The 60,948-nt window shown below is 37.0% G+C and overlaps 1 protein-coding gene and 2 long non-coding RNA genes across 4 annotated transcripts in view; 2 read left to right on the top strand and 1 right to left on the bottom strand.

Moving 5' to 3' along the window:
- The window catches only part of LOC147404417 (uncharacterized), a 2,269-nt gene extending 1,961 nt beyond the window's left edge, over positions 1–308 (top strand). For both annotated transcript variants that reach the window (XR_015177216.1, XR_015177217.1), the window contains one exon: positions 1–308. This exon is cut by the window's left edge and continues 143 nt beyond it. This is a non-coding gene — a long non-coding RNA (uncharacterized LOC147404417).
- A 5,660-nt stretch (positions 309–5,968) lies between these two features.
- LOC147404418 (uncharacterized) lies at positions 5,969–6,776 on the bottom strand. Its single transcript, XR_015177218.1, has 3 exons — positions 6,570–6,776; positions 6,105–6,256; positions 5,969–6,017 (listed from the first exon to the last, which is right to left on the bottom strand). It is a non-coding gene; the product is annotated as an uncharacterized LOC147404418 (long non-coding RNA).
- An 18,867-nt stretch (positions 6,777–25,643) lies between these two features.
- Positions 25,644–46,124, top strand: LOC147404419 (uncharacterized). The gene is made up of 4 exons (XM_086440353.1): positions 25,644–26,305; positions 26,564–27,714; positions 28,567–28,650; positions 45,747–46,124. Exons 2-4 carry the CDS (start codon positions 26,927–26,929, stop codon positions 46,003–46,005), a joined length of 1,131 nt encoding a protein of 376 aa, XP_086296479.1. The 5' UTR covers positions 25,644–26,305; positions 26,564–26,926; the 3' UTR covers positions 46,006–46,124.
- Positions 46,125–60,948: the final 14,824 nt, after the last annotated feature.

Consider the following 60,948-nt stretch of genomic DNA (forward strand, 5'->3'; position numbering starts at 1 on the left):
CTCTTTCAGTTCCATGACCTTCATGTACCCTAAAGGACCGGTGCAAACATGGTTTGGTCCATTGATGGAACGTATTGTAGTGGGTGCTTCAATACGGAAGAAGCAGACTACGGGTGATACACGTGTACCTTCCTAACTACATATGAATGTATCTCTAAAAGATAAAGAGTGGTGTTTGTGTCAAAGGGAAAGCAAACATGCCGTGATCCACTTCTTTTATTTTTGATTAATCTTGTATTTTAGTACCTTTTTTGTACCAAATTATTGAAAGAATATTTGTGATGAATGTAATGATCCGTTTTTTTAAATTATAAATTCAGAAAAATAAATTTCTTTTATTATAAATCCAGAAAAACAATTGATTTTTTTATTACTATTTCGTTTATTGTGATTGGTGAATTAGAGGACTACCTTATTGTTTGTTAAACTTCCATATTCGACAGATTTTTTTTTGTTTTTTTTAAGCTTATTTTCTCCAATAATTTGATAGTTCAGGGCCGTCAAAAAAAAAAATTCTACAAGAAAATATTTGATGGGCATATTTGACAGAATGGTCCGTCAAATTTCTCAAAATTTGATGGGCTAAGACCGTCAAATATGGACTTTTTTCACATAGTGAACAGACTCTCTTCCACTGCGAGTACATTGGGGCACCTATGTGGTACCTACCAAATGATTTTTAATCCTCAAGTACTTAGAATGAAGTTGTAGAAAGTAATGGGGTTAAGTATTCCCAATTTCCATCCAACCATCCTAGTGTTCTACCCAACCCTTCCAGATTTCTAAATTACCAACCCAAAGACCATCTCGACCTCCCACATAGTCGAAACTCTATCCACGAATCTTCCCAAAAACTCCTTAGTATGAAGTGTAGTCTGATCTCCATCTAACTTATAGGTATAAAATTTAGATAAAAAATATTTACTTGATTCTCAAAACTCAATAGAAAAAATAAAAAATGGCGCTTAATATGTTTGGAGTGCCCTCTACTACTTCCCTCTACATTGTGTACTCAAAAAGACCAAAAGATACATCCAAAGGCTATCCGTTTCAAATCCCTAACCTAAAACCATCCATCAAGATCCCTTCTTTAAATCCCAATCAACTTTACCACCAAAATTATATATTAATAGCCTAATTTTTATACCTTAACCATGTGCAAGGCTTTGATCAACCAATCAATAATCCCACAAAAACTAATTTTTCAAAGAAAAACACAAAAGAAGCATTCGTTTTTAGGAAGGGTGATTAGGGTACCTAACACCTTCTCCTTTCTCATTCGAACCACTTACATTAAACCTATGATCCGATGACCAAATTGAAAGTCATTCAAATCTATGGGTGACTGTTCACACCCTTGAATAGTGGTGACTCTTTAAATCCATAACTAAACCAACTCCAACCCTAATCCTCTAGAAAAGGGAAACCAAGGAGATGGAAGATCTATTAGTGCCTTTGATCGAAAATGGTCCTACCCTATCGTGTGAACCTCAAAAGATCTCCGCTCTACAAAGACTGCCTTTTCAAACAAGGGTTTGATCATCATAAAAGGAAAGAGGAGTTTCGTGAATGTCAAGAGTGATGTTGTTCTCCAAGGTGTCTCATACCACTACTAGGGAGTTCAAAACAACAACGGGAGGTCTATTCACTAGTCTTTTACATATGTTATCTATCTAGTGAAAATACGTTTTTCTTTTGAACACCCTTTGAAAATAGAAATCAACATCCAAGTATGCAATCAACACCCAGAAATACTTAATTTAAACCTTGGCTTGTGCCTAAACAACTTTCTGTTCACAATGTGAAAAAAGCCCAAATGTAACGGCCCTGGCCATCAAATTTCATAAAATTCGATGAACAAAGGGGTTGAATTTTTCATTGTCAAATTTTATTTTCAACTCAAATTAATGAAGGACGAGAGAAATTCGACATCTTTAAGCTATCAAGAATTTCGACAGTCCTAGACCATCAAAATTCAATATCTAAAATCTGTGGGCCTTGGCCCATCAATTTTTTCTGTCGAATTTTCTAGTTCTCACGTAGTGGTTCACCCTACTTAGCACTTCAAACATATAAAATATCATTCAACCTACAAGGCTTACAACCACCATGGGGTCACTCAACAAGTACTACAATCAACGGGGTCACTTCCAGACCCTGACAACATTAAGTTGACCTATGTAGATGAATATCTTCCCTATCTCACATCTATTAGGGCTATTAACATCCCTAATCTCAATAAAATTGGGGATGAAGTATCTTTCCCTCATTTTGTTGATGTCTAAGATGGAGAAAAAGAAATGGAGGTTGTAATGAAATATTTTTTACTTCTTAATAGTTATTAGTTATGTATGTCCTCACAAACAAACATTGTAATGAAATATTTGGGAGTATTACAATTAGAAGTCAAGAATAGTGTAACAATAATTTTTTTTTAAATATTACATGTATTTATAGAATTAATCTAAATTTAGCCTTAAAAGTAAAAGAAACTTCAATAATTTTTTTGGATGGGTTAACCTTAAAATACAAGGTTCGGAAATCCCTCCAAGCATTTGTAGTACCCCACAAACCACATATACCATGTAAGCAGGGATAAATCCAAACGGGTGTCCAACGAGGGGGTTTGAACTCAAGACCTTTTCCCTTTTTGCAAGGAAGACACTTCAATTATTAAAACAGATATTAATTATTAAATTACTAATAAAAAACATTATTAATTGATATTGTGTTGTCATAACTAACTAGGGTGGGGAATAGCATAGTAATCCAATTGATACTAGTTAAATTCTATTAATAGTACCAAAAAATACAACCAATTTATGGACATAGAGTAAGTGAAAATGTAATAGCTACGGACAATAGTGAACCCATGATTGTATTTTTCAATACAAAATTTGTTGAATAAAATGTGCTTATTTTCTTAAAATTTTCAATTCTAAATTGTAAAAGAGGTATTTTTTTTTTTGTTGTCGGAGCTACAATCTGTTGGGTGGACCATGACCCACAATTTTATGTATAAATATTCTGTGATTTTCTCATAAAGGTATTAAGTCAATTACATAGGGAATAATTGAGAGTTTCTATTTATTTTTTGGAAACCTCTATTTGGCAAGGATTAGAATTCTTTGGTGGGTCAGTTTCTAATTTAGAGAGGATCTAGGCCCCTACTCCTATCTATTTAAGTATGGATCGACTCCCCTATATGTGTGTGATTTTCAGTTAAGAAAATCAAGAACTCTCATATGGTATACATGTCCAAGCCATGGAAAGGTATTTGAGCTCTTGGAGATCAAAATTCCATCAAGAAGGTTAGGATCCATAGAAAGAAGATCAAGGAGGAGAAGGTGAGTCTAGGGATCAAAGAAGTTCACCAAAGGGGATTTGTTATTTGCAGGATATCGATTCAATGGAAATGGTGGCAATTCCAGTTAAATGTGTTAAAGTTCTTGATATATAAAAATTCCTCCACTTTATTTATAATCTGACTTGGGCATATCTGACTTGGGCATTGGTGAGTGTCTACTAGGAAGACAAAAAAGGTACCAAATTGGTGCTTTAGGGCAGAGAATTGGACTAAATTTGTTAAAAGTTCTTGTTATATAAAATTTCTCCACTTTATTTATAATTTGACTTGGGCATTAAAATATCTTTGGTGGGTGTTTGATAGGAAGAAAAAAGAAGGCACCAAATTGGTGCTTTAGGGCAGATGATTGGGTTAAATGTGTTAAAGTTCTTGACATATAAAAATTTCTCCACTTTATTTATAATCTGACTTGGGCATTAAAATATCTTTGGTAGGTGTCTAATAGGAAGACAAAAAAGGTACCAAATTGGTGCTTTAAGGCAGAGGATTGGACTAAATGTGTTAAAGTTCTTGATATATAAAAATTTCTCCACTTTATTCATAATCTGACTTGGGCATTAAAATATCTTTGGTAAGTGTCTAATAGGAAGAAAAAAAAAGGTACCAAATTGGTCTTGGGCATTAAAATATCTTTGGTAGGGGTCTAATAGGAAGAAAAAAAAAAGGTACCAAATTGGTGCTTTAGGGCAGAGGTTGACTAAATGTGTTAAAGTTCTTGATATATAAAAATTTCTCCACTTTATTTATATAATTTGACTTGAACATCAAAATATCTTTGATAGGTAATCAATGAAACGGAAGTCTTGATGGCAAAAACGTACACCTTCCGAATCCCTGAATTTATTTCAAAAATGAATATAGAAAATGCTCAAATGCTACAAATAGAAAACACCAATCAAACCATTTAAATGCGTTAATTTATTAAGGAATGGGCCAAAAGTCCTAACATCCATGGATGGATGAGCATTGATACGGATGTCTGTTTGAAAGTTCAATTATAAAACCATTTTTCTTATTCGTAGGTTAGTCGTTAGAACAAATAACTTGACTCATAGGATACCTTAGAGCAGATTGTTGAGAAGAAATGCCATGTGGCAACGTAAAAGATGGAGATGATAGCGGGCCGTATCTAGTACGGTAGCGCGTCGTGAAGACTGAAACAACAAGCATCAACGCGTCCTCTGTGGTCCCATCTCTTCATCTTACCCTTTTTAAAATGAAATAGAAAGTCATAACAATTTTTATATTAACACCCTTTAAAATGCCGAGTGGCTTTTTCTGTTTTTTTGAATAATGATTTTCTGACACGCCCTTATGTATAATTATAAATTTATTTTTTTTTTGTGTATCTCAAGACAAATGATCTACGATTTTGTAATGGAGGCATGGGGGTCAAATTATCACGATTTTTTTTTTCCAATGGATCTTTAGCCTAGTTTGATGCAAACATCTTTTTTGTCATGGGCCCAAATCGGGTGCGGATTGTAAAAAAGAAATCCGATTGATTTGGTTTGGTTCCGGATTAAGGGTATAATAGAGCCAAACCAATCCGAGAATTGAACTAATTTTTATATCTATTATAATATATATATATATATTTATTTAAAAATAAAACCCTTTCCTAATTTCATTATTTTATTCTTCATTTTCATCTTCTTCAAATTTGAAGAAAACCTAACCATCATTCGTCTTCCTCACTCACCTCGTTAGAAAGCGAAGAGGTAACCCATCTCTCTCTCTCTCTCAACTGTGTTAGTGTGTTAGAGGTAACCCATTAAAGTCTTCAACTTCATCTCTTCTATTTTTTTTATAACAAAAACTCATAAAAAATGTGCCTACTTTTAATCACAAAGCAATTCAACTTTAAACAAGCAACAAGTAAGATTTGGTTTTTAGAATGACTTTGATCTTCAATCATCCCTTACAATGCAAGTGTTAAATGATTTTTATTTTCTAATTTTTCATGATTTTTATTTTTAATGTGTTATGCGTGATGCTTTGTTTATATTAAAATAATAAGTATCACTATATGAAAAAAGCCTATATTTGACGGTCTTAGCCTGTCAAATTTTGATAAATTTGACGGACCATCCCGTCAAATATGCTCGTCAAATATTTTATTGTAGAATTATTTTTTTTTTGACGGCTCTGGACTATCAAATTATTGGAGAATGAGATTTAAAAAAAAAAAAATCCATAAAATATGGCCGTCAAATTTTGAGGTTTTACAAATAATAGCACAGTCCTCTAATTCACCAATCACAATAAATAAAATAATAAAAAAAAATAAAAAAAATCAAAAAATCAAAAAACAAAAGAAAAATCATAAAACAAGCTCCAAATTAAACTAAACATTTCAAAATTCATATTATATATTGAAATTCTATTACTAAACAAGCTCTAATAGAAATAATTGGGCACTAACAAATGAAATTGAGTCACATAATTGCTTCGAAATAAAACATAATCAGAAGAAAATTGTCGTGATGCCTTTCATCTCTTCTGGCTCTCTCTGCTTTATCGTATCCTCTTATTTTCCTCAAAGTATGGATTTCTTTTACATCGCCACCGTTTCCTAGATCAAATAATCTTTATTGGTTCGATTTCTATGATTTCACGATCCTCTGTAATAATACAGTCAGTATGAGCACTGAAAAAAAAAGCCAAAATACAACAACATTAAAATCTTTATTTGTATTATTTAAAAGAAGAAAAAAAAAAAGCAAGTCTAACATGCCTTCCATGATGATGTATATGATCAATGGCTGCATACACATCATCCACGATCTCAATTGTGCAAAGCCATCGAATTGTACTCATGATGAAATGAGTGTGCCTTCTCAAAATTTAACGAGGCACTCACTCTCGGCCCCCCATATAGAGTAATGCCTGTAATGGATAAAGTAACATGAGCTAGAAAAGTTTCACGCTTATCCTTTGATGGTTTGCCTCTACAAAATGTTAATAAAGAAAATATTAAAGCATCATCATCATCACCATCTTTATCATAACCCTATTTCATCATTTATTTCTATTTTGAGCAAAATGTATAACATGCATCCTATACAATGCTATCCCAGAACCAGACAAAACACAATATTTGGATCTGGGGCAAGTAAGTCTGCCACTTGGGCCATACTCACATCCAATATCCTCAAATCCAGGTAATCAAAAAAGAACTTTTTAATAAAGAAAGCCATACCTTCACTACGAAGACCTACAATGAGCTCATTAAGCCCACCAATCTTCACCAAATCTTTGTGTACACGAAGTGTTTCCTGACAATACCAAGGTGAACAATGCTGAGTGTTTTTATCTCACAAAAAGTAGAGAGTAATTACTAATAGCATATATTAGTCAGAAATAAAAAGCCAGATCTGCAATATGTAAAATCTTGTTCATCACAGTATCATCTAGCATGTCAATCAAAAGAAAGGATAAAGGAATTACCATTTCATTGCAGGCAACAAGATAGTCTATCTTTGCATAAAAAACAATGCGTTTGGCCATATCAAAATTAGTGGTTTACAAAAAAACATTGTCATAAATTTTGTCACTTATTGTCCCATGAACCATCTCCTATACATAAACTTTTTAGATGGTAAAATAATTTTAAAAAATGATAGAAAATCCACATAAGATGCAGAACCTACAAATTGCATCTTCTATTTTATTAATTTTAAAAGTTGAAACAAGAAATGAAGCACTTACCTACAAGGGTGATTGTAAGAAATCCCTATAACCAAACTGGCATGAGAATTGCAAATGTCAACAGAAAATAGTAGCACATGCCATGAAGTCAACAAATGAAAAGTACATATGCTTTCTGGTGGTAATAATCTTTAAAAGGTGGGGAAGGGAAGAGGAGGGGAGGGGGTAGCTTGGACAAATAACTCAGCTGAACACAATCATGAGGTTGTGTATGTTGATGTTTTGTTTATGCGTATTATGTATTACGTGTGATGCTTTGTTTAATATTTATTTTGCTTAGTTTTAAGTTTTAACTATTTTAATTTTACTATTGAAAATATAAGTATGAGAACCAAGAACCGATCCGATCCAAGGTTGATTTGAATTGGTTTGATTCTATAGGGTAATTGGACTGGTACGATTCCAAATTTGTAAAACCGATCATGTTTGGTTCGATTCCAATTTTGTCAAAATCCGAACCATGTGCACCCCTAAATTCTGGGGGGCAATAAATAAAATGAATCTGGTCCATTATCAATGTTAACCAATTAAGTCTCATGAAAGCCTAATCGTTTATTTTTATTTTTATTTTTGGTTTTATAGGCAGGATAAGGGGTTAGTGGTTAATGGAGTTGAAAATGGGCTCAACGGGATTTGAACCTGGGTCATGCGATCAACTCTCCTCTAGGTCTTTACCACTCAGCTAAGTGTCATCTTCCATGAAAGTGTCACCCTTAATCGTAGAGTTTGTGAAATAAATCTTGATGGAAAGTATTTTCAATGGAATTATTCCAACATTTCATGACTAAGAGCCTAGAATGCAAAGCAAGACAACAAGAAGCATGTTTCTCAATTAAATACGTGATATAATAGATTGATAAATATTGAGTTGACTCATGTCTCTCAAATGTAGTTTGAATTTTACAAGAAATTTCAAAATATGTACATGTCAATGGCAATTTCGGATCCAATAAGCAGTCAGAGTCCATAGGTTGTGAGTTCGATGTCTAGTATGAGCAATATTTTCTCGGGACCACCAATGAGGCTGCACCCTCACTTACCGAGTGTGTGTGATGTGCTGACGTTACACGTGCCCAAGGAAGGGACCCATATGCCTTTGCTCTGGCCCTGGCTCTCTTGATCCCCTTAGTTGGATGTAAGTTTGGACACCCCTGACATAAAAATAAAAATAAAAATATTTTTTTTTATCAAGATGTGGCCATGATGAAATACGATATAATTACTAGAGATTTGGCTAATTATATAAATGTAAGATTATAGATGAAAGCAAAGTTACAAAATTCAAATTGAAGAGCCTCAATACTGTATTAAAATTTCTACTAACATATCTGTGTAAAAGCAATTACAAGGTCAATTAGATCGACTAGGTGGAAGTTAGGGAGATTGAAATTGGACTAGATTCGATATACACATTATGATTTAAAATCAATAATAGGTGTGGAGCGAACATGAATGAATCCAGTTGTCCTTATTTCTTAAAGAGTGTTCCACATGACTTCTCTATTTCCTACTGATGTACTAATAGACAACTATTATTATGTATAATATTACTGGTACTATCTTCCGCTTTTCCTTGTAATATTAATAAGGAATATTTATTTATAAAAAAAAACATATTTTATTTATTATTTATCAAAAAAGTAATAATTTTTGTAAAATTTTCGAAAGGAACCTATTTCGACTATTGAGGGCCGAAAGTTATTTTTTTTTTTAATCAAAATTCGACAGTTTAAATGCCAAATGTTATTAATTTAAATTATTAAAATCTACCACTTATGCGGAATTTATAAAGGAAGTGGGTTTGTTTGATGGTTTCCAAAGAAAAGTCGGCACCTGACACATTTACGGTTGAAAGGCGAGTGCGATTTTGTTGATGCACACTGACCGCGCATTCCTATTGGAGGATTGCTTGAAATATTTTTGTAACAATCCCTCTATCTTAATTTTGTTTACAATCCATATACTCTTTATTAATTAAATTCAAATTCAAACACGTCATTTTCAATTGAAATAGCAAAACACTTGTCTTACTAACGTAATAAGATTTTAATCCTTACTAAGGGTCATTTTACTCATATGGATAACCAAATCACCAGTCCAACACTACCATTACCCTCTAAATTTCTTCGAAAGCTTCAGATCAAAAATATAAAATTCAAGAAATAATTTTTTTTTTTTTTTTTTTGAGTTTGATGTAAGATTTTGAAAATTACTGAACTTCCAAATAACTCCCAAACTTAAAATTGAACTACAATGGGTGAAAAATAACCTTTTTTTGGATTTATTTTTCCAAAGTTGATATACTTTTCTCCTCGACAATGTTGAAGCATTTGATCATGGATGCCACAAGATGAGCCCAATGTTAGTCGAAAATAGTAAAATATTTTAGAGAAGCATTTTTCCTACTAATTTAGTAAGATTTCAAATCTTACTAAGGATCATTGAGCTCAAATGGATTACCAAATTGGCAATCCAAAACTAAGGTTTTTTATCTTAAAAAAAATTTATGAAAAAAAAAAAACTATATTTTTTTGAATGAGAATGATTTTCTCAAAAATTTTAAATAAAAATAATAATAATGAATGAAAAATATTTTTCTAATTAACCTGCAAAAATAAAAGGTGGTGTTTTAACTTTTTACTATGAGAGATATTTTAAAAGAGGGGTTATTCACACCCCAACTTTTACTTATTACATCCCAATTACTTAAATTAATTATCACACCCCAATTAAAGATCAAAACAAATATTACTAAGGTTTATCTCAAATTACAATCTCATCATAATAAAATATTATAGCATTCATTCAAACAATTTCAGTAGCTTTTTACAATTAAAAAAGGTTCATAGAAAATCCTAAACCTAAAACAAAAGAATCTAAGAAAAAATAAATGTGAATTTCTATTGGCACCTCAACTTTTACTTATTCTCAACCATTCACCTATATTCCTTATTTATTATTAAGGTTTGCCTCTAATTACAATCTCAACAGAATAAAATATTATAGCACTCATTCAAACAATTTCAATTACAACTAAAAAAAAGGTTAATATAAAATCTTAAACCTAAAACAAAAGAATCTAAGAAAAAAAAAAGAATTTCTATTGGCACCCCAACTTGTACTTCTTTTCAACCATTCACCTGTTTTCTTTATTTATTATTAAGGTTTGCCTTTAGTTACAATCTCAACAAAATAAAATTTTATAGCACTCATTCAAACAATTTCAATAGTTTTTTACAATTAAAAAAAATGTTCATATAAATCTTAAACCTAAAACAAAAGAATCTAAGAAAAAAAAAGAATTTCTATTAACACCCCAAATTTTACTTATTCTCAACCATTCACCTATTTTCTTTATTTATTACTAAGATTTGCCTCAAATTACAATCTCAACATAATAAAATATTATAGCACTCATTCAAATAATTTTAGTAGTTTTTTACTATTAAAAAAATATTTATATAAAAATCTAAACCCAAAGCAAAAGAAAAGAAAAAAAAAGGAGAGAGTTTCTATTGGCACCTCAACTTTTACTTATTCTCAACCATTCAATTGTTTTCTTTATTTTTAATTGGGGTGTAATAAGCAAAAGTTGGGGTGGCAATAACATATATCTTAAAATATCTCTCATAGTAAAAAGTCGAAACACCTCCTTTTATTTTTGCAGGTAAATTAGAAAAAACATTTTTCATTCATTATTGTTTTTTTATTTTTTTCATTTTTTCATCTGAATTTTCAAGGAACATTTTCATTCAAAAAGCATAATTTGTTTTACATAAATTACTTTTTTGATTTTTTTTTAATAATAAAAAAACTTGGTATTGGATTCACAATTTGATAATTCATTTGAGCTTAATGACTTTTAGTAAGATTTCAAATTTTACTAAGTTAGAACGAAAAATGCTTCTCTAAAATACTTTATTGTATCCAAGTAATCTTGGGCTCACTTTGTACCATTTAAAAACATGATTGGATGCTTCAATATTATAATGGACAAAAGTATATGAATTTTGAAGATACAAATCTCAAAAAAATAATTATTTTTCACCGTTGTATTTCAATTTAAAGTTTGAGAGTTCTTTGAAAGTTTGGCAGTCATCAATTTTCAAAAACTTGGATCAAGTTAAAAAAAAGTTGTTTATTAATTTTTTTTTAAAAAAAAAAATCTTTATGGAACTTAAAAGGTTGTGGTAATGTTGGACTGGTGATGTAGTTACCCATACGAGTAAAACGACCCTTAAGTAAACATTAAAATCTTATTACATTAGTAAAATAAGTGTTTTGATATTTCAATTGAAAATGACGGTGTTATGATTTGTATTTAATTAATAAAGAGTATAGGATTGTAAATAAAATTAAGATGGTGTAACTCTTGTAAAAATATTTCAAGCAATCCTCCAATAGGATTGCACGGTCGCTATGCTGGTCAACAAAATCCCATTGGCAAAATGTGTGATGTACCAGTTCTTATCTAAATTGTATGGTTGAAACAATTGTTATCTACTGAGTACTGATTTCTTATGGATAGAAAGAGAAGAAGTTTGAAAATTTCTGATTTTCAAATTGAATGTAATAGAAAAAATATTACCTAAATAAAATGGTTGAGGCATGTACAATGCACTGTCTTAAAACGAAATTCGCCTTTACAACGGTATTACAGTCTGTAGGCGTTCCTTCTCCAAGATACAATAACCCATATTTCCAATAGGGTACTCTAAATTAGAAACGTAACTTTCAACTTGACGATATTGTGTGTTCTCACAAAGAATAATAATAAAGTGTACTGATAGTTAAAAATATGTAATATAAAAAAATAGATCAAGTGAGTTGAATTGACTAAACATTGGAAATAAATAAAGAGAAAGTGACTGTTTAGAATAAACATAATTTATTCTATTCTAATAAACACATTGTAGATCCAGATCCCAATCCCAATTGGAACTTTGGATTTTTCTCTTGGCCCCTTGTGTGCGCGCGTGAGTCTGCTTACTATTTCTATCCGCTTTAAAGTTATTAGAAGTATAACTATTTAAGAATTGCAAATCAATTATTCTCTTAGTCAAGATGTGAGACTAAAATTATTCAATGCAAAAACAAAACATCAACTAAACTAAAGCAATAAAATAAAAAGTAAAAAGCATAAAACATAAAGTAAACATGAAATTGAATTATCCTATGGTTAAAAGATTGTTATACCATATAGTTAAAACTATCGAATATTAAAGGGTTTTTCCAATTCAACCCTCTAAATTCCAACAATAGTTTGGTACATTACACGTTTTGGAAATTCTTATACGTTTATAACATAGTGGAGCTAAGATCCATTATCCTCATTGTAGCCTCATCACCCAATGACATCCACGTGGAGGAATAACTCTGAAATCACACCATCAATCAGCAGGCAAACAGTCAACCCAGGCACTTGTAAGCTGTGGGGGGAAATTCTTGAGCACGGACACGTGGCTCGATCAGGGGCCAAGATTAATGATTTGAGGACGTGGCTCGGTTATTAATCCCGACGAATGCATGTATTCGAAGCTCGGAACTGTGCCATCAGCTCGTAGGTCGGTATGACAGGTCTGACAGATAAGCCTGCAGTGCCAGTTCTAACCACCCACGTCATGTCAGACCAAACCTGACTTTCTCAGAAGCGATAGGGCAGTTGCAACAACTCCTGTAGCTGACATGTCAGGGAGTAGGCTAACTACCCCAAGTCACCTCAAGGGGTGGCACAGAAAACGATCAGGTTGAACGCCTATATAAGGGAGAAAACTACGAGTAAAAAAGGTTCGAATTCTTCTTCTCTAAAGCACATTACACTGATCAATTTGGCTAACTTGATCGTCGGAGTGGGCTGTTTTGCAGGTCCCCCCGAGCTTAAAGAGAAGGAAAGTGTAGTGCCATTTCGTGCATCTACAATTTGGCGCCGTCCGTGGGAAACTTACAAGGAGAAAAACGACCAATATGGGAAGAGCTAGAGGCGAAAATCGTGGAGAGCCATCAAATCCACTACCAGCAGACTCGCCCCCAAACGCGCCGGATCCAATGCTAGCAATGTACAACTTACTCACAGAGATGAGAGAGGAAATGCGCAGGGGGTTGGAGAAACAAAAAATGATGAGATAGTGAAAATAAGGAAGGAAAACGAAGAGCTCAGGCAAAGGTTAGGCGAGCGTGCGGAGACCGAGGAAGGCCCAGGGGCAGAGCAGAGTAGCGACCATCCTGTTCGAGCGGCAAGAACGGAGGTAGATTGGACTGAAGATTCAGCAGCAGTAAAAACGCAGCAGGGAAGCTCCGAAGTTAAAGAAACCATGACGAGGAAGGAAGTGGAGGAGATGCTCAAAAGGAGGGATGAGGAATTCGCGCGAGGAAAGGATCCCGCGCAAAAGGTACGGAACGCAATTCGGGAACTCAAAGGGACACCATTCTCGCAGGCGATAATGAAGTCAGAACCACCCAGGTCGTTCCACATGCCAAAGTTTGAAACTTATGACGGGACGCGAGATCCCATGGACCATATACTGCACTACAGAAGTCAAATGGTGCTGTACCAAAATGATGATCCGTTGCTCTGCAAGCTGTTTCCGTCAACCTTGAGGCTCGGGGCCATGATGTGGTTTCCAGGCCTTACCAGCCGGGTCCATTACGAACTTTTCCGAGCTGGAAGAAGCGTTCGTTGGGCAGTTCGTGCACCTGCGAAGGAAGAAGGTCGGAGTTAACACTCTATTTAACCTTCGACAGGAGCCCGGGGAGAGTATTAGGTCGTTCGTAACCCGTTTTCGAACGAGAGCCCTGGACGTAGAGGGCATGGACGAGGCCACAGCATGCGCGGCGTGCATCGCTGCGGTGATCCCGGGAACACGGTTGCATGAGTCCTTGATCAAGTCTGATCCTACTCGTCTAGAAGATTTGTATGCGAAGGTGGAAAAGTACATCCTGGTGGAAGAATCTGTGAAGGGCAGAAGAAGAAGCACCCAGACAGTGGCTAACAGCGAAGGAGGAGTAGACGCTTCAAAGGTACCGACCCCCCCGGAGTGGAAGGAAGTAAGAAAAGGCGGAGAGATTCGAACGAGCAGTCGTGGTGGAAAAGAGGCCGGGTGTATACCCCGCTCAACGAAAAACTATCCGTGATACTGAGGCGCATAAGGGGGGAGCCCGATTTCGTTCAGCCGCCACGGGGGTATAAGGGGAAACCCGGAAAACCATTCTGCGAGTATCATGAGGCTGAGGATCACCCTACTGAGGACTGCTACAGGCTGCGCCATATCATCCAGGATATGATCGATGCAGGGAAGCTCAAAGGTTATGTTTCCACGGGAGGAAGGAGAAGTGGGGAGACTACCGAGAGAGCTGAGCGAAAGCCCGAGCAAAGAAGGCCAGCTAAAGGAGGGCGTCGAGAGACGGAAGAGCGCAGGATAATTCATACCATCACAGGATTATTAGGGGCCGAAGTGCCGTCTAGGCGTGAGATTCGGGAGAAGGTAAAAAAGATCCGACATATGGTCGGGGTTAACAGTGTGGCGTCAGGAGTACGGGTAGTTGGAACGACAAACCACGGAGCAGATCCCCGGGCAATCGTATTCACAGAAAGTGACCTAAGGGGGACGGCGGGGCCCCATCAGGACGCGTTAGTAATCGCGCTTCCAGTGGGAAACGTCGAGCTCCGAAGAATACTCGTGGATTCGGGGAGCGCGGTGGACATTCTCTTCCTAAGCGCGGCTAAGAGAATGGGGGTTTCAGAAAGTTTGGAGCCAACGCCGACCCTCGTCTATGGGTTCAACGGCGCCGCTAGCAGCTCGGTAGGAGAAATCACACTCCCGATCTCAGCAGGGTCTAAAGTGGTAATGACAAGATTTGTGGTAATAGATGCAGACTCGGCTTATAACGCGATCTTGGGCCGGAGATGGATACACGAGATGAAAGCAGTCCCGTCAACCTATCATCAAGTTATTCGTTTCCCGGGTAAGGAAGGAATAATGGAAATCAGGGGAGATCAGGAGATGGCGCAGAGGTGTTTTCACCTGGCTTTGAAGCAGGACCGAGGCTCTGAGGCCGTCCCACCGAAGAAGAGAAAGGTAACTCCAACTGTTAATGAATCTTCGTAGCAATTACAGAAGCAGCCGCTGCCCGAGCAGCGAGTAACAGTTGAGGAAGTCGAAGCCGTGGATCTCGGGGGCGATGGAGGACAGATAGTTAGTGTTGGTACCACGATGTTGCAGGAGGAGAGGGCAGCAATACTCCAACTTCTGAGGGCAAACAAGGATGTATTTGCATGGTCATTGGAGGACATGCCGGGATAGACCCGTTGGTGGCGTGTCATAGATTAAATGTTGATGAAAGCTTCCGACCTATTAGGCAGAAGCCCCGGAGGCTGTCGCCGCGCCTCAGGCAGGGGGTGAATGAGGAAATCGAAAAGCTTTTAAAGGCCGGGTTTATCAGGGAGGTAGAGTACCCAGAATGGATAGCGAACATAGTAGCAGTGCCGAAGAAGGATGGAAGGGTGAGAGTGTGCATCGACTTCACGAACCTGAATAAGGCATGCCCAAAGGATAGCTTCCCGCTACCAAGGATTGATAGGTTGGTCGATGCCACGGCTGGACATGAGAGAATGTCGTTTATGGACGGATATTCGGGGTATAACCAGATCCCCTTAGCAGTGGAAGACCAGGAACGGACATCATTCATCACCGAGCAAGGGCTGTTCTGTTTTAAAGTTATGCCGTTCGGTCTGAGAAATGCCGGGGCAACCTACCAGAGACTCGTGACAAAAATGTTCGAAGGATTGATCGGGAAGACTGTGGAGTGTATATATCGACGATCTGTTGGTAAAAAGCAAGAGAGCGGGAGACCATCTGGCAGACCTCAAGCAAACATTTGATCGGCTGAGGAGTTTCAAAATGAAGTTGAATCCGAAGAAGTGTGTCTTCGCCGTTCTCCTCTGGGAAATTCCTCGGGCACATTATCACCAGGAGAGGTATCGAGGCAAACCCAGACCAGATCCGGGCGTTGGTAGAAATGCCGAGCCCCGCTAACCAAAAGCAGGTGCAGAAGTTGGCAGGGAGAATAGCTGCGCTAAACAGGTTTATCTCCAGGGTGTCCGATCGATGCCGCCCGCTCTTCGCGTTATTGCAGAAGGAGAAGAATTTTGCATGGAGTACGGAGTGCGAGGTAGCCTTTAGCGACCTAAAAGGTATTTGGGGCAGCCACCGATCCTTAGCTCTCCGGAAGATGGAGAGGAGCTGGGGATTTATCTGGCGACCAGTCCATCATCGGTAAGCTCAGTCTCTTTAAAGTTGAAATGGGACGGGAATATCCTATTTATTATGTCAGCAAGACATTGGGCATATCGGAGGTTAAGTACACCAGGACGGAGAAGGTGGGATTGTCGCTCGTTTACTCGGCACAAGCTCAGGCCCTACTTCCTTTCCCACCGCATACGGGTTGTGACGGACACCCCGCTGAAAGAGATGATGCACAGATCCGAAAAGTCAAGGAGGATGGCGAGGTGGGCTGTAATCCTCGGAGAGTACGACTTACAGTTTGAATCCCGGACAGCGATAAAAGGGCAGGTGTTGGCAGATTTCCTTGCGGACTTCCCGGTTGAGGATCCGAACTGGGAAGAGTTGGAGAACGAGGATGAAGGGACGGAAGAAGTAGAGCTGTGGGACAAGCAGGCAGGATGGAGAATTTTTGTCGATGGGTCATCGAACTACTCGGGCTCGGGGGTTGGAATAGTAATCGTAACACCGAGCAACGATAGACTGGAAAAGGTAATTAAACTTGGGTACGGGGCATCAAATAATGAAGCTGAGTACGAGGCAGTTATCCACGGGCTGAGAATGGCGAGCGAGTTAAAAATCGGCCGGGTAAAGCTATGCACCGACTCCCAACTTATAGCCAACCAATGCAACGGGAAATTTGAAGCAAAGGATGAACGCATGGCGAGATACCTGATCTCAGTTAAACGAGAAATTGAGAAGTTCGACCAAGTGGAAATATGCCAGATTCCCAGGGATGAGAACAGGCATGCAGATTCGTTGGCTTACATTGCCTCAATGCTAGGGGAGACGGAGGGACGGTCTTTACCTGTGGAATACCTGCCTAAAGCAAGTATCGAATATGGAAAGGGAGTGCTCACAGGTCGATAGAACGTCGGGATGGATAGAAGAATTTACTCAGTATCTGCGTTCAAAGGTGCTGCCAGAAGACAGAGGGGAGGCCAGAAAGTTACTTCGGCAGGTCAGCAAGTACACTCTCGTTGGGGAGGAGTTGTATAGAATGTCCTTCGGGGGGCCACTTCTTAAGTGCCTTACTAAGGAAGAGTCCGAGCTCATAATGGCGGAAATCCACGAGGGAATCTGTGGCAATCATTCGGGAGGACGGTCGCTCGCCAACAAGGTTATCACCCAGGGCTACTTCTGGCCAAGGATGCAGGAAGACTGTAAGAGGTATGTAAAGACCTGTGATCAATGCCAAAAACATGCCCCCATGCATCTGCAGCCAGCCAGTGAACTCCACCCTATGAAATCACCCTGGCCGTTCTCAATATGGGGAATGGACATCGTGGGACCTCTGCCTCGGGGAAAGGGGGGCAAGCTATTCATCCTGGTGGCCACGGACTATTTTACTAAATGGGTGGAAGCTGTTCCCCTTACACGGATCCGGGAGGAAGAAGTTATCAAATTCACGTGGGAGCACATCATAACGCGGTTCGGGATCCCTTATGCACTGATCTCGGACAATGGAACTCAGTTCAAGGGCAACCGCGTGCAATCGTACTTCAAGGAATACGGAATCCGTTCTCTGCAATCATCGCCAAGATATCCACAGGGAAATGGCCAAGCTGAAGCATCAAACAAGACAATCCTCGCAAACTTGAAAAAGAAGCTGGAGGAACACAAGGGAAGGTGGGTAGACGAGCTACATAGTGTCTTATGGGCATACCGGACCACGGCAAGAAGGGCGACAGGTTTCACTCCGTTCGCACTAGCCTATGGAACAGAAGCTGTCATTCCCACCGAGATACAGATTCCTACAACAAGGACGCTGGTGGCCGAGACAGAATTCAACGACGAAATGGTGGCTCGGAATTTGGACTGGTTGGATGAGACGCGGGAAAGGGTCATAGAGAGGTTGGCACGGTACCAACAGGTGTTGAAGAGATCTTATGACCGGAAGGTACGTTGCAGGGAGTTCAAAGTCGGGGATATGGTGTTACGAAAGGTATTTTCTAATACCAAGGAAATTAATAGTGGGAAGCTCGGCTGCAACTGGGAAGGACCGTATATTGTGCGAAAAGTCGGGGAAAATGGCGCTTACTACTTGGAGACTCCGACCGGTGATGAAATTCAATCACCATGGAATGTATTCAATTTAAAGAAATACTATCAATAAAGTCATCTTTGCTCAACAGCCCTGCTATCTAAGGAAAAGCCTCGGCCCCTCCATAGGAGCCGAGCCCAACGAGGGGTTGGTTTGGAGGAAAAGCCTTGGTCCCACCACGGGGACCAAGCCCAACTGGGGAGTTGGTCTAAGGAAAAGCCTCGGCCCCTCCATAGGAGCCGAGCCCAACCGAGGGGTTGGTTTGGAGGAAAAGCCTTGGTCCCACCACGGGGACCAAGCCCAACTGGGGAGTTGGTCTAAGGAAAAGCCTCGGCCCCTCCATAGGAGCCGAGCCCAACTGAGGGGGGGGGAGGGGGGGGGGGGGTTGAGGTGTTCGGAGGAAAGCCTTGGTCCCACCACGGGGACCAAGCCCAACTGGGGAGTTGGTCTAAGGAAAAGCCTCGGCCCCTCCATAGGAGCCGAGCCCAACCGAGGGGTTGGTTTGGAGGAAAAGCCTTGGTCCCACCACGGGGACCAAGCCCAACTGGGGAGTTGGTCTAAGGAAAAGCCTCGGCCCCTCCATAGGAGCCGAGCCCAACTGAGAGTTGGTTTGAAGGGAAAGCCTTGGTCCCACCATGGGGACCAAGCCCAACTGAGGAGTTGGTAAGGAATCTAATTGGAGCCAAAATCCTAGAACTCGCTGGCATCAAGCCCTTGCTAGAAGATACGATAAGAAAGGACCTCTGTCTTGGGCAGATGATAAGCCCAAGGGGCTAGGTGTATCAATTTTGTCATTGTTTCTTAAGCAATAAACCTCAACGTGACAAGCAGAAAAGAGAAAGCAAAAAGGGAGGTACAAGAGTCGATAAAAAAATATATATTCATATATTTCCATTTGAATTACATATAAAGTTACAAAATTGTGCAACAAAAAAAAAGAGAGAGGACGAACGACAAGCTAGTATCTACTTCGGGCGCGACTTCGGCTTCATCGGGGGCTTGACTCTCGGCAGGAGCGGTCGAATGGTCGGTGGGAAGGTCGGGACCACGGCAGCTACCACTTCTGGGATCACCTCCGGCTTCTTTGCTGCCGCCTCGGTTCTCCTCAGTTTGGCCTTCAGTTTGTTGTAGGCCGCTTCCCAGGCCTCCTCCGAGGAGTCAAGCTGGGCCTGGAGGGAGTTGAGCTGGTCTTGAAGAGCTCTCTCTTGCTCCGCCTCCCTCGCTTTGACTAGCTCCTCAAGTGATGAAATCTTCCCCTCTGCCAAAGCCAGGCGGTCCTTATTTTGCTCCAGCTCGGATAGTGCGCTATCCAAGCTTCGTTGGAGCTTTGGGAACTGGCCGCAGCCATCCCTCTCAGCCTGGAGCTGAGCTACGCGGCCCTCCGCCGCCTTGAGGTCTTGCGCGGAGTGTCGCTAGCCTCGACAAGTTTGGCCATGGCATGTTGGGCCTAGTAGGAAGGAAAGGAGGAGCGTTAGAGACGTACGAACACAGAAAGATAATATCAAGATAAAGTAGAGGCTTACCAAAGCCAAAGCTCGGAACGCTTCGTTGCAGAATTTTGCCGAGTCGCCGACAAAACTGCGGCGTACTTTTTCAACATCCCGCGGAAGCGCGGACGCGTCAAAAATAGCCCTAGCTACGGCCGGGTCGGATAAGGCCGAGTCCCTATCCGACACCGGCCTTCCCCTGACTGATGGATGTACCATCCAGGGGGTAGGAAGAGGCTGATCCCCTTTCGGGCCGATCCAGCCGAGGACGTGTGCGACGGCTCGGCTGGATGGCCTGCTTCTCGGCGGTGGGAGGAGGAGGAAGTCGCAGCACCGGCGCTGGCGCTGAGGACCTAGAAGGATGGGCCCCCTCCTCAGCCTCTTGAGGAGAGGCCGGTGCTTCTTCTTCTTCTTCTTCCTCGAAAGCAAAACCACCCACCTCGGGGCCTCGGTCGGTAGGGTGGGCGCCACTTCCGCAACATCATCCTCGGAATCGGATCCCAGGACTGGTGGAGGACGCTTGGACTGAAGAGCCATGGACGAAGGGCGGAGTGGTGTTGGTAGAAGCTCGGCAACGTAGCTGAAAAGGTCGGGGTTTGATAACAAGTGCGTTATCACCACCGATTCCCCAGGAAACTTGTCCTTGCTAGGACCTGCAGACATAGCGAAGAAGTTAGTTCAGGAGCCTAATAAATACAGACTATAAAAAGCAGGATAATGGGAACAGAACGAGACTCACCATGAGGATTGAAGGAATGGTGCGTCAAGGGAGGGAGCTCGTCCCCGGGAGTGCTCTCCCACTGCCCGGACAGCTTAATGGGGAATAGAAAACCATTCCTTATCCGAGTCGGGAAGCTCGATCAAGGACGGCTTCCCTCCTCTTGGAAAGGTAGAAGAAGCCCGGCCTACTCGGGCATTTTTTAAGGCAAACTGGGCCCTAATGTCCGCTAGGCCGAGTTGCAGACCTTCATCCAGCCTCTCATTCATTAGCTCGAAGGCATGAATGAGGCGGAAGAAGTTCCCGCTCATCTGGCCTGGAGCCCTCCTAAAGAAGTTCAGGACCTCTCGAGTTAACCTACTAAGGGGAACTCGGAGGCCAGCCTTCAACTGCCCCCAGTATACCACCAAGGTGTCCTGGGGGCATTCGCGCTGGACAGAAGTCTCGTCCACATAGGACAGACTCACGCCGCTAGGGATACGAAAGTATCCCGGACGGTGTCCAGTGGAGGGCGAGCAGGGGAATAGGTTTTCCCCTTGGCCATTTAGAAGAGAGAAGGAGAAGGGCAGAGGAGAGAGGAGGGGCCTTGACCGGGTTACCTCTACGCTGCGTCTTTCTGAGAGGAAGGTTAGTAACTCCTGTTCTCTAGACAGCGATCGGTGGAATGGCACGGCGAGGGCGCGGCGGAGGCACTGGACAGGGAGCGCGCGAGGGGGCAAACGGACAGAGTAACAGCAGGAAGAGTGAAAGTGAAAATGAAATAAGAGAAAATGGGATATTTATAGACAAGGAAGGCCTCGAGATGCGCGTTTAGGATCAACGGACAGGGTTTTCCCAGGTCAATAATGAGGCATTAAATGCTGAGAAACCCAATACGACCGTTCGCCCCACTGCACGCGAATCGAGCCATTCCCCGGGCGCCACGTGTACACCACGCAATAATTGCGCCGTTTAAACCAACAGACAGGGCGCGAACTGCGATAAGAGCCCAACCGACCGCCGCCCTCGAGAAGTGAGAACGATCTCTTTATTCGCCATAAAGATATCATTAATCTTAGCTGAGACCCAATGAGAGGCATCCACGTGTCAATTTTTGTTATTAATATTCCCGAGTACCCGATCATTCTGACCGAGCCCTCGGGAGGGGGTATTGTGGGGGGAAATTCTTGAGCACGGACACGTGGCTCGATCAGGGGCCAAGATTAATGATTTGAGGTCGTGGCTCGGTCTATTAATCCCGACGAATGCATGTATTCGAAGCTCGGAACTATGCCATCAGCTCGTAGGTCGGTATGACAGGTCTGACAGGTAAGCCTGCAATGCCAGTTCTAACCACCCACGTCATGTCAGACCAAACCTGACTTTCTCAGAAGCGATAGGGCAGTTGCAACAACTCCTGCAGCTGACATGTCAGGGAGTAGGCTAACTACCCCAAGTCACCTCAAGGGGTGGCACAGAAAACGATCAGGTTGAACGCCTATATAAGGGAGAAAACTACGAGTAAAAAAGGTTCGAATTCTTCTTCTCTAAAGCACATTACACTGATCAATTTGGCTAACTTGATCGTCGGAGTGGGCTGTTTTGCAGGTCCCCCTGAGCTTAAAGAGAAGGAAAGTGTAGTGCCATTTCGTGCATCTACATAAGCTACTAGATTAGTCTTGATCTGATTGACGGTTTTTGATCAATGGGGTTGATTTTGGGTATGGTATCAAAGGTTGATGAACTTTAGTCCTACCAAATCACATTCTCTCAGTTATTAGGCTTACATACATTTTGGATAAGCTTGGTCGGTGTGAAATGCGTGGAAAAGTAAAAAAGGAATTTTTTTTTGGTACATGGCAGAGTGACCACGCGTCCAGATGTAATCAGTACTTGTGATCAATATCGACAGCCACGTGTTCGCACAGTAACCCATTCCTAAGACCCAAATTTCATATCACTTTTCTTGAGTCGACAGCCTTTTAACCGTAAATGTGGCATGTGCCGACTTTTCATTTATAAATTATATTCCGCATAAGTTGTAGATTTTAATAATTTAAATTAAAAAAATTCGATACTTAAACTGTCGATTTTGATTAAAAAAATAAAAAGAAAATTTTTCTATAGTTTCAATGACAAAACTTTTTCTAAAATTTTTTCTTGACCCTTGAAGAGTCGAAATAGATTTTTTTTTGATAATTTTACAAAAATTATTACTTTTTGATAAATAATATTTAAAATAAATAAATTTTTTATTTATATAATTACCCCTATTAATACTAGTAAGCCGTGTTGCATTTCTTCACATACTTTGGATATAAAAGACAATTTCCCAATCAGATTGGTAGTTTTTAGAGTGCGATTTTGTTGACGTGCATATTGTTGACGCATAGTGACTGTACAATCGTATTCTATTGGAAGATTGCTTGGAATATTTTTGTAGCAGTCCCTCCATCTTAATTTTGTTTACAATCTTTATTCTCTTTATTAATTAAATACAAATCCAAATACCATCATTCAATTGAAATAACAAAATACTTGTCTTACTAACATAATAAGATTTTAATCCTTACTAAGGGTTATTTTACTCATATGGATAATCAGATCACCAGTCTAAGTTTTTAAAAATTTCCAAACTTTCAAATAACTCCCAAACTTAAAATTGAAATACAATGGTGAAATTTATTATTATTATTTTTTTTTTGGGATTTATTTTTTCAAAGTTTATATTCTTGTTATCGTCGACAATGTTGAAGCATCCGATCATATTTTTGGATGCCACAAGGTGAGTCCAAAATTAGTCGAAAACAATAAAATATTTTAGAGAAGTATTTTTCCTGCTAACTTAGAAAGATTTGAAATCTTACTAAGGATCATTGAGCTCAAATGAATTATTAAATTGGCAATCCAACATTAAGTTTTCAAATCTTGAAAAAAAAAAATTATGAAAAGAATTATGTTTTTTTTAATGAAAATGATTTTCTATTGGCACCCCAACTTTTACTTATTCTCAACCATTTACCTATTTTCTTTATTTATTAGTAAGGTTCATATAAACTCCTAAACCCAAAACAAACAAATCTAAGCAAAAAAATAAAATAAAAATGAGAGAGTTCTATAGGCACCCCAACTTTTACTTATTTTCAATCATTCAATTGTTTTCTTTATTTTTAATTAGGGTGTAATAAGTAAAAGTTGGGGTGCCAAGAACGCTTATCTTAAAATATCTCTCATAGTAAAATGTCTAAACACATATTTTTACTAATTTTGCAAGTTAATTAGAAAAAATATTTTTTATTCATTATTGTTTTTTTTTTTTCATTTTTTTATTTGAATTTTTCAAGGAAATCATTTTCATTCAAAAAAACATAATTTTTTTTTCATAAATTACTTTTTTGATTTCTTTTTCATGATCGAAAACCTTGGTATTAGGTTGCCAATTTGGTAATTCATTTGAGTTCAACGACTTTTAGTAAGATTTCAAATTTTACTAAGTTAGTAGAAAAAGTGCTTCTCTAAAATATTTTATCGTATCCAAGTAACCTTGGGCTCACTTGTGGCATCCAAAAACATGATTGAATGCTTAATATTGTAATAGACAAAAGTATATGAACTTTGAAAACATAAATCTCAAAAAAATAAAAAATAAAAAATATTTTTCACTGTTGTATTTCATTTTTAAATTTGGAAGTTAGTTGAAAGTTTGATAGCCATCAATTTTCAAAAACTTGGATCAATCTCAAAAAAATTATTTCTTGAATTTTTTTTTTGATTTGTATTTTATTTTATTTATTTTTATGAAAATTAGAGGACTGTGATAGTGTTGGACTAATGATGTGGTTATCCATATGAGTAAAATGACTCTTAGTAAAGATTAAAATATTTCTTACATTTGTAAGATTAGTATTTTGTTATTTCAATTAAAAATGACGGTGCTTGAATTTGTATTTAATTAATAAAGATTACAAAGATTGTAAAAGAAAAATTAAGACGTATAGGCAGTGCCGCGGTCACTACGCGTGAACAATGTGTGCATCAATAAAGTCGCACTAGTAGCATTGAAGTTCATCTAATCCACTAACGCCTTGCCTTTGTCTCTTTGTGTGGAAACTGTCTTCCCTTACTTCTTTGTCTATCTCACGTCTATACTGCCTTCCACGTAGCTGCTAAGGTCAAGTGGCCACCGAACTTGTACTCCTTTTCTGAGATAAAGGTTGTTTCCGCGTAGCTGCTATGATCAAGTGGCCACAGATCGACCTTATACTGTTGTCGGTAGGGGTGCAACTCGGTTCGAATTGGTTCGGGTTAGAGCAAAATCAGAACCGAGCAGATCACAGTCGGTTCCATCATATGAGAACCAGAACCGAATCGAATTGTTATAAAACCGAACCAATCCAAACCGACCTTTATTCGGTTTGGTTCGGTTCGGTTTCATGGGTTGCGAAGAGACTTACGGTTTGGTCGTGAATCGCAGTCGTAGAGGGAGAGAAATCAGCCGGTGGCAAGCTAGCAGCCGGTCGCAGAGACGAGATCAGCTGATGGCAGGCTGGCAGCCGGTCGCAGAGACGAGAGAGAGAGAGAGATTGATCGGACGGTGGCAGCCGCTGGCAACCGCTGGCGACAGGTCGCAGAGACGAGCGATCAGCCGGTGCAGGCTAGCAACCGCTGGCAGCAGGTCGCAGAGACCAGCGAGAGTGACGAGAGAGAGAGAGAGAGAGAGAGAGAGAGAGAGATTGATTCATCGGCCGGTAGCAGGCTGGCAGCCGCTGGCAACCGCTGGCAACAGGTTGCAGAGACGCGTGAGAGACGAGAGAGGCGTGAGAGACGAGAGAGGGTAAGTTTAGTTTTTATAAAAATTAAATATAAATTAAATATTTTATTTAAAATTAATAGGAATTCGGTTTTCGGTTTGGTTCGGGTTTTTATATTACCTGAACCGAGAACCGAACCGAATTCATCGGTTTTTTATTTTCTAAATCCGAAACCGAACCGATATTGATTTAAACCGAACCAAAGCAATCCAAATTTTACGGTTTGGTTCGGTTCTCGGTTTGAACCGAATTAAATTGCACCCCTAGTTGTCGGTGATAAAAGGCTTTGAAACTAAAGTTCTGCCTAGGCCACTTCAATAACCAAGTTGTAAACTTGTCACGCGCTAGTAGGCTGCACAGAACCGCTCAATTACATCGACCCTTTCTCCACCCTCCTCTTCTTTCTTATTAGAGGCTAAGCCTGCGTTTGGATAGAGCTTCTTGACGACTTTTGCTCCTGCGGGGAGCTAGCAAACGTTTGGATAGATTTTTGCTTTTGCGCGGAGAGGTTTTTGCTCTTGCGGGGAGACGTTTTTTGCTCTTTGTTGAGAAGCTCCAAGGACCTGCTCTTCCGCGGAGAGGTTTTTTGCTCTTGCGGGGAGTGATTGAGCTTTTGCTCTTGCGCAGAGAAGTGTATCCACACAGGCCCTAAGTGACTCCTCATGCAAACATACCGAAAAGAGAAGAGAACGGAACACTCAAAATAGAAAGACTCGTTCGAACAAGAAAACTGACTCATATTACATTGACTCTTTCTTCGTTGCTTTCTTCTGCTTGTCTCCGTGCCTTGGCTTCTCACCATTTCCGGTATCAGCCTGGGCCAAGTGGCCAACAACTGTGACACTCTCTCCAAGTACTGCTACAGAGAAAAGTCACTAGAGAAGATGTTCTACCAAGCCAACTCCTTAAGGTATGTATCTTTTCGTAAATATCTGTTTTTGAATTACTGAGTTTCATTTTAAGTTCAAATATATTTGTTTTGATTCTTTTACTACGCTGGAATTTCGTGTTTTCTGGTTTACTTGAACTAAGAACTCTTGGGTTCTGTGTTTTATGGGTTCTTGAGTATGTTATATATTGAGATTGTTCTCTTCTTGATGGGGTGATTGAATGTTTTTTTTTTTTTTTCAACCTCAGAAGGTGTATTAATTTGTTTTCTTCTTTGCAGATCACACTTGTTTAGAAAGAAAATTTGATCAATCAAAAGTTTAAAGCGACCTGAAACCAAACAACGCTGTGCTCACATACCAGCAGCCGTTTCAAAATTTTGAAGGAACCCTCTCCATTTCAAAATACCAGCAGGGTTCTTTCAAATGTGGAAGCGGGCTACTGGCTTCAAAGTCGGACTCCTTCATGGTCTAACGGTAACCAGTGAATTTGGTGTTAAAAGCAATATTTAGTAGCAAAAAAACAATAGCTTTAACAGCAAACACCGAACTTGACCTTAACCGAAGTATTCAGGAGCAAGACACAAATAGTTTAACTGCGAGCAGTGGATTACCCAGCCATCACTTTATTGAGGAGCACAACAATGATGACATACCGTCGTCGCGTTGACCGAATTATTCAGAAGCAAAACATGAATGGTTTAACTACGAGCAGTGGATTACCCATCCATCACTGTATTGAGGTACACAGCAAGGATGATAGACTATCAGCAAACACCGAACTTGACCTTAACCGAAGTATTCAGGAGCAAGACACGGATGATTTAACTGTGAGCAGTGGATTACCCATCCATCACTGTATTGAGGTACACAGCAAGGATGATAGACTATCAGCAAACACTGAACTTGACCTTAACCGAAGTATTCAGGAGCAAGACACGAATGATTTAACTGTGAGCAGTGGATTACCTATCCATCACTGTATTGAGGAGCACAGCAAGGATGATAGACTATCAGCAAACACCGACCTTGGCCTTAACCGAAGTATTCAGGAGCAAGAGACGAATGATTTAACTGCGAACAGTGGATTTCTCATCCATCACTCTATTGGGGAGCACAGCAAGGATGATAGACTATCAGCAAACACCGACCTTGGCCTTAACCGAAGTATTCAGGAGCAAAACACAACTAATTTAACTGCGAACAGTGTATTTCCCCTCTTTCATCACGACATGAAAATTTTCCGTAACGGCAATATTCAGGAGCATAGCAGAAATAGTTCAACGGCAAACAGTGTCACAAACTGTTTAATAGCCAAGAGCGGCGGACTTGAACTCAGCCTAAGTGTTCAGGGGCTATCAGATCTCAATGGCCATCTTCAAGGCCTCAATATGGATCATTCAAAGGACAACAATATTCAAACTCCAAATGGGTACGTCTATGTCATGATTTTTTTTTCTTGATATATATATATATATATATATATATGAGAAATGTTCAGCACAAAATATTTTGGCAAAACATTTTTCAAAACATGGGTTAAAAGTTTTGGAATGGGCTGATTTTTGGTGAGGATGATCTCTACGGTGAGGAGATCATCATTATAAAAAATCAGCTCATTCCAAAACTTCTAATCCCATCAAAAATGATTTACAAAAAATGGATGGTCCATGATTTTTCAACTTATAAACATGGGACTAGAAGTTTTGGAATGAGCTGATTTTTGGTGAGGATGATCTCCTCACCGTATAGATCATCCTCAACCAAAAATCAGTCCATTCCAAAACTTCTAACTCGTGTAGGACAAAAATAGTTGGCAAAAATGTCTGGTGCTGAACGGGATCATATATATATATTTTGGTGAATTACCATTTTCTGGACTGAATTTGATGAATTTACGATTCCAGTTTACTGTTCATTTTAATTACCAAAACGTGAACAAGGGTAATGATTTCACAAGTTTGAAGTGACTATCTCACTAAATATTAACAAACCTGCAAATTCTTTCCCTTTCTCTCAGTTTCGAGGGTTTAGACGAGAGACATATAGAGAGAGAGGAATGTGACGGAAAAGTAAACTAAAATGGGTCCTCATAAAATTTTCGGGGAGGTCCTACTCTTAAATTAAATTAGTTGCATCTAGCTGTAAAGGTCATAGTAAAAGTTAAACATCTGAACTGTTAATCGATAGATGTCTACCAGTTTCCCTCTTTTCTCTTTACATATGTTTTCAGATGTCTGTTGACCATAAAAACTAATAATCTAATATTCTCGTCTGCTGATAGGAAATGGTTGGAATTGTTTCCGCAACATTCTGATTTAGACCTCTCCATTTCTATGGAAGAAGTCTCAAAGAAAGGCAATTTCAGGTGAGCGCAGTCGGTATTCACTTATTTTACAAGTGTATTTTCATAATTTAATTATTACACAAAAAAAAAAAAACACCATGCATGTGGAAAACGTTTTCCCTTGTAATTTTCCATTAATAAAACGGAAAATTACACGCACACCCAAAAACAAAAACAAAAACCAATTAATTGGGTAGGAAACTGTTGGTGAGGAGAGTGACGTTTTGTGTCTAACTGCTGTGGCACTGTCAACAAATTTGATGACAGTTTTGTGAGCAAAAAAAATCACTCATGTTTACCATTAGTCTTTAGGAAAGAGTTTTAAAATATCATAACACAAAAACGATGGACCGTCCAACAATATCAAAAGAAACCTTCTAGATTTCTTGAAAAACTCAGATTCAAATAATAATAATAATAATAAGTTGTTTTTTGTTTTTGTTTTTTTTGAGCTTGTTCCAAAGTGCTGAAAATGGACGATTATCGGACATCCAAATTTAAAATTAAAATATAATGGTGAAATATCATGTTTTTTTTTTTTTAATGTTCATTGAATTTTTTCATTTAAAACCCCATGGCATCAGATCATATTTTTGATTACCACAAAGTGATCAGATCAAGAATTTTACTTTTTTCATTGTGAGCAAGAGAGAAGGTATTCTTGATAGTCTAATGCAACTAAAGGCTGAATTCAATCCTAGGCTTTCCCCTCCACTAGGTCAAGCTATTCGGATAGGAAGAAAAGAAAGTTGATACCGATGGGATTTGTTCCCTTTAAGAGTCAAGAGTTAAAGAAGGAAGTCTATTGGAAGGCGCTTAGATTACTCCTGAAGTACGGAATTTACTAAGTAATGAATAGAGATAGGATAAAAAGATCAGTCTTCAATACTCAGTAGGGTATCCTATTCGATGGAGCTCAGGTAGAGAAGTTGGTAGGAGAGGAATGAATCAATCGCCTACCCCACAACGTTGGCTTAGATGAGAAAGGTGGTGGGGAGGACTTACCTTGAACTCAGGGGTCACTTCGACTGAGCTTGACTTTGGTTGAGTGAGCATCTCTTCCTTAGCAGTTTGATTATTCATTTAATTTTCCCAGGGTTGTGAGCACATTTCCGTGATTGGCACTTAGATACTGAAATTAGCTCCTCCCCCTCTCAGTACGTCTTGAGAGGAGTTAAGGCAAAGTCTACTTTGCACCCTGTGCACCGAGAAGTAGGATCATTTCTAGAGCCATCTGGCTTTGCTGCGCCTGTTCTTTCACCACGGGGCTTTGCACTGATACTACTATCTTGCCCATCAACATACCTTCATTAGGTTCCTATCCTATAAGTACCCAACCAAGCTAGCAGCCAGTAGTAGTCGTTGAACCAATACCAGTAGCCATTGATACAGTTGATCCAGCTCCAAGAGCAGCAGAACCTAGTGAACGAGATCCAGTTCCTTATGATTCTGATAGTGATCCACCACCTAAGAAGGTAAGACCTTAGTAACCTCCTTAGATGCATCCTTAGGCACGTCCGTAGTAGCACCCTTCAGTGCTTCCTTTGCTATTATTATTATTATTATTTTTTTGATAAGTAGTATTACATTCAAGAACAACACTAGGCCCGTCGAGGTGACCACGCAAAATACATCGAATTCCATCCCAATTATACATAAAATCCTCGAAGAAAATCCCTTTAAACTCCTTATATACTTTGGACCAACAAAAAATAAGACCCAAGATGGATATAATTGTATCTGTATAGTCTTTTTGTTTCCCCTAAAATATATGCCTATTTCTCTCAAGCCACACCCCCAACAAATTGTGAGAGGTGTAATATTCCATAACAACTTCAACATGCCACTAAACGAAAATCCAATTGACGACCAACAAGTGAAGACATCCTTTACTGTTTCAGGTAGGCAAGTTAGAACTCCAAATAGATTAAAGAAGTGGGCCCAAATACCATGCGCAAACTTACAATGAAAGAGAAAATGATCTGATGATTCTCCATTGTCCATGCAAAGCACACAACAACTCGCCCCGCACAGTTCATGCCGCATCAAGAAATTCACTGTTTGAATCCTTCCTAAAAACGACGTCCATGTGAAGAAAGCAATTTTGCTTGGCACTTTCGACCTCTAAATTGAGACGTGAGGAAAGAACGTATCTCCATTGTTGCACAAGGAGTGATAAAAGGAATGAACCAAGAATCTTCCATCTTTGCTAGCCATCCACACTCTCTCATCTTTTCTACATGTATGTAATCCGATACATGAAGTGCTATCAACTAGTCTACCAACTTCTTCAATGTCCGATTCATCAAGGCCTCTCTAAAACCCGAAGTCCCATGCCCATTCTCCACCCGTCATACATCGAAATGATGTGATTGGGAGCCCTTTTTTTAAGGATATGGAGTACAAAGTAAGAAAAACCTCTATTAGGGAACGGTTGCCACATCAGATATCTTCCCAAAATCTTACTCAGTTAACTTGACCCACTTTGAATTTGATTCTCATCTTGAATAAGGGAATGAGCTTCATGATGCCTTTCCACATCTCGCATCCATGGGAGTGCCTCACTAGTTTGCTGTCCCACCTTGTTGCTTTGACTCGTATTTGCTTTCTACAACTTGTCTCCACAAGTTATTCCCATCGATCCCAAACTTCCAAAGCCACTTCCCTTTCAAAGTCATGTTCATTGCCCCGAGTCTCCTAATACCGAGGCCACTATGCTTCTTGTCTGAGCACACATGTTTCCAATTTACTAAGTGATGTTTTTTATTTCCATCTCTGTCATGCCATAGAAAATTACGAAATAACTTATCTAGCCTTGTTTCCACACTTCGGGGCATTGAGAGTAAAGAAAGGTATTAAACTGGGAGATTAGACAATACGCTTTTAATCAAAGACAATTTACCTCCCATTGGAAAGATAGTTAGCTTGCCACGTTGTTAGTTTCCTTTCGATTATTTCTACTATTGGGTCCCAAATCGCCACTCCTATACGGAGCCCCCAACAGAATCCCCAAATAAGAAGAAGGTAAACTGCCCACCTTCCATCCCAACGAAACCGTAAGAAAAGTGACGCATCTAACCATGCCTATTGGGAATATTTTGCTTTTTCTCGTGTTTATCGGAATGCCTGACACTGCTTCAAAGCAACATAATAAACCGCATAATCTCTTTGTTTGATCTATGGAGTCTTCTAAGAAAAACAGTGCATCATCTGTAAAATGAAGATGCGAAACAGAAATAGTGCGTGTTCCTACTTCAAACCCCGAAAAATAACCATTTGTCACCCTTTTCTCCATCATCTTCCCAAACGCTTCAGCCACAATGATAAACAAGAAGGGAGATAAATGATCCTCTTGCCTGAGCCCTCTAGTGCTTTAAAAAAAAGCTATGAGGCATCCCATTCACCATAATCGAGAAGAAAGGAGAAGACACACATGCCATCACCCAAGAGATCCATCTCTTACCTAATCCCATTCTTCCCAGCATGTATTCCAAGAATTTTCCAATTGACGTGATCATAAGTCTTTTCGAGGTCCACCTTACAAACCACCCCCACTTTCCTAGATCTCACCCTAGAGTCGATACACTCACTTGCTATTAGAACCCCATTAAGAATCTACCTCCCTTTGATAAATGCACTATGATTACACCCTATAAGTCATTGGATGACACCATTTTATCTTTTAGCAAGGAAACTCGTGATAATTTTGTAACTAGTATTCACCAAACTGATAGGTCTCATATCTTTAACGTCTTCAGTTCCCACAACCTTTGGAATTAAAGTGCTGAAGGTGCAGCTAGAGTCGAGATCAAGTACTCCATCTCTAAAAAATTCCTCTATTACTGCACCAAAGTTGCCCTTAATGATTTTCTAGTACGTTTTATAGAACTCCACAGGAAATCCATCCGGCCTAGGAGTTTTATAATTTTTTATGCTTGAGATAGTATCCCAGATCTCAATTTCTTCCACGGGTCCTTCCAACTAATCACGTTGAAACTCAAAAACTCTATTACACTGCAGCAATTCCAATTTTGGTCTGGTGCGAGCAACATCAGTATACAGTTTTGCATAGAAATCTATAATCCCTTTAGCAATCACCTCATCCCCTTCTAGTCGCTTTCCATTCACATTTATTCTTGTGATGCGATTGCTCCTATTCCGAGTATTAGCCATACAATGGAAAATTTTTGTATTGCCATCCCTTTTTTTGAGCTACCTAATTCTAGATTTCTGTTTCCAACTAATTTCCTCCATAAGTGCCATCCGTTGATATTTCTCGCGAAGACTAATTCTTGTTGACCTATCGCTCATCAAGATCAGATTCATCTATTCCTTTTTATCTAGTTCCTCACTTTTCAAAAAGGCCTTTATTTTTCTGCATATCCACTATTTCAAATGATTCCTTATTCCATTTTTTAAGAACCTCTTTTAGAGCCTTCAACTTCTTTCTAAACACCTCCTTTGTTGTACCTGTAAAAGCAAAGCTCCTCCACCAATCTGCCACCATTTCCTTGAAATTTTGGTGATTCAACCACATGACTTCAAAACAAAATGGAATAGGACCCCTACGAAACAACCTTGCTTCCAACTGTATAAGACAATGATCAGACATCGGGTTTGGAATGGCTACCTGAGAGAAATCTGTCTGGTCTGTTAAGGGTGGGTATCTCATGATGGTTGGACCAAGTAAAGCTTCTACCTTGAAGGGGAATGTCTACCAAATTGTTTCTATTTTCAAATTCCCCAAATCTTTTCATCTTTGTTGTTATCCTCGAACCCCCTTGTTTTTCATAGGCGAACCTAAAAACGTTAAAGTCTCCCCCCAAACACCACGGACGGTTCCAATAAACACTCACATTGTCTAACTCATCCCAAAAGTGTTTGTGCTGCCACTCTTTGGTAGGCCTGTACACATCCGAGACCACTCAGCTGTCTTCTTTTCCTACACATCTGCATAAGATTGACACAGAGAAGGTTCCCATTAAGGAATCTTCAACCGCAATCAGCTTTTTGTCCCATAGTACCCAGACTCCCCCTACTATACCATTAGCTATTAGATACTTCCACCCCATATTTTGACCACTCCAGATATCTCACAACACCTCTTTATTCACCTGACTAATTTTAGTTTCTTATATAGTCACAATATGGGGTTTGTACGTTGAAGCATTGCCTTAACCGAAGCCTTTTTGATTCTATCATTAAGTCCACGCACATTCCAAGATAGGAATCTAATCGACATTTGTAACATTGAGTTGCCTCCCGCTTCTCAAGACTAAAGACGTTCCAGCCTTGACTATAACTCCTCTTTTCTACAGCTCTTGGACCTCTTTGGCCAGCCTTACCTTTAGCTTCTTAACTCTATTCTCATCCACCACCTCTAGTTCTTTCCCTTTACTTGTATAGCCTTGTTGTCTTGTCTCTACCAGATCCCCTTCTTCCCTAAGAATGAGCTCCACCTCATCCCGGATAATGGTTTGTTCTTCGTCTACCGGACCTTTCTCTCCAATCATTGTATCGTAACATACTTCATTCTCATCCCGTTTCTTTAGTGCCAGTTCTATCCCCTTTTGTCTGTCCTTCTGCGACCAATCCGGCAGACCAACTGATCTCGTTCAAATTTTTTATGATCCAGTCAGCTAATATTCCACTACCTGTTGTTTTGATCTTTCACGGCCCCAATTCCTTTGATTATCCTCCATATCTACCATGACCAATGGAAGGGAAGCCGTACCCGTCTCTACCAGTGCAACACCTTCTGTTTCATCCCTATCATGTTCTCCCCCTCCTACATATTCCCCACTGTCTCGGCTAACCCCTCGACAAACCCTTCGACATCTTGGAGAAGCTGGAGAAATCCTCCCTGACCTGTGGCGCACAATCTCCTCCCCCTCAAGCCATCAGTCACCTCCTGTGTCAACAACTCGTTCCTTATCGGTTCTGTCTCAACTCTTAATAGTCGATTACAAACCATTGCATCCTCTTGGGCCCACCTCGAACTCCCCTCCAGCAATTAGTGTTGTCACTGAATCTTCGTTTTGTATCAGAACTAGCTTAGCATCTGTGAGCAAAATTATAAATTGAATTGAAAAAGGAAAAGGCTGAAATGATAAAAAAAAAATTTACTGCGATTCTCACAAAGATGGGATGTGCACATAACCATAGATGTGTTTCCGCGTGACATGAGGAAAAATCATCTACGGTTACCTATGCATGTCCACATCAGAATTGTGAGAATCACAGTAAATCTTGTGTCACCCCAGCACAACTCATTGAACAAAAGGCACTTGAAATTCACTCATTTGGCGGTGGATGTGCTTAGGAAACCATCGATCTTTTCATTGTGTATCCCAAAGAAAAGGATTTATGGTTCTGTGCACATGCAGCACCAGCGAGTGAATTAATTTTGAGTGGCTTTTGCGAATTAGATTATCAGTACTCTTTCTTAAATACTTTTGATACTAGGTTAGTAAGAAAGGTTTCCCGACCCCAAAAATATGATGCGGTGCCACATGGATTTAGAGGATGAAAATTTCAGAATTTTGAAAAAAAAAGTTATTTTCCATCATTGACAATTTTAAATTTAAGAATTTGGTGGTCATCCATAAACCACTAAGCATAATTTTTTTTTTTATATTTTTATATTTTAAATCTAAGTTTTTATTTATTTATGAAATCTGTTGATTTCTCGTGTTGGATTGCCAATTTGGTCATTTATGTGGGTCCAATGACCTTAAGATTTGAAATCTTACTAGGTTATTCACGCGCCAACCTTACTATGAATTTTACACAACTGAATGAAGTTGATGGATAAGATGAAGGTAATTTGTTGAAGAAATTGAAGAAGGTGGTTTTTCCATTGGAATAGTCAAGGTTTAATTCTAGAGATTGATGACCAAGACAAATGGGTTAATAAAGAACTTGAAAATGGTGGATTTTGGGGTAGGAAAATCAAGAGTTTTATCAAGAGTTTGAAACCAATGGATTGAAGATGGGGTTGAATATATTAAAAGGCTTGAAGATGATTGATTTTGGAAGAAAAATCAAGAGTTTTAGATTATTTTTTGGGAGAAAAATTCAAGATTTTGTCAAAATAAATTTTCAGTTTTGACTCAATTCATTGAACTCAGCTGAGTTTGACTTGACTCGACCAAATATTTTAGTTGACTTGCCAATTTAATTACTTCATGTTTTAAAACAGATTTATATCTAAATCCAATCGAGTCGAGTCGACAGATTTTAAAACTATGGTTGAGCCCACCTTGTGGCATCCAAAAACATCATTCCTAAAGGACACAATTCTATGAACTTTAAAGAAGAAAAAAAGCTTAAAATAAGTTATTTTTTACCATTTAATTTTAATTTTAAATTTGGGAGTTGGTAGGAGTTTAGTAGTTGTCAATTTGAAACTTTTGGATTAATTTTTTTTTTCATATCTATATAATATATAAAACATAACTAAGTTTGAATAATTGGGTGTGACACAAATGTTCAATCAACTACAGTGTTGTGGGAGACAAATCCAACTAGAACAAATCTTCTATCATTTACAGTTTTGTGGGTTAAACCTCCTATCAAGCTATAGTATCGTAGGACTTGTTTTTTTTTCCTTTATGCTTCACCTCTTCTAATTTTACTATATTGTCTCTTCTACCCCTTAATCCACTTTATTATTTTACCTTTTTTATCTTAATTTTTTTTAATAACACCTTTCCAACTGTAATTTTTTTTTTCACTTTTAACCCTTTAAATAAAACCGTTTCTGAGCATGATCTCTATGATGAGGAGATCATCCTCATAAAAAATCAACCCAATCTGAAACTTCTAATCCCTTTAAATGCTATTTACAAAGTTGAACAATTGGGATCGTCAATTTTGTCAACATTTGTAAATCATTATTTATGGGGTTAGAAGTTTCTGATTGGGCCGATTTGTTGTAAGGATGATCTCCTCACCATAGAGATCATTCTCACAAAAATCCATTAAATCCAAAAAATTTCATCCATATATATATATATATATATATATATATATATATAAGAAGCGCTCGGAGGCCTTAAAGAAAGCCAAACATTGTGCCAAAACATTTTTCAAAAATTCTAATCTCAAAAAAATTCTAATCATAATATCATCCTAAACAAAATCAGCTTATTCCGAAACTTCTAACCCTAGTTTACAAGTTGAAGAATCGTGGATTGTCCTACTTTTATAAATCACTTTTGACAGGGTTAGAAGTTTCGGAATGGCAGCCCATTCTGAAAATTCTACCATTCTGAAACTTCTAGCTGATACATTTGAAAAATGTTTGGCACTTTTTAGGGCCTCCAAATGCCACCCTATTTAGATATAGGGTTGGGTTCAAGGGACAACATGATAGTCAAACATTTTTTCAATGTATGGGTTAGAAGTTTTTGAATGGGTTGATTTTTGATGAGGATGATCACTATGGTAAAGAGATCATCCTCACCAAAAAATTAGTCAATTCTGAAACTTCTAACCCTGATTTACAAGTTGAAGAATGGTGGACCATTATTTTCTAGTGTTAATTTGTAAATCACTTTTGATAGGGTTAGAAGTTTCGAAAGGGACTTATTTTTGGTGACGATGATCTCCTTACCATAAAAATCAGCTCATTTCAAAACTTCTTACTGCATTAAAAGTTGTTTTAAAAAATTGTTTGGCTATCTTGTTGTCCCTTGAACACAATCCATATATATATATGGATTAGAAGTTTTGGCCTCATGGGTTAGAAGTTTCATAATGGATTGATGTTTGGTGAAGATGATCTCTATGATGAGGAGATCATCTTCACTAAAAATCAGCCAATCCAAAAATTTCTAACCCCATGTTTATGAGTTGAAGAATTGTAAACCGTTCATTTTTTGTAAATCACTTTTGATGGGGTTAGAAGTTCTGGAATAGACTGATATTTTGTGAGGATCATCTCCTCGTCATAGAGATCATTTTCACCAAAAATCAGCCCATTTTGAAACTTTTAAGTCACATAGGACAAACATGTTGGCACCATTTTAGCTCCCTAATGTTGGTTGCCAAACACCACCCATGTATATATATGTTTGGTGCAAATTATTAATAATAATAAGAGAACAGAAATATATAAAAATCTTGACAATCAAAGGTCGATCCACAGAGATAACGTTGACCCAACAATTTTTCTTTTGATTTAAAACAATCACAATTTTTTTAAATATTAAAAGAAACTGAATTAAAACTATCTTAAGATAAACAAGAGTAGAAATCACAATGTAAAGAATTAGATATCAGTCAAATTGACCAAATAAGTCACCTTATCAATTTATTTGTTTACTTTTTATTTTGATTCATTTAACAAAGCTAATGTTATTGGATCGGAAGATGAAATATATTATTTAAATAATAATCAAAAATCTTGTGATGATATTTAATAAGACGAAATCAAAGGTAAAATATTGAATGTCCAACAAAGCATAATTTAACTTGAATTTATCTAAGATTAAACTATGAAAATCATGAGAACAACAATCTATCCAATGACTACAACTTAAGAAATTAGTATTGTAGATACGTGATTTTTAATTACGAGTGCCACTTCTACAAAGGTTTGGAGTCGTCACTATTCATTTTGTAAAAGAGTGTGAATGGTCACCCGATGTACATTTTTGAAAAATTATCATTTTTGGTGTTTAATGACCCTCGTTCGGATAAGGTACTAATCAACTAGAGATCGGGGTAAACGGTTCTATTTGAGAAAAGGAAATGTGTTAAGCACCATTTTCTCCCCACCAAGTGGTGGTAACCTCAACTCAATTTGACCATTTTTTTGAAGGAAAATGCAAAATAAAATAAGTATCACGTGTTGATAACTTGTACCCTAAGTAGGAATTTATTTTTGCCTTGATTATAGGATCATCCCATTGAAGGAGATGATCCTTGGCCTTGGGACTAACACATTTTTAAAATGTTGACTTCGATTACGAGTCCAGTCTAATGAGCCGAGAAGGACCCGAATGCCGAGTGCTTCAAAATAATTTGATGGGTTAAATCGGTTTTATTTTTTTAAGGTGGTTACAACCCCTATACTTTCAACCAAATCGAAGTCCGATCTATCGGAGATAGGGAAGGGGGAACATCACATCCTATGTCTTTCTAAAAAGAAATTAAAAAGATGAGGGTGAAAGTAGAAGAGGGGTATAAAGAAGGTAGATAGAGAGGGGGGGTATGTATTCTTTTGACCCACCTTGAAGTTTTTTGTTCTTATTTTTCTTCTTTCATTCTTCTTCTATCTTGTCTTCTTTGAGTCCTTAATGAGTTATGAGAATGTAACTATTTTGAGATTAGTGTGAGAAAGTAGTGAAGAGATGAGGAGAGAGTTAAGTGTAGAGAATTGAAAGTGAGAGAGTATTTTTTTTAAATTTTCATTAGATTTTGTAAGTTGAGAATGATGGAGGTTTTATAAGATTTGAGAGTTATTTTTAGGGGTAGAGTTGAGTGAAATGATGAGAAATGATAGAATGATATGGGGTTTAAGAGAAATGTGTCTGTAATTTAAAGGAGATTGAAAGATATTTAGGGAAAGAGGGTTAAATGAGTTATTTGTAGTCCAAATGAGTTGGATATTTCACCCATTTGGGTTGAGTGTTAGGTGGAATGAAATGAATGAGAGTGATTGAGATGATGTAATTGTTTAAGAGGGTAATTAATTAGTGAGGTGAAAAGGAAGTGGTGTTTGGTTTAAGAAAATAGATTATGTAAGAGGGTAATTAATTAGATTTTTGGGTGAGTGAGGGAAATGTTGACATGTGCCAAAATGTGTGGAGATTAGAGGTTTGAATGAGTTGATGGGAAGAGATGAGTATTTGATTTGAGAGAATATGGGTTTATAGGAAATGATGAGGGTAGGTTAGGGGGAGGTGTTTGATTTGAGAGAATGGAGGTTTGTAGGGGATGATAAGGGTAGGTTAGGGGGATGTATGGGTTGATGTGATTTTTTAGAGAAAATATGATGGGTTGATGTGTGGGTAGATGATATTTAAATAAAAGTAATAGGGGTAGGTAGTGGGATGAGGGATATGAGTTGAGGTGGTGACATGTGTCCCACCTTGATAATCATGTTGATTGATTGTGATGTTGGGTTGGGTTGAGAGTTGGGCTTGGGTAATGAATTGGGTAGATATAGTGTTAGGTTGAGGAAAAGTTGGGCTTGGGTATAGTAATAAGGAGGGTTGAGTTGAAGTTGGGTTGGGTTGGGTTGAGAGTTGGGTTTGGGTAATGGATTGGGTAGGCATAGTGTTGGGTTGAGGAAATGTTGGGTTTAGGTTGTAGGTTGGGCTTGGGCTTGGATATAGTAATGGATAGGGTTGAGTTGAATGAGCTTGGTTGAGATGGATTGGGTTTACGAGTGTAGAAGGGTGGTGAGGAGTTTGGGTCCATGGGCCATGTGGGAAGCCTTGGGCCGTTTATTGAAAAATAATAACAAAATACATTGGATTTTTAAAGGTTTGGGTATTGAGGTTCATTCCAATTTTTTACGATTTGGGAGCACTTTGCGTCGAGGGCCTGGTCAAATTTGGGTATCTACAAGTATCATAATAAAACATTAAAGCATGATTGAAACAAATAATTATTTAAGATGATTTTGCTTCGGTTTCATGGACCTCTCTAAAGAAGGTCTAGTCACAGATCATAACAAGAATAATAAAAATAAAAAAAATAAAAAAAAAAGAGAAAAAGGAAGAAAGTGATGATCTTTTATTAATCTTGGTTTGAAATTGGCAGAGTAATCCTTCTGTTTACAAAACTTGAACATAAAGTAAACCTAAAAACTAAACTAGAAAAATATATGAGAATTAAGAAAAGATGATTTCAGAGGAGTTGAGATCAGATTTGGCTCTGGTCTGGTCTCTTATTTATAGAGATCAGATTAGAGTTCTTTTAGAATTTGGAACACTTTAATGTTTTACAAAGACTCTAAAACCTAACATGCTACGTTACAAATCACGCTGCCTTAACATTGCACAAATCTTGGGATGAAGTTTGTTGATGTCACCACGTCGCCCAAGGTGCTAACCGCGGTCCATGGTCCCTATGTTTGTGGGCCAGTTGACTTTGACTTTCGGTCCATGGTCTTGTCTTGTATGTCTTTAATTGTCTTGGTCCATCCTTTTGAATATCGTGACTTTGACCTATTACACGTAAATAACCATAATTAGTCTGAAAATTCATAATTTATTCAAAAACATATATAAACATGGACTACTAACATATTGTGTCTATTTAGGAGATTTTATATATTATTCAACCTTAAAGACTTTATATATATATATATATACATACATAAGTCAAAAACAATGATTTTTCAAAATATGGGTTAGAAGTTTTGGCTTTAGCTGATTTTTTGTGAGGATGATCTCTATGATGAGAAAATCATCCTCACAAAAAATTAGCCCAATCTGAAACTTTTAAATCTATTAAAAGTGATTTACAAATTATTGGTAAAAAATCGATGGTCTACATTCTAAATCACTTTTGATGGGGTTAGAAGGTTCAGATTGGGCTGATTTATTGTGAGGATGATCTTCTCATCATAAAGATCATCCTCACAAAAGATCAGCTCAATCGAAAACTTCTAACCCATATTTTGAAAAATGATTGCTTTTACTTATGTCTTTTGAATGTTTATATATATATATATATATGGGCTGATTTATTGTGAGGATGATCTTCTCATCATAAAGATCATCCTCACAAAAGATCAACTCAATCAAAAACTTCCAACCCATATTTTGAAAAATAATTGCTTTTACTTATGTCTTTTGAATGTGTATATATATATATATATATGGGTCGGGTTCCTACAACACACATTGCGACACACATATAGACAACGTGTTTGTCTTATATGGGCAAAAATGTTTGGAATGGGCTGATTTTTTGTGAGGATGATCTCTGTGATGAGGGGATCATCCTGGCAAAAAATCATCCCATTCCAAAACTTGTAACCCCATCAAAATTGATTTACAAAAATTGGACGGTCTATAATTTTTCAACAAAAATTGGACGGTCTAGAAGCTTCATAATGAGCTGATTTTTGGCAAGGATGATCTCCTCACCACAGAGATCATCCTCACAAAAAATCAGCCCATTCCAAACATTTTTTCCCATATAAGACAAAACACGTTGTCTATATATGTGTTGAAATGGTTGTCGTTTGAACCTGACCCTATATATATATATATATATATATAATATGGGTCGGGTTCTGTAGACCCCCAATACGACTCACATTGCGACACAAACCGTTTTGTCTTATATGGCCAAAAATGTTTGGAATGGGCTGATTTTTTGTGAGGATAATCTCTATGGTGAAGAGATCATCCTTGCCAAAAATCAGCTCATTATGAAACTTCTAGCCCCATGTTTACAAGTTGAAAAATTTTAGACCGTCCAATTTTTGTAAATCAATTTTGATGGGGTTAGAAGTTTTGAAATTGGATGATTTTTTGCAAGGATGATCCTCTCATCACAGAGATCATTCTCACAAAAAATCAGCCCATTCCAAACATTTTTTCTCATATAAGACAAATGGTGTGTCGCAATGTGAGTTGTATATATGTGTATATACATATGTATAGGGAAATGTTCAGCAACAAACATTTTGGCAAAACATTTTTCAAAACATGGGTTAGAGGTTTTGGAATGGGCTGATTTTTGGTGAAGATGATCTCTACGATGAGGAGATCATCATCACAAAAAATCAGCCCATTCCAAAACTTCTAACTACATAAAAAATGGTTTACAAAAAATGGACGGTCCACGATTTTTTAACTTGTAAACTAGGGCTAGAAGTTTTGGAATGGGCTGATTTTTGGTGAGGATGATCTCCTCACCGTAGAGATCATCCTCACCAAAAATCAGCCCATTCCAAAACCTCTAACCCATGTTTTGAAAAATGTTTTGCCAAAATGTTTGTTGCTGAACGGGACCCATATATATATGGGTCTCGTTCGGCACCCTTAGTTTTACCCTACACTTTAACAAACGTGTTTTGTCCTACATGGGTTAGAAGTTTCGGAATGGGCTGATTTTTGGTGAGGATGATCTCTATGGTGAGGAGATCATCCTCACCAAAAATCAGCTCATTCCAAAACTTCTAACCCCATCAAAAATGGTTTATACAAAATGGACAGTCCACGATTTTTCAACTTGTAAACATGGGGTTAAACATTTCGGAATGGGCTGATTTTTGGGGAGGATGATCTTCTAATCATAGAGATCATCCTCACCAAAAATCAGCCCATTCCAAAACTTCTAACCTATGTAGGACAAAAAAGGTTTGTTAAAGTGTAGGGTAAAGCTTAGGGTGCTGAACATTTCCCATATATATATATATATATATATATATATATATATATATATATATATAATATATAGGGGGGCGTTCAATGGCCAACTTTTTAGCAAACTTTTTGGCAAAACATTTTTCAAAACATGAGTTAGAGGTTTTGGAATGGGCTGATTTTTGGTGAGGATGATCTCTACGGTGAGGAAATCATCATCACCAAAAATCAGCCCATTCCAAAACTTCTAACCCCATAAAAAACAGTTTACAAAAAATGGACGATCCACGATTTTTCAGCTGGTAAACATGGGTTAGAAGTTTTGGAATGGTCTGATTTTTGGTGAGGATGATCTACTCACCGTAGAGATCATCCTCACCAAAAATCAGCCCATTCCAAAACCTCTAACCCATGTTTTGAAAAATGTTTTGCCAAAAAGTTTGCTAAAAAGTTTGCCCTTGAACGCTACCCATATATATATATATCTATTATATATATATATATATATAGGGTCCCGTTCAGCAACAACAGTTTGGACAAACATTTTGGCAAAACATTTTTCAAAACATGGGTTAGAGGTTTTGGAATGGGCTGATTTTTGGTGAGGATGATCTCTACGGTGAGGAGATCATCCTCACCAAAAATCAGCTCATTCCAAAACTTCTAATCCCAGTTTACAAGTTGAAAAATCGTGGACCGTCCATTTTTTGTAAACCATTTTTGATGGGGTTAGAAGTTTTGGAATGAGCTGATTTTGGTGATGATGATCTCCTTACCGCAGAGATCATCCTCACCAAAAATCAGCCAATTCCAAAACCTCTAACCATGTTTTGAAAAATGTTTTGCCAAAATGTTTGTCAAAATGTTTGTTGCTGAACATTTCCCATATATATATATATATATGGGAAATGTTCAGCACCCTAAGTTTTACCACACACTTTAACAAACGTTTTTTGTCCTACATGGGTTAGAAGTTTTGGAATGGGCTGATTTTTGGTGAGGATGATCTCTATGATTAGAAGATCATCCTCCCCAAAAATCAGCCCATTCCAAAATGTTTAGCCCCATGTTTACACGTTGAAAATTGTGGACCGTCCATTTTTTGTAAATTATTTTTGATGGGGTTAGAAGTTTTGGAATGAGCTGATTTTTGGTGAGGATGTTCTCCTCACCATAGAGATCATCCTCACCAAAAATCAGCCCATTCCGAAACTTCTAACCCATGTAGGACAAAACGCGTTTGTTAAAGTGTGTGGTAAAACTTAGGGTGCCGAACGGGACCCTATATATATATATATGTACGGTTCAGCAGCCCTAAAGTTTGCCAAGTTTGGTGCCAAACATTTTTCAAAATATGGGTTAGAAGCTTTGGAATGAGATGATTTTTTGTGAGGATGATCTCTATGATGAGGAGATCATCATCACCAAAAATCAGCCTATTCCAAGACTTTTAATCCCATCAAAAGTGATTTATAAAAATTGGACGGTCCACGATTCTTCAACTTGTAAACTAGGGTTAGAAGTTTCAAAATGAGCTGATTTTTTGTGAGCATGATCTCTTCACTGTAGAGATCATCCTCACAAAAATTCAGCCTATTCCAAAACTTCTAATCCCATCAAAAGTGATTTACAAAAAATGTTTGGCACCAAACTTGGCAAACTTTAGGGCTGTCGAACCGCTCCCATATATATATAGATATATATATATATATATTTGGATCTGCGATTTTTCAATGAAATCTAGAGGGGCTGTGGTGTTGTATTATCAATTGGTAATCCATTTGAGCTCAATAATGCTTAGGAAAGTGTTTCTCATGAAATATTGCATATTTTGGCGGTTTAGGTAGGTAAGGGCATTTTTGTCATTTGAAAAGATGTGAAAGCATAAAACTGTGTGATTGTCCAAATGTTTTAAAAATCAGACCAGGTCATTGACCTGTGTGATTGAACGGGTTGGTCCAAAGTGGTCCAATATGAAATATTCAATAAATATTTTAGGTTTCTTTCTAAAATCAGGTAACTTTTACTTTAAAAATATGATCCAGTGTTACAGGATGTAGGTTACAAGGTTTTAGTAACTTTTACAAAATAAATTAAAAAACTCTTTCTTATAATAATAATAATAAAATAGAATTTCCTTGTAGATTTGAATTTAAATGTGAATTTGAAATTAAAATTTAAGAATTTAGTGGATTTTCATTTTCAAAGCATGGATCAAGCCTGAAAATAATAATTTTATATATTTATTTTAAATTTGGTATAGACATGAATTTTAGGGGTTATCTTACTAAGCATGTGGGCCCAACAATTAAAATTCTACTAAGTTTGATCATTTTTCATTAGTTGTAAGAAAATGTTTAAGGTCAAGGGGGTATGTCATCAATCTTAAAACACACGAAGTATCTCAAATATTCACCTAATTATAGGGGGGTATGTGAAAAATCACCCAAAAGTTGGACCGGTCCTTTTACCTACCCAGTCGTGTCATTGGTCGAATCAGGTTAACCAACTGAATCGGATGGGTCAATTGGTTTTTTCAAAAGAGGGTTATTTTGGTTGACTCGACCTGTAGAAGCAAACGGGTCTGGTCCAATTTTTAAAACACTAACATGTAAAATATTTTGTTTTTGGAATTTTTAAAAAATTATTAAATGTTTAATAAATAAATAAAATTAACCTTTTTTAAAATATATTTATATAGTTTTCCCTTTTATCAAATTAAAATATCATGATTAGTGGTAAATAAAATTATTTTTTTTGTACCTTTTTTTGTGGAAACAGATCAGCCACAGATCCCAAAACAGCCCAAATTACAATATCTTATGCCGAAAAAGTCCTTGAATTCGACCATTTTCCGGTTGAAGAAGTAATGCTCTTTGTCAAGAAGGCAATTAGCTCTCAAAATCCTTGCGGCCTCGCCTCTATGTTCGAAAACGAAAAGAAAGTTTCTATCGGGTTGGATTCGATCCCAAAGTTTGAGCACCCTCCACTACCTCTTGATCAAGCCAACGATTCAGGTATTTTTATTTTTCATTCTTGAGAATTAAGTGTTTTTTGTTATGTGTTAACACAATCAGATTGATCAAATAAAATGGAGCATACGTTAGACCTAAATATGAGTATACCATATGACCTAATAAACTAAATGTGATCATTTAGAGATGGACAAGTCAGTCAACTGATACATTTAATCATGTGATGTATTTATTTATTTTTAGATTGGTAAGCCTGTTTTTAATCAATGACTCAGTCTTGACTGGACTTGAACACAGGTTTATGATATCAGCGATACTCATTTACTTTATCAACTAAACTACTTGGCAGATACATTGGAGTGGAAGAGAGTGAAAATTATATAGAGACATGATATTTGGACTCCTTGATGAATAGGGTTCTTAAAGTGATTATAAATTAAATACTAGTCTCTATTTTCTCTTGAATTGCATTTTACCCAATCTAATCATCTTATGCTTTCAAGAGAGAAAAATAGAAACTTAAAGGACAAAATTATCTTCTTCCAAAAATTTCTCATCTATTTAAATGACTTTAACATGTACCCACCTTTAGTGTTAATATTCACTTTCTAAAGATTGATGCATGGTCTTTTTTTTTTTTTTTTTTTTCTATGGATGAAGATTACAAATAAAAGTGATGAAATTTAATTTTACTCACATTTGCTTTCAGAGCCAAATGCAATATTAGTTAAACCATTTAAAAAAAATATTGAAATTTTCTTTTTATTGTCTACTTTTACTGAAGTGTGCATAGATCTTTTAAATTCACAAATTTTCTCTCTTTTTCATCATGATCTACAATTACGATGAGATTTTGGATTTAAAAGGATTGATTAAATTGGTGGTTGTAGTCTTTCTCTTTCAAAGAATTGCATGTACGATCTTGAACCATCTAGAATAGATTGGTCATGTTTAGTAAAGATCATAAGCTCTCATGCCTGATGGAGAAACTTGTGAGTTCTTATATTTTTTAAAAGAACAAAGATTTTGAGGAGATAGATGTTGGATTACTATTATTTTTATTAATTATTTTTTAATTTAAAGTTTGTAGCATTTTCACATATACGATTTTATAAAAATTACTCGATTGTTTTGTTCAAAACAATGAGGGTAAAATTGGAAATCATATGTGTATTTTGTTCTAACCTAAAATTTGATGAGTTAATGAACATCTTATCCAAATTAAATAGTATCAATCGTAGATTCAAGTAAAGAGAAAGACGTAATGGTTGTAAATTCAGTAGAAAGTCCAGAATTAGCAAGTAAACTAAACATGAAAAATGTATGGGTACCAGACTCGGGGGAGATATCAAATTTTGCAAATTACACAAATTCGGTGGAGACATTAGATCGTGGATACCATGTGAATCAGAACACTTTTTCAACATTAGATGACAACAACCATGAGAATAATAGTTCAGACTTGGAAGACTATGTGTTGGACTCTAGTGATTTGAACATGGAGAAGACCAAGACACCTTTACAAGGAAAAAATAAAAATAAGAAGGGATCGAGTGGTAAGTCAAAAAAAGCCAAGAAGAAAAAGAAGAAAGCAAAATAGATTTTAGAAATTATTACTCGTTCGAAGGGTGTGTCTACCGTGGAAGACATGCAATTGGGTAAATCTCTATGAATTTTGGTTGTTGGAATATTAGAAGTCTGAATCATATTAGGAAAAGAAGAGCAATCAAGGATCTTATTGTTTGGAGAAGTTTGATGTTCTAGTTTTGTGTAAGACTAAAGTCGTAGATTTTAGAGTTGTGGGTTTCCGTATAAGCATTCAAAAGCGAACGAGTTTTATAGATAATTATGTGTCCAATGATTCATGTAGAATTTGGGTAGGATGGAATCCTATGAAGGTCAGAATGGTTAAAATTTCAAATCGTCGCAATTTATTCATAATCATTTGCATCAATTAGATAATAATTCAAATTTCTTGGTCACGTGTGTTTATGCGGCAAATTTTGGTTCAGAAAGAGTTGAGCTGTGGAATTCTCTGATTTCTATATCAATTAACATAGTGAAAACGCCATCGATCCGCGGGGTGCGCGGATCCGCTTTTAATCTTTGAGGTTTGGGAGTCGTCACTTAGTTATTATGGTCTAGGAACCGATCATTGACTCGAAACAGATAAATCAACTAATCTACTAAAATATACTGAGTCCGGGGATCACATTACGGGGTTGGAAGGTGTTAGGTACCAACCCCGCCTGGTAAACATCGGTTTCTACTAATTTTCAACTAAACTACATTGCTTAAAGACCTAAGTAATAAAAAAAAAGAAAAAAATAGTCACCTTTACCGATGCAATGATTTTGTTCCCTCAGATCTGATAGAACTGCTCCTTGTATGGTACTCCTCGCTTCGTTCTATCGCTAGATTTGCTACAGATCTCCAAGGCAAGGTATCTCTTTCTTAGATTTGAATTCTTCGAATTTGTTTATGGATTTCTAGGTGTTTTTGAAGGGCTTCTAAGTGTTTTTTGAGGTAAAGTTGATGTATGGGTGTTAGGTAAGGAGTTGGGGCTTCAAAATTAGGGTTTATGGGAGGCTAGGGAAGCTTTTTGACTTATTTCTCTTATGATTTATTTTTGGATACAAAAATAGGGTGTGGAGGCTCCTATTTGTAAACTTTTTTGGGTAGAGTTAGTGTTTAATTAGGTTTCCTTTAGGGTTTTGACTTTAGTCTTATGAGATTGACTTAGTCTTATTAGGATTTTAATTAGGATTTGACTTAGTCTTATAAGATTGACTTGATTAGGGTTTTAATTAGGGCTTTGACTTTAGTTTTACTTGATTGACTTTAGTCTTATTTGATTGACTTTAAGATTGACTTTAGTCTTACTTAATTGACTTTAATTTTTTTTTTTGTGGAAAAACCCCTTTATTATATTTTTAATTCTTTGGGCCCCCAGATGGAGGGGTCCTTTAATAAATATCTGGGCAACCATCAACAATTTTGCCTGAGAGCCAGATTGATCGATTTTTTGGTTTAAAATTTTAAATTAATTTTATTAATATTTCACTTTACATTATTTAATATTTTATTTATTAATTTCAGAATTTTAAGATTTTTTAATTGGAGAATTATCGTTTTACCCCTGAAAAGAACTTTTGCGTTTCAAGTCGGTTTTTGATGTTTCAGGATGTTTTAGAATCAATTTTTCATAAGGAATTCAATAAAAATATTGGTTTGTGTCATTTATGAAATTTTTGTGCGAAATGGTCGTGAACTTTATGAGGGGCATTTTTTGTAATTTTGTCAAATTCTGTGAAAATTGGCGAAATAATTTATTTGATTTCGATTTGTTGTTTTATATGTTTGAATGGATTTTCCTAAGCGTAACGTAGGCTCTATGGATGTTTTAAGGTTAGGGGTATTTTGATAATTTGATCATTTTTTTAGTAATTTTTATCGTGAAGTTTCTTTTTGTCTGAAAAATGATGATTTCTAAGTTTTTGGGATTATATTTTCCTAGCGTAGCGTAGTTTCTATAGTTTTTTCAATTCGAGATACCTCATCCGGATTTCTGAAACATATCCAGTAACAAATAAAGCATTGGAATAAACATCTATCATTGGGAACCGTTGCGATCGGCTTGACAAGTTGATTAATCAGGCAAATGTGAAAATGGGGTGTCTACACATAGATATTCCATGGGTGATCATTGGGAACTTACGATCAGGTTTAAATGAGAAGATTGGGGGGAACCTTGCTCCTCGTAGGAATTTGGAAGACTTTAATGATTGTATTAATTCTTGTGATTTACAAGACATGGTCACGATAGATCATTTCCTCTCTTGGAGTAATAAGCTGACAAATGAAAGGTGAATCTTGATTCGATTGGATAGAGCTCTAGTTAATTTCCAATGGCTTTAAAAATGGGCTAATGTGAGGCTCAATTACCTCTCTTTAGGAATTTCAGTTCAATCTTCATTAAGTTTTAGTTTGGTAGATCAAGTTAGAACTCGTAAGTACAATTTCAAAATTTTCATTGCTTGGGTCAATCAAGAAGGTTTCGTGATGTTGTTAAGAATGCTTGGAGCACGTGAATTGACGGAAATCCTTCTTTTGTGTTGGTGTGCAAGCTGCAACAGGTTAAGATGGCAATCAAGAATTGGAATCATCAGAAATTTGGTAACGTTACTAGTAGGAAAGTTGCGGAAGAATTCAATCTTAAAATCATTTAACAAAAATTTCAAGCTGAACCTCTAAACATAGACCTTGCTCATCAGGAAAAGGTAAGGGTTGCTGAATTGATAAAAGAAATTGTGGCGGAAAAGTCCATGGTTGGACAAAAATCTCGTATTCAGTGGCTTAAAGAAAATGTTAGGAACACTAAGTTCTTTTAAGCTTCAATGATTTATAATATTACGAGAAACGAGATTTATGAGACTATGGATGATTCGGGGGATTCTATAAGAGGTGAAGATCGTATTGGGGATTTTGCTATTGACTATTTCTAGAAGGTATTTTCTTCTTCTTCTTCTAATGCCCCTTGCCTGTCTATCCCTTTTAAAAATAGACCATCTTTGAATCAATCAAAAAATTTTTTTAGACCAGTCTCCAAAGAAGAAATTAATTTTGTTGTGTTCCAATCCCCTCTTAATTAGACCTAGTGTCCTGATGGGTTTTGTGTGGAATTTTTTTTATTCATTTTGGGATATTGTTGAGAAATTTTTCTCGGGCTATTATGAATTTAATCATGCTCTTCTTGTTCTTATTCCTATAGAGAAAGACACCAATACGTTGGATAGATTCAAACCTATTTCATTTTGTAATTTTGTTTACAAAGTGATCACTTAGATCTTGGTTTATCCTTTTTCTACTCTTTTACCTTCTATCATTAACTTGAATCAATCTGCTTTTATTAAAGGGGGAAATATTTTTGATAATATTTTATTAGCTCATGAGTTTTTTCACAATTCCCATCTGGATTCGAGCTCTCCCTCTTTTTCAGTCAAAGTTGATTTAAAAAAAAAAAAAACATATGATAAAGTTAGATGGGACTTCATCTTGAATATCCTGGCTCAATTGGATTGTGATCAAATATGGATTTCTTGGATTAGGGAATGCATTTCGTCTCCTCGATTTTCAATTGTTCTGAATGGTATCATGTTTAGGTATTGTCCTAGTAAGTGTGAGCTAAGACAAAGGGACCCTATTTCCCCTTATCCATTCACTATTGCTGTGGAAGCCTTTTCTTGCATCATTGATGATAGAATTGGGAATAATCTTATCTCTATTTCTTATGGGAGTAATCTTTTGCATATTTCTCATCTTATTTTTGCAGACGATATTTTACTCTTTTTATAAGAATAAGGTTCAATCTACTTGGAATATCAAAGCTTTCCTTTACGATTTTTTCCATACAGACCTTCAAACTAAGGTTGATAAGAGTAATGTATTCTTTAGCAATTCATGCTCTAACAAGAATCTTATTCTTCAAATCTTGTTATTTAGAGAAGGATCTCTCCCAATTCATTACCTAGGCCTCCCTTTGTTCTCCTTTCGTTTGACTATGCTCATGTGCTACCCATTGATTGAAAGAATTCAAAAACGTATTGAGGATTGGAAATGAAATTTTTTATCTTTCACTAGTAGACTCTTGAACTCATAAAATATGTTCTCTTTTCCTTTCAAATTTATTGGTTTTCGTATTTCTCATTGACTAAAGGGATTTTAAACAAAATTGAATCTATTTTGAATAATTTCCTTTGGAGTGGATCCTCTTCTAGAAAAGCATTTCATTCCGTTAGTTTGTCCAATGTGTATCATCCTTTAAAGAAGGTGGGCTTGGAATTAGAAGAATTAAAGATTAGAACACCATTGGTCTCATGAAATTAGTCTAGAAAATAGTCAATAACAATAGTTTGTAAAGTTCTTGGATGAGAAGGAGATATGTTAAGCATGGTGATATTTGGAGATGTAATCCTTTAAATGATTCTTTGTGGGCTTGGAGGGCTATTTTGAAAGTCCGAGATGTTACCAAAAATCATATTCGATTTTTAGTAGAGGATGGATCCTCAACATCTTTTTGGAAGGACCCTTGGTTAGAAGGTGGCACCTTGATTGATTAGTTCGGTAGAAGGCCTGCTTTCGTATGAATACTAATTTAAATGCAATGGTTTTTGAGTTTGTGGAGACTGATAGTTAGAAAAATCTTTTCAAAGATGATATTAGATTAACGGAGATTATAGATCAAGTTGAAGCTCATCATCCTCCATGGCCAAATGAAAAAGATAGAATAGTATGGAAGGAGACTTCAAACAGGAAATTCACGTTGAAATCAGCATGGGAGGCAATTAGAAGGCATGATCTGGAAATAAATGGGTGTAAAGTAATTTGGAATAAGTGGAAAATTCCGCGACACTCTTTTATTGCTTGGATTGTGATGAACCGAAGTTTATTAACAGTTGAAATTTGTGAAAGAGAGGACTAATTCTAGTGTCTCGATGTGTACTGTGCGGAAATGATGTGGAGGATAATGATCATTTACTATTTTCTTGCAGGTATAATAGTGAAGTTTGGAAGAGAGTGTTGGTTTTGGCTGATATTTGAAGGGATAGACAGTGGGAAGTATTACAGATGAGATTGATTTCATTGAAAGTCAACCTAAAACATCAAGCATTTTGAACCTAATGATTTGCTCAACTATTTATCATGTTTGGTGTGAACGTAACCGACGGATTTTTTATGAACAAGACCTTAATGGGCAGTAGGTATGTCGCTTAATTATGTCTGATGTCTGTGGTAAACTTGAAGGACTGAGTACTCCAAATCTTGATATTGTACATTTGATTCAGAAATGGGGGTGCAATGGAACGCTAAAAATAGAGATATTTAGGTTATCTGATGGGTGCCTCCTTCAATGAGCGTTATAAAGCTGAATACGGATGGTTCACTGTCAGAAAGAGGGGCTGTATATGGTTTTATTGCAAGAAATCATAATGGTGGAATTCTTACTGCTGGTTTTGGGCGTTTGAATCATACAAATATTATAGCTATTGAAATGGAAGCCATTCTTAATGGTTTGAACTATCTTAGAACGAAAGGGGATGCGAAAATCATTGTTAATTCAGATTCATTAGTGGCTATCAATAGGATGAATGGAACTCGCCATAGAGATTGGCAAGCCTCGTCAGAAAGATCAGAACAACTATTGTATAATGTCCTCTTGGAGGATTACACCATTTGTTTCATCGACATTAGCCTCTTATAATTTATTAGGATGGGGTCCTTTATAGTCTCAGCTTACTGATAAAAAAAAAATCTATTAGGATTCTTACGATGGGTAGAAATCTAGTATCCCTCTTTATAAATAGTTTGTCGTCTTCCTCCCCCCTTCTATTCTTACGAGATAGATGCTCTCATCACAAAAGTGTAGGTATAGTTGAGATAGTATGTTTATACGTCGGGAACCAAGATCGAAGGATTACTTACGGATTATTAAAAAATCGATTCAAAGTTTTTTAAGTTTAATATTTTAATTCGATTATTATTTTGTTCAAGATTAAATCCTAGATACATTGGCTATTTGATTATTAATACATAAAGTTTACAACAATATAAAATCTCCCTAGTGTGGTCGATCTAGTTTCTTCTCCCTGCTTTGGCCAATCTTGTTTCTGGAAAGGTTTTGAATAAATCTATACAAAAATATTATAGTAAAATATATATATATATATATATATATATATATATATATATATATATATATATATATATTCGGCTGGTCCAACTCGAAATTAATTTTTGGATAAGTCAGTAGGAAATTACTTTCGGTTAATATTGAAATGTGTCAACTTTTTTATTTGCGGAGCTGGTTCATTCCAACTTTCGTTCGGGCGTTTTTTAAACCCACCGTTTTAATATTTTTGTGAATGAGGCCTAATTTGAGTAGGTTTGAAACACTCTTTGGATAAGTTGGGCCCAGCTCCAATTTGGGTCAAGCCTACTAATGTTTTTTCACAAAATCTTTAGCATTTGACCTAGCGCTTGACTCGTTAATTGCCTAATTTAAATTCCAATACCCATTTTTAACTCATTTTTTATCCATAAATAATCATTTTGAAACTCATTTCAAGGGATTTTAATTGAAATATATTGGACATTTTTTGTGATCATTAATAAGGTTAAATTGGATACGATGACAGGCCAATTAAGAATTAATTAAAATTGTATATGTGCATTTTGAACAAATTTAATTGATTTTATACATTTATTTTTTGCAAGCACATATACATAGACTTTTAATTCATTTAGAATACTATTTTGTATACAATATGATCATGTTTGTAGAATTAAATATTGATGCCTACTTGGTGAAAATATTTTGCAACTTATTTGGGCAATAAGTTGTGAAGGCAATCTGAATTCTCCACCTAATGAATTTGATTGTCGTAGTTGCTGACGTGATTATACTCATGATAATTCATTGAGGAATTTGAATGATAAAGCTTGTCACATTATATATATTAGGGGTGTCAATGGATAGTCGAAAATTCAAATCCGATTCGAATTCGAATTCGAAAAATCGGATATTATCCGAAAATTTCGAATATTGGATTCGAATTTGGATAGTTTTATATATTCAAATCCTTATCAGATATGGATTCGGATATTAACATTTCGAATTCGATAATATCCGATTCGAAATAATATATGATATATATTATTTTATTTGATTAATTTTTTATATAAATAATATAATATATAACAAGTTTTTTTTTAATAATGAAAAATCAATTGGATAAGGAAAAATTATGTTTTTATTTTTATTTATATATATATACAAATTATTCGAATTCTAATCGGATATTATTCGATATCCGATAAGATAATCGGATTCGAATTCGGATAGAGTTTTAGAACATTTGTCGGATTCGAATTCGAATTTGAATATTAGATAAAATTTTTGGATTCGGATTCGGATATTGCTGTATCCGAATTGATAAGCATCCATTGACAGCCCTAATTTTTATAATGTGTATGACCCGACATAATAAGGATTGCATCAAATGGGCTTTTTTTATTTTCATCGATTGGGGGTAGTGGACTTTAATAAAAGGAAAATCCTGAAATAACATTTAAATTGACATCGTTACACACATTGCTGGCATGGATGTGTGTATAGAACCATAAATGCTCTCATTGAGATACGAGTGAGAAGCATCTATGGTTGTATGTGCACATAGATGTGTGAAACGATGTCAATTTCAATATTACCATAACACCACTCTAAAAGAAAAGAAAAAAAAAGTGCATTACTCGGAAAAATCAAACATTGTAAAGTGGTTTATCCATGTGACCTAAACTTAGGGATATTCAATGCATAACATTGTTGTGACTTGTAACTACCGAAAATTGAAGTTACTGTACCAACTAACCTTATGTTGAGGAAATCGATTTTATATGGTCATATTTTGACCACTATTATAACAAGAGATGGTTAGGGTATGTTTGGTAAATCTTTTGAGAAGTACTTTTACAACTTCTTACTCAAAAAAGTATTAAGCCCAAAAAACACGTTTGGATGGTTAAAAAAAAAAAGTGTTTGCAATGAATAGTCTGAAAAAAATAAATAAACATGTATAAGTCAAATAAAATTACTTTTTTTACTTCTCTACTTAGGTAGGAAGCGGATTTCGTATAAGAGAACATAGGTTCAAGATTTGTCCCTCTTCATTTGTTTTCGTTTTTCATTTTTTTTCTCAGAAAAAATGTTTCTTTCGAAGCCGTTTCAAACTCTCAAGAGAAGAAGGGATTTTTCTCCAGCCATCGCCTCCAACTCCAGCCACATCAATCAGGTCTCTCTCTCTCTCTCTCTCTATACACACACACACACACACACACGCACGCACACACAAGGCTTATGCTTTGTGATTCATACGTACAAACATGTTATGGGTTTGGAGTAGGATGGTTAATCTGCATAAGATGTATCGAATCATTACTTGTAATGGGAGTGTGGGAAAGTGACGTACGTAAATCAAGGTGGTTGTGGGGATTATGGATGGTTCACAAACTTAGGAATATGAGTAGTTTAAGTAAGTCTTTCAAATAAGGGAAATGTTTAGCAACAAACATTTTGGCAAAACATTTTTCAAAACATGGGTTAGAGGTTTTGGAATGGGCTGATTTTTGGTGAGGATGATCTCTACACGGTGAGGAGATCATCATCACCAAAAATCAGCCCATTCCAAAACTTCTAACCCCATAAAAAATGGTTTACAAAAAATGGACGGTTCACGATTTTTCAACTTGAAAACTGGGGCTAGAATTATTGGAATGGGCTGATTTTTGGTGAGGATGATCTCCTCGCCGTAGAGATCATCCTCACCAAAAATCAGCTCATTCCAAAACCTCTAACCCATGTTTTGAAAAATGTTTTGCCAAAATGTTTGTTGCTGAACGGGACCCTTCAAATAAATAGGTAACTTGTTTTATTATTCATTAAAGCGATTCTCTAGATTGTTACATTTTAAATAATCCAGTGCACTATTTTGAAAATCAATTGTTCAAAATAATTCAGATAATCTTTAATTATCACATTCATTCAACGATATTCCATCACCTTCATTAATAATGGATTATGTGATGTAACAAAGTGTCCATTTGTCGGCCCTAAGACAATTCCATAGTCTCAAAATTAGTACCACTAATAAATTTAGGAGTTTACTTTTACGTGATTCTCTTTGTGATATTAGTGCAATGAATAACCCTCAATGTATTTTGTATATACATTCCTTAGGTGTCTAGCTTCACACTCGTTGTATGTCATTCTCATATTTTATTGGCAATTAGCCATGTGATATTCCATCACCTTTCAATCAAGAATGAAAACTTCATCAACATGATGCCAAGTCACATCTAGGTCAAGCATTTTCAATATTTTACAAGTACATCTACTCACATGCAATAATAACATGTATACATAATAATGCATAAATAGTGACTAGTCATGATCAGTTACTTAAAATAATAATAAATAGTTTATCAAGATTATAAATAAATATAAAAGAAACTCAATACTTAGTAACATGATCAAAAGACATGATAATTCCCATATAAGTCACATGTTCTTTGAAAACCTTTGGAAGAAAACCTTTTGTGAGAGGTTCAACTATCATACTGTTTGAATTTATCTTGAAAATCTCGATCAACTCTTTACGAATCTTTTCATGTACTAAAAAGTACTTTATTTCGATGTGTCTGTTACCTCTGGTCATTTTTTCATTTTCTACAAAACTTATAACAGTTTTGTTATCACAATAAATAACAATAAGTCTATGAATAGAATCCATAATCCTTAATTCACTGATAAAATTCTTTAACCAAATTGCTTGACGGGTTGTGTGGGCACGTGATTTATTTAATTTTGAATATATCATCCACTTTAGAGGATTTTGGAGTCGTCATTATTCATTTTTGAAATGGGTGTGAATGGTCACCTGGATTGTATTTTTTTGAAAAATATATCATTTTTGGCATTTTGGTGACTTTTCGTATGGATATGACTTATTTGGTCCAACTTTTAATTGTAAGTAAGGGGGCTCATTTTATGGAGTAGAGAAGGTGTTAGGGACCCTAATCCATCCACCATGGTGGTAACCTCGAATTTGGTCCATTTTGAAAATAAAAATAAAATAAGAAAAATAATAAGAAAATCCGATATGTGCCCTCAAGTATGAGGGGCTTTGATGTTGGTTCAACCCATTGAGGGCACCCTTATTGAAAAAGGGACCTTTGATGGTTCAAACCATGGTGGTGTGTGTGAAGGTGTATAGAAAGGGATGAGTAGAAGAAGGGAATTGGAGGGGGTGTTCTTTTGTCCAAACCCATCTTGCTCCTTTGTTGACTTTCTTTGACTTTTCTTGATGAATCCCTTTGACCTTCTTGGATTTGCTTGAGAAGAAGTTGAAAGTTGAAGGTTGAAGGTAATGGAGGTGAGTTGAGAATTGAGAGTTTGAGAATTGAAAGTAGTGAAGTGAGTAAAGAATTTTTTTAAAAAAAATATTTTTCTCAAATTTTCATTCGAAAGTGAGAGTTGAGAATGAGGGGGGGTTTATAGAGTTTGAGAGTTATTTTTAAGGGTAAGATGGGGTGAAATGTTTTGAGAGTAGAGAATGGCATGAGTTTTGAGGGTGAGGGGTATGAAATTAGGAGTTGGGAGAGGGATAATTATGTAATAAGGATAAATGGATTGTGTTTTGATCCAAATGGTTTGGATCTTACCCAAACCATTTGGATGGAGTGTTTGGTGAGGTGAAATGATGGGTGTTTAAGATGGTGGTTGTAATTGAGTGGTGTTTAGTTTAAAAGAATGGAGGGTGTAAGAGGGTGGTTGGGAGGGTGAGGAAAATGGTGACATGTGGCAAGATGTGTGGAGATTAGGGGTTTAAATTAATTGATGGAAGAGAATGAGTGTTTGAGGAGGGGTGTAGGTCTAGGTTGTAAAGATGGTAGATTAGGGGAAGGTGGTGGTTGATTAGTAGGGAGTGATGATAGTATGTTAGGGGAAGGTATTTGATTTGAGATGAGGGGTGTAGGTTTAGGTTGTAAAGATGATAGATTACGAAAATGTGATGGTTGGTTAGTAGGGAGTGATGATAGTAGGGGAGGTGTGGGTTGATGTGATTTTTATAGAGAAAAAGTAATGGGGTAGTTAATTTTTTAGAGAAAGGTGATGGGAGTTGGTGGTTTGATGAGGGAGGTGAGATGTGGTGGTGACATGTGTCATCTTTGATGAAAAAGTGATGATTGGTTTGATGTGGGTAGTGGTTTATGGGTTAGGGTTGTGGGTTGGATATAAATTGGATATGGGTTTGGACTTAATAGTGTTGGGCTTGGATTTTATGATGATTTTAAATATTTTGAGATTGGGTAGGGTTTGTTTTAGGGTAGGGTGGGGTATGTTAGAGATATTTTGGGATTTAGGTTTTGTGGAGTTAGGTTTAGGTTAAGGGGTAAAGTGAGAGATAATTTTAAAAAGTAAAAGGTTGGTGGGTGTAGACACCCCATTTTTGCATCCGCCTGATTAATCAAGTCGTCAACTCGATCGCAAAGGTTCCCAATGATGGATGTCTATTCCAATGCTTTATTTTATTACCAAATATATTTCAGAAATCCGGATGAGGTATCTCGAACTGACAAAACCTAGAAATCACGCTACGCTAGGAAAATACGACCCCAGAAACATAGAAATCATCATCTTGCAAACCAAAAAGAAGCTTCACGATAAAAATCACTAAAAATGATTAAATTACCAAAATACCCCTAACCTCAAAACAACCTTAGAGCCTACATTATGCTTAGGAAAATCCGTTCAAACACATAAAACAACAAATCGAAACCAAGTAAACCACTTCGCCATTTTCACAAAATTTGACAAAATTACGAAAATACCCCTCTTAAAGTTCACGATCATTTCATATAAAAAACTTCATAAATGACAAAAACCAACATTCCCATTGAATTCCTTACGAAAAACTGATTCCAAAACATCCTGGAACATTGAAAAACGACTTAAAACGTAAAAAATCCTCTCCGAGGGCAAAACGGTAATTTCACAATTTTCATAATTAAAAAATTCGAAATTAATAAATAAAACATTAAATAATTAAAGTGAAACATTAATGAAATTAATTTAAAAAGTTGAACCTAAAAATTCGATTAATTGGACTCTCAGGCAAAATTGTTGAGGGTTCGTGGGATATTTCTTTAAGGACCCCTCCATTTGGGGGTCCAAAGAATTAAAGATATAATAGAAGGGGGTTCTCCAAAAATTAAAAGTAAATCAAGCAAGACTGAAGTCAAGGTATTAAAGTCAATCAAGTGAGACTGAAGTCAAAATAAAAGTCAATCAAGCAAGACTGAAGTCAAGGTACTAATCGAGTCAATCTCATAAGACTAAGGTCAAAACCCTAAATCAAAACCCTAATCTAAACTAATCAAGTCAATCTCATAAGACTAAGGTCAAAATCCTAAATCCAAACCCTAATCTAAAACTAATCAAGTCAATCTCATAAGACTAAAGTCAAAACCCTAAAACCCTAAAGACTAAGTCAAAACCCTAATTGAAACCCTAAAAGAAACCCTAATCAAACCCTAAATGCTTCTAAAAACTTTATAAATAGGAGCCTCCACACCCTATTTTCGTATCAAAGAAAAAACCCTAGAAAAAGTAGGTAAAGAAGCCTCCATAGCCTCCCCAAAACCCTAATTTTGGAGTCCCAACTCCTTCCCTAACACCCCTACTCCGATTTTTTTAGCCCAAAAAACACCCAAAAACCTCTAAAAAACATCCCAAAAATTCACAACAAATTCGAAGTACCCAGATACCTTACCTCGGAGATCAAGAATCAGATCCGGAAATAGAACGAAGTAAGGAATACGGTACAAGGAGCCATTCTCACCAGATCTGAGGGAATAACACTTTTGCAGATCAAAGGTAAATTTTTTTATTTATTTTTAATCTAGGTTTATCATTAGCAATGTAGATGTATTTGGGATAAGTAGAGACCGGCATTGGCAGGGCGGGGTTGGTGCCTAACACCTTCCAACCCCGTAACATGATCCCCGGATTCAGATTTCTATAGTAGATTAGTTCTTTTTATCCATTGTAGGGTCAATTTGGTTCCTAAACCGTAATAACTAGGTGGCGACTCCCAAACCTCAAGGGTCAAAAGCGGATCTGCGCACCCCGCGGATCGAGGGCGCTTTCAGTGGGCCGTAGATGGGCTTGGGGTATTTTTAATTTCGGAGATGGAGTGGTGAGGGTAGAGGAAATAATAGGTGTCCCAAATCTTATTTATTTTTTATTCATTTTTTTAAGGTTTTTGAAAATATTGGATTTGATCAAAATGCCATGTGTTGGTAAGTCAGGCTTTTTAGGCCCGTTGGTAAGTTTTATTGAAAATTGGATATTTTTGAGTTTGGGGGTGGAGTGATGACGGTGGGGGTGCGCC

The sequence above is a fragment of the Akebia trifoliata genome, chromosome 4 (genome assembly GCF_017979445.1).
Source record: "Akebia trifoliata isolate Shusen 1 chromosome 4, ASM1797944v1, whole genome shotgun sequence".
Lineage (NCBI taxonomy): Eukaryota > Viridiplantae > Streptophyta > Magnoliopsida > Ranunculales > Lardizabalaceae > Akebia > Akebia trifoliata.

Bases quoted from the DNA above. Each gene is read 5' to 3' on its own strand.
- LOC147404419 (XM_086440353.1), top strand. From the start codon at position 26,927: ATGATGACATACCGTCGTCGCGTTGACCGAATTATTCAGAAGCAAAAC. The intron at 27,715-28,566 runs GTACGTCTATGT...GTCTGCTGATAG, and splicing joins AATATTCAAACTCCAAATGG to GAAATGGTTGGAATTGTTTC. The intron at 28,651-45,746 runs GTGAGCGCAGTC...TTGTGGAAACAG, and splicing joins TCAAAGAAAGGCAATTTCAG to ATCAGCCACAGATCCCAAAA.